Here is a 60,948-nt window from a genome sequence, read left to right on the forward strand (position 1 = left end):
AGAGCCATTCAAAAGAGGTGCTTCTAAGTCATTTTCAGATTTTCCAGTGAAGAAATCTAGAGAAGAAATTAATCGAACTACATCAGTGTCGGGGAGATCGGGCAGAGATAGACCAAGACAATCTGATTTCAGGGTATTCGATAGACCTGTAGCAAGTGTGAGCAGTGTTCAGAATGCTTCACGACCTAAGTGTCAATATTGTGGAAGATATCATTTCGGAGAATGCAGGACTAAGATGGGGGCTTGTTATAAATGTGGGGCTACTGATCATCTTATTCGAGATTGTCCCCGGCTGCAAAAAGATGAAGTGGAACAGAAAGAGATACAGAGAACCATTCCTCAAAGAAGTAGACGTTCGGGCCAGAGCAGTGCTACAGGGACTACCCGTTCGGGTACGAGGGAATCAGTTGGTCGATCAGAGAATAGAGCACCAGCACGTACCTACGCCATTCGAGCAAGGGAAGAAGCTACGGCTCCTGATGTAATTGCTGGTACTTTCTATCTTTATGATGTTATTGTTTATGCATTGATAGACCCTGGATCTACTCATTCATATATTTGCACTATGTTAGCATCTGAAAAGAATTTATTTGTTGAGTCCACTGAATTTGATATACAAGTTACAAATCCATTAGGTCATAGTGTGATGGTTAATTTGATATGTCGTAATTGTCCACTGAAAGTGAAAGGCTATGAATTCCCCGCTGATTTGATGTTGTTACCCTTTCGGGAATTTGACATTATTCTGGGGATGGACTGGTTAATGAGACATGATGCGGTGGTGAATTGTCGTGATAAGCAAATCAGTTTGAAATGTCAAACAGGAGATGTAATCTCAGTTGGGTCAGAAAACATGGGCGATACAGTCAGAATTATTTCAGCTCTCTCTGCTCAGAGATTATTACGCAAAGGCAATGAAGCATTCTTGGCTTATATCCTTGATACTCGGGGTTCTGATTTAAAGCTCGAACAAGTGCCAGTGGTGAATGAATTTCCTGATGTGTTCCCTGAAGAGTTACCCGGTCTACCACCTGATAGAGAAGTTGAATTTGTAATTGATGTAATCCCCGGAACAACTCCTATATCAATGACACCGTACAGAATGGCTCCAGCGGAATTAAAAGAGTTGAAGGCGCAGTTGCAGGAGTTATTAGATAAAGGGTTCATCAGACCGAGTATGTCGCCCTGGGGTGCACCTGTCTTGTTTGTGAAAAAGAAGGACGGTTCTTTAAGACTGTGTATAGATTACAGGCAGTTGAATAAGGTAACGGTAAAGAATAAATATCCTTTGCCTCGTATTGATGATCTGTTTGATCAGTTGAAAGGTGCTGCAGTATTTTCCAAGATAGACCTTCGATCTGGGTATTATCAGTTGAAAGTTAAAGAGTGTGATGTGCCGAAAACTGCCTTCCGAACTCGATATGGTCATTATGAATTTTTGGTGATGCCATTTGGTTTAACCAATGCTCCTGCTGCTTTTATGGATTTGATGAATAGAATTTTTCAGTCATATTTGGATAGATTTGTGGTTGTGTTCATTGACGATATATTGATTTATTCAAAGACAGAGTCCGAACATGCACAACATCTAAGGATTGTATTACAGACTTTGCGGGAGAAACAGTTATATGCGAAATTCAGCAAATGTGAATTTTGGCTTCAGGAAGTTGCGTTTTTGGGTCATATTGTATCAGCTGATGGAATAAGAGTGGATCCAAGTAAGATAGCGGCAGTGGTAAATTGGAAAGTTCCAAAGAATGTTACTGAAGTACGGAGCTTTCTAGGATTGGCAGGTTATTATCGCCGATTTGTCAAAGATTTCTCAATGATTACCTTACCGTTGACTCGATTACTACAAAAGAATGTTGAATTTATATGGTCAGACGAATGTCAGCAGAGTTTCGATCAGTTGAAAAAGATGTTGACAGAGGCTCCAGTGTTGACTCAACCAGAATCGGGCGTACCGTTTGTAGTATATAGTGATGCGTCTCTGAGTGGTTTGGGTTGTGTACTTATGCAGTCAGGAAAAGTGGTGGCATATGCTTCCCGACAACTGAAACCGCACGAGAAGAATTATCCTACACATGATTTGGAATTGGCAGCGATCGTGTTTGCTTTGAAGATATGGAGACACTACTTATATGGTGAGAAATGTTATGTGTATACTGATCATAAAAGCTTGAAGTATTTAATGACTCAGAAAGAGTTAAATTTGAGACAGAGACGATGGTTAGAGTTGCTGAAAGATTATGATCTTGTCATTGACTATCACCCAGGGAAAGCAAATGTCGTAGCAGATGCACTTAGTCGGAAATCATCATTATTTGCATTACAGGCATTGAGTGCTCATTTATCTATTAATGAGGATGGTTCTGTACTAGCGGAATTAAAAGCTAAACCTGTGTTCTTTCAACGGATTCGGGAATTACAAGATGAAGACCCAAAATTGATGCTAAAACGACAGATGGTTCAAAATGAGTTAAGCTTAGAATACTCCATTGATGAAAATGGTATGTTATATTATCGTAATAGAATATGTGTTCCAAATAATTTAGACTTGAAAAATGATATTTTATCAGAGGCTCACAGTAGTATGTGTTCTATTCACCCGGGGAGTACAAAAATGTATTGTGATTTGAAGAAAATGTATTGGTGGCCTGGAATGAAACGAGAAATCTGTGAATATGTAGCAAGATGTTTGATTTGTCAACAGGTGAAAGCTGAGCATCAAGTGCCGACAGGGTTGTTACAGCCCATTATGATTCCAGAGTGGAAATGGGAACATGTCACGATGGATTTTGTATCTGGATTACCAGTAACTCCGAAGAAGAAAGATTCGATATGGGTGATTGTTGATCGGTTAACTAAGTCGGCACATTTTATTCCAGTCAGAACAGATTATCAGCTTGAAAAGTTAGCGGAGTTATATGTGTCTGAGATAGTGAGGTTACATGGGGTACCGATATCTATTATTTCGGATCGAGATCCGAGATTTACCTCGAGATTTTGGAGTAAATTACAGGAGGCTCTGGGCACCAAATTAAATTTCAGCACAGCTTTTCATCCCCAGACAGATGGGCAGTCAGAGCGAGTGATTCAGATTTTAGAAGATATGTTAAGGTGTTGTATACTTGAGTTCGGCGGCAGCTGGGAAAGGTATTTACCTTTAGCCGAATTTGCTTATAATAATAGTTATCAAACTAGTATTAAAATGGCACCGTTTGAAGCTCTGTATGGAAAAAGTGTAGAACTCCATTATATTGGACTGAATTAAGTGAATCGAAACTGGTGGGAGTGGACTTGATTCGGGAAACTGAAGAAAAAGTTCGTATTATTCGAGATTGTTTAAAAGCTGCCTCCGATCGGCAAAAATCATATGCAGATTTGAAGAGAAGGGATATAGAGTTTAGTGTGGGTGATCGTGTATTTTTGAAAGTGTCACCGTGGAAGAAAGTTTTGCGGTTCGGCAGAAAGGGAAAACTCAGCCCACGATTTATCGGGCCGTATGAAATCATTGAAAGAATCGGTCCGGTAGCTTATAGATTGGCTTTGCCCCGGGAACTTGAAAATATTCATAATGTGTTTCATGTGTCTATGTTGAGACGGTATAGATCAGATCCATCACATGTAATTCCTCATACGGAAATAGAGCTCCAACCTGACATGACTTATTCAGAGGAACCGGTGAAAATTTTAGCTCGGGAGGTTAAAGAGTTGAGGAATAAACGTGTACCACTAGTTAAGGTGTTATGGAATCGACATGGATCTGAGGAGGCAACCTGGGAAACGGAGGAATTGATGAGATTTCAGTATCCGAATTTATTTCCAGGTACGAAATTTCGGGGACGAAATTTCCTAAAATGGGGGGGAGAGTTGTAATAGCCTGAATTTTTAGTGGTGTCGGAATGGTGATTCGAGATCACTAAATCTGACAAACGAGTAGAAAATATTATAAATTTAGTAAGTATAAGTTAAATGTGAAGTTAGGAAAATTTTTGAAATAGTGAATAGTGTACTAGGAATAAATATTAAAATAATTAAAATAAAAAAAACGAGGTATCGAGACCTCGAAGATTTTAAACCGAGCCATAAATATTTTTAGAAATATTTATAGAGTGTCATTGAGTTGGTATTAAAGTTTCGTTAGAAAATTTTAACGTTTGGATAGTTAATTAACTAAAAAGGACTAAATTGGGAATAGTGTAAAATTTGTTAAATTGTGATTAAATAGCTTAAGTGACTAAAGTGGAGGGATTTAAAAGGCTATTAGACCCAAATTATATGGGCTGGACGGTTGGGTAAGAAAAATCAGCAGAATGTAAGGAGAAACAGGGGCAAAATTGGAAACTTAACAAATTAAACATTTAAAACAAAGACAAAAGTGAAAAATCTAGAGATCTCTTCACAATTTATCAGCAAAAACGCCATAGGAGGTCTGGAATAAGCTGGTTTTTCATATTTTTGAATCATGTAAGTTTAATTCTTGATTATTTCTTCTAATTTTTGTGATTTTGATACTTTTACAATTAGGTCCAACTAATTATTTCATTAGTTTTTGATTCCATGGCTGATTTTGAAAGTTACCATTGATTAGTGTTGGATTTTTATGATGAATAAACATGAAATTGAAGCTTTAATTTTGTTATATGATGATTTTATTAAGTAATTTTGATAGAAATTGATTTTAGGGACCTAATTGTGAAAAAGTTGGGAATTAAGGTTTGGTGTTGCGGTTTTGAGTATGAAAGGCTATGTAGTAGTCTAAAATAGTTGGAAAAAGGTGTTAATTGAGAAAAATTAGATCAATTGAGGGGTTAATTGAGTAGGGATCAAATTGTAAAAACTGTAAAGTTTGGGGTAAAAGTGTAACTTCGAAAATTAAAGGGCATAAATTGTGAAATGAATTAGAATTGAATTAAATGCTGATGAATGAATAAATTTGCATTTTAGATCGAGAACCTGAAACAAGTCGAGGAAAAGAAAAAGTAGCCGATTAGTCCCTGAACTTTTACAAATTCTGCAAATCGATCCAGGTAAGTTCATATGGCTGAAATTTAATGATTAAATGTTAATTTCATGAATTATACAATGTATGATGAAATGTATTTATTGTTGAAATGAGAATAAAATAAAAATGTGAAAATCGAATAAATGATCAAATTAAGTGGAACACCGGATTTGAGTACTTCTGATCAAGAAACAAAGTGATAAGTGGCTACACTTATCTGATCAAGAAACAAAGTGATAAGTGGTTACACTTATCTGATCAAGAAACAAAGTGATAAGTGGTTACACTTATCTGATCAAGAGACAAAGTGATAAGTGGCTACACTTATCTGATCAAGTGATAAAGTGATAAGTGGTAGCTTCAGCTACACTTATCTGATCAAGTGGCAAAGTGATAAGTGGTAGCCTAGCTACACTTATCTGATCAAGGACAAGTGATAAGAGGTCATATGTCAAAGTGAAAGTGAAGTACTCAATTTTCCGTAACCGTTCCTTAATTTTGATCAAGGATGGTAAGTGACAAATGGGCCCAAAGGAATTATGGTAAAAGAATAAGTAGTAGTGAGTTTATACCAAGGAACTCACCAAAGATTGTGGTTGACAGGTAAATTTAGTAATGGTGTATATTGTATAAGTGTACAAGTGTTTGGTAAGATTTATGTTTTATGCCTATGAACTTACTAAGCTTTTCTATAAGCTTACATGTGTGTGTTTATTGTTTTTGTAGATTAACGTATTTATACATTCGGAAGATCGGATCTACATCAAGAATCACACTATCCAGATATACTCCGGTAGTTTATGTTAAGCAACTTTTTGGATTTATATGGCATGTATAGGGAATTGAAGTGAAAAGTAAATTTGAATGTTATGGTTGCGTTAGATATCGAAATATATACATGTTTTTAGTTTGAAATGGTTGATTGGTTGAACTTCATTAGTATTTAAATGAAGTAGATGAAATACTGGAATTGGTTGTGATTTGAAATTTGCAGGGAAGGCTAGACAATTATAAAGGGGTTATATTGAATTTTTTTTTAAAAATTGCAATGGAGCAGTTCTTGGACAGCAGCATTGATGTAACTTTTAAAAATCACCAAAAATAGTGGAAATATAATTAGAAGTTGAGTGAGATATGAAATTAAAGCTGAAAGAGTCTACTTTCATATAAAAGAAGTGGAGTAAGCAAAAGAATTATATACTTTTAGATATTTGAATTTTAGTGAAACAGGGCAAGAATGTTTTTGAAGTCCCCTGTTCTGACTTTAGAAATTCATTAAAAATTGTACAGAAGGAATTTTGAGTTATAATTTATATGTATAGACTCCTTAATGAGTCTATTTTCAGTAGAAATAAGTTTAATCACCATATGAAGCCTTTAATAAGAGATAATTAAATTTTAGTGATGAGTGGTTAGGATAGTCGATTAGTGAAACAGGGGAGACTTCAACTAATAAACTGTACTAATTGGCTAAATAAAAAATTCTGAAAAATTTATGATGAATAGATATATGAGTCTAGTTTTATGGAAAATTTACGGATCTAAATTTCGAGTTTTGTAGCTTGAATTATAATTATTTTAGTGACTGCTGTACAGGAGGACAGCTTTATTATGAATGATGAAATTAAATTTGAAAGTAAATTTTTATGCCCCGAACTTTTAAGTTAAGTCAAGTAACGCCTCATGCTCGACTCCGACCATGGTCTCGGGTAAGGGGTGTTACACATTGATTCATATTTGTATGCACTATAAATTAATATCCAACAATAAATCAAATATTTAATATATAATATGTACAAATCCGCAAAATAATAGGTCGAATGGTGTCAAATAATTAACTTTTTATTATAAATTAATGACTATATATATTTATATAAATAAAAGCTTATATTGTCTTATGTATAAATTGTTTTATATCAAAATATGTTTATGGTCTCTTTACATGGGTATTTGAGTTTTGATCCCCATATTTTAATTTGATATAATTTAATCTTTATTGTTATATTTTATTTGGTTAATACAAATAATTAACATCTTTGACCATTCTGGTTAAAATGTTTACATGGATTTTTTTTCTTAAAACAATAAATTCTAGCTTATCATGTTGCAATATATATATTATTAGAATGGTGTTTTAAAAGAAATTTGTGTTAACATTCTAACTGAAATAGTTATTAATATTAATTATTTGGACTAATAAATGACATTATACAAATAAGAGATTAATTTATGTCAAGTAGAGGTACAAAATTGAAAATTAACCATTACGAGTAAAATTATTTGATAAGTTAAATTAAAATGTAAGGAATAAATCTCAAATTTGAATATAATAAAAGCACCACAACAGAAAATAAACCATACCTTAAAATGCCAAACAAAAAAGGCAATTGTAACTGCCTCCTCTGGTGGGGATTGTTTTTATATATAGGTATAGATTTATTATAATTTGGATTTAGAATTAGAGAAAATGTTTGGTATATTGTTAATGGAATTTTTATAAGTAAATTTGGGTGGATGATAAGTGCATATATGATATGGTAAAAAATAAAAAATGTATATAAAAAAATGGGACATGTGACAGATTTATATCTTTACTTGTGCCATTAAAAAAAATGCACTACCAATGTATCAAATGCTCAACTTTGATATTAACGTAATTTCAAACTAAGGTGTATCTTGACTCGTTTTATTAAATTTAACGAGAAGTTTCATTATTATTATAAATATTAAATTAATAAAATTATTTTAAAAAATTAAAAAAATATACATTATATAATTGTTTTAGAAAATCATAGTTAGGTAATTATATAAAATTACTAGCTTCTTATCCCCTGTAATACATGAGTTAGTTGTATATATTACTTATAATATATTAAAATTAAAAAAAAAACTTAAACATCTTAAAAAATAATATAAAATAATATAGCTTAAATACTATATCAAATAGTGTATATTGTTCAGCACATTGATTGGTTGAATCAATAAATTCTTTTTAATGAATTTTCAAATATTTTTGTTCATTGTAAACTTTTTAACAAAATTTTTATTAATTATAAGTAATTTTTTTAAATCTTTAATTTTATTTATATAATATATACTGTAATAATTTAATTTTATTTGTGATTACTGAAACAATCCATGTTAAATTAATTTGATACTTAGAATTATTCCTACATATATTATACTAGCAACCCTTCAAAAAAAAAAAAGGTTAGAAAATGTAAAATCAGAAATTGCTCTTATATTTGCAACTATATAATACCGGTTCCATATCTCTTTCCCACTCACCCTATATTCCTCATTTTCTCTCTCTACAAAATCTCTGCTCCCCTCTCTTTATTTTATTTTTCTCGACATCCAAACACTCTCTCCACACTTAAAAATTTTGACACTCTTTTGCAGTCTGCTCCTTATAAAATCTCCCTATCTTTATATGTATCCAATGACAAGTTACTATATTGAACACTAAGCTTTCTTTTCCAATTTCCTGAAACATTTTCCAATGGAAAATGACGATAACAGAGGCGACAAGAAGAGTGCCCGGGAAGAGTTTGAGAATTTTGAGTCAGAGGCTAACTCGGTTCCCTTTTTAAAACTCTCTCGAGTCGACTCGTCCGAGTTCACTCGTGTGGAATCCGCCCTTGATTACGTGGACGTTCAGTTGCCGGAGTCAAAGCATATCCAGGAGGATTTGCTGAACTTCCTGGACGATTCCGACCCGGTCATTGGACCTGGACTGGGGATTCAGGGACTTGACTCGGTTCTCAAAAGTTTCGAAGAAGAGATCGTAGTTCCGGCTCAGGCGACGCTACCGGTAACATCGTTGGAAACCCGCAAGTCGAAGCCGGATCTAGGGTTTCTTTTAAAGGCTTCGGATGATGAACTGGGTTTGCCACCGAGTTTTTCGTCTGTTGAGCAGGGCGTTGATATAGAGGGAAGTGTAGAGTTAGGAGCCGATGGAATAGAGGAAATGATGGGATATGAGTTCCCAATTCCGAGTTACGGATCGTTTGACTTCGGAATCGGCGGTGACTCAGATGCCGACAACAAAAATCATAGTAATAGCGGTGATTTTGTGGCGTTAGGAGGCTTGGTCGAACCCATTGTAGAAATTTCGGAGCTAACCTCGTGACCTGAATCGCTTTACGCACTACGGTGCCGTTTGATCTAAATCTTTTCTTTTTTTGAAAAAAAATAGTGGATATGTAGGCCTGTAAATCTTGTTAATTACTAAAATGGTAAATTAAAGGAAAAAAAACTGGGTTGGAGGCGGAAAGACGGAAATAAAATTGGGAATGCAAAGTGGTTGGTGATAAATTTATGCTTTTAAGTGATAAATTCCTGGATAATTATTCTGATGATAAAAGACTTCCAAAGTGGTTTTTTAATTATTTTACTATATTTTAGAAATAAAAGGTAGCATCCTAAATTTAATTGTGTAAACTTTTATTTATTTATAAATATATAAAATGTGCATGTAGCGATGTAAAATTTTAGCTTGATCGCTAATTGTGGCGATTTAGTGAAAACTTGAAAACGGAATCTTGATTTTATAAAATGGGGGAGTCGCCACCGATTTTTTTCTTAACTGTGATCGGACACTTAATAAATCATCTTTTTGAGAAGACATTTATTTTTGAAAAAATAAAGGTCAAATTTAGGTCTACGTGAAAATCTAGAAAAAAATAGGGTTCGGGAGTCGGTTACGCGCGAGGAAGGTATTAGCAACCTTGCGACGCTCAAAATTGGTATCTTGTAAAACACGTGTTATCTTGATTTTTAAAATACAAGTTCAATGTAATATTTTGTCGTAATCCGATTGAAATATGAGAATTTTAATTTTTTGATTCTTGAGGAGGAAGTATCGTTTTAACACGAGTCGATTGATGTTCACCCAACATAGCGATGAAATAACTTAATATTAAACCGGTACATTGCCTTGATTATTGAAATTAATTAAGAAAACATGGATAAGATTTTCGAAATAATACAAAACAAATTGATGTGAAATAAAAATAAATAAAAGAGCCAGAAATAATTTGAAGCAAATAACGAATATGACAATAATATAAAAAAAACAATAACAATGCATGCGATATTAAATGTAATAATAGTCTCAAATACGAGAAAATAATGAATATACATACGCAATAATGCTATTAAGAACTTGTACACCAAAATATATATATAGAAATAGTAATAGTGTCAGAAATGTACTATATATAGTATTTGAAATTTAAACATAAAATAATAAAAATATATATATAACTTGTATTATTAAAAAATATATATATAATATATACATATATATATGTATAAAATGAATATTGAAAAATATATGTACATAGTATATATAGAAATATATATACATGATATAATATGTAAAAATATAACACAGTATTCGAAATATATGCATGATAAAACGTAATATTAAAAAGTATATACACATAGAAATGCGTATGTAATATAACGTTTAAATATTTACATAATATATATATTTGGAATAATGATATATATAAAAAAAATCCTATTACATAAATATATACCTATATATATCAAATATATATATAATAATAAAACAGGTACTAAGGTTAATGACAATAAATAAGGATAGAAATATATGTATGAAGTAGCGTAAAAATATATGGTTAATAAAAATAAAAATAGAAATAAAAAATATACATGATAATACTACATAAATATATATTTTTTTTAAAATAAATACATAATAACATTAGAATAAAATAACAAGTATAGTAATAACTAAAAGGATATATAAAAATAATACCATATAGAAAGTATATTTATATACCGGTATAATAAAATAAACCAATATTAATAATAAATATAATAGGGTAAAATAGATATAATAATATGTACATAATACAATAAAACGTATATACTTATGTGATAAAATGTGAGAAAATGTACACGACATATATAAAAATAAGGTGTTTAAAATACATGCATAATATAGTATTTAAGATGTACACATAAGATAGTACAAAAACATAACTAACGTGATATTAAAATATATACATATAACATAGTATTTAGGAACATATATAAGATGATATAAAAATATATACATGGAAGATTATAAGAAAATATAACTAATAATATTGAATATATATATACATAATATATATATAACATAATATTAAAAACACATATATATAATATGAAAAAAGAAATTATATATAATATAATACATAAGTATATTAAATACGCGTACACAAAAAATTATATACTAAGATATATAACAAATACAATAAATATAAATAGTATACAAAGATTATAATTAATAATAATAAACAACAGAAAATGAAAAAAGGTAAATTGAAAATAAAGCAGTAACTAACAAAAGGACTAAATCGAACATAAAACAAAGTTTTCGGGCGAAATTAGAAATAAAATAGGACAGAAGGCCGAATTGCAACGCGCGCATGACTTAGAGGGACCAAAAGCGCAATATTCCTAGTTATTAAAACGCTCGTTTAAATGGACCAATTTGTAAAACAGATTAAATTTCAGGGCCGATCTGTAATCCGAAGATAACTTGATTGCGAAAGATAAAATTACGGAAGGACCAATTGCAAAAATATACCATTGAGTTAAAAACACCTAGATTCTGAAGCAGGGTTCGGGTCGAATCGGGTCGGGCAGAGTAAAACGACGCCGTTTCACTGCTTAAATGCAGTGCCCAAAACGACGCCGTTCCAGACCCCTATAAAAGTTAAAAAATTTTGAAAATTTTTCATTTCTGCATGTTGAGGAGAAAAAACAAGAGAGAGGGGGCTCATTTTCTCTGGACTAAGTCCAGAATCCGGCCCGGAAGGCTATCGTCACTATCGCGTATATATATGTATACGTATGAGTAGAAAAAAAAGAAGAAAAAGAAGAAGAAAAATAACAAAATAATAGATGAAACCGATTCAAAAAGACAAAAGGGCACCTTCGATTTTTTTGATTTTGATTCTCGCTTTTTGGGTATCTGTTTTTTATGTTGTTCTTGTATATTTCCTCATTTAGATCACTGCTTGCACATATATTTGCAATTATTTTCGTATTTATTCCAGGATCCCCCTGTTACATTCGTTTTTTGTTGGCTTTATAGTCGAATGAAATACAACATTTTTTCTACTGTTTCGTGTTGTCTGCTGCTTCTTTTTTGCTTTGCGTGTTTCCTTTCATTTTGCAGGTGATACGGGCGATGGGACTGGGTTAGGTAGTGGCAGCAGACAAAGGGATGGGCATGCTGGCCTAGCCACGGCGGCTGACAGTCGGAGCAAGTGGGGAGGCTGAGAATGAGGCTAGGGTTTCGGTGGTAAATGGGTTAGTTTAGATGGGCTTGGGTAGGTTTAGTTTGGGTTAGTTTGTATTAGATATTGGGCTTTGTAATTTTAATGGGTTTAAAATGTTGTAAACAGGCTTATGGGTTTAGGGATTGGGTTTAATTAGGCTCCGAGTATGGGTTTGAAAATGGGTTAAGGGGTTTGGATGTAAACGGGCCCGAGTCATTTAAAACAGCCCAAAATTGGCCTATAACAGCAAAATGTTTGAATCATAAATCAAACATAATAACTTTAAAATGATTTAGACGAATTAATAAAACAAAGCTTATATATAATTTACATATGGAATCAAAAGTGTTTTTTTAAGCAAGTAGAATGCATTTTTGAGTAATAAAAAATATTAAATTATTATAATCGGAGCATTTGAGTGATCAAAACATAGAATTAAATAATTATATTACAAACAAATTAATAATTAATATAATTTAAACTAAATTTAATAAATTAATTAAACTAACATCACCCATGACAAGAAAAGTTGGAGATTTACACGTAAAATTATATATGATAGATTTCGAATTTAAATTTATATATAGTCGAGGTTTGTGGTTATTTTTCCAATAATATTAGAATTTACTTTTATCTTTTAGAAATATAATGTGTTTTATTATTATATTTAAAATGTAAAAATTAAACTATTTTATTAATACGGTTTTTTTCATTTGGATTGAGAGAGAGCCAGCAAGAAAATTTGGTACTTTTTTTAGACTTAATTGGAAATATTTAATAAAAATAAAAATAATTACTTTCTATATTTTAAAAAGAAATTGTTTAAGGTTTGAATATATTTCATAATGCACAAGTATACGCTAATTTTTTGTATGCATCAATATTTAACAATATTTTTCATATCTTTTGAGAGATAGGAAAGGTAAGAGAAGGAAAAATAATGCCGTGAGCTTAATAATTATTTTTAGGATGAATAGGGAACAATGTCATATGCTTTACTATTTCAATGCTTTATTATTTTAGTGGTTGAAATTGTTTCGAGTTATCTTTTAGTTTGAAATTTAAACGTCTTAAGCCTCAAAACATTACAAGCTTAGAAGACCTATGTGAGCTAAACATTTCCTTTATACTATCTTCTTGATTTGTTTATAATTAGCTTAATGGATGTTTTTGATTCACATTTTGTGCCTACTACGTATCTATATAGTTTATGTTGGTTAACACAATCGAGTATTTATTCATTTGAATTGCTTCTAGGTCTGTTAGTTCTTTAGAGAACTAGGTATATTTGTTTTAGGAGTGCTTGAATTAGCTAAACATCAATCTTAAATTGCACGTGAGATATGTCATGTACAAATTCAATATTTGATTGACATGCTTCTTATTGTTCAACACATTCCAAAGGTTGTCTTATGCATGTTTTGTGTGATTTCTTGAGGACAAGCAATGGCTTAAGTGTGGTGGAGTTTGATATGAAATAATTTGATATGTCAAATTAGACTCTCTCGAGTACTCAGTGAGCTAGTTTTCAAATAGTTTATGAGTTTTTTAAAATTTTAAAATATTCTTAAAATTTAATTTTTTGAGACCCAAATTGCCAAAATTATTCTATTAGGAGTCCAATGATTGATTTGAGTTTGTGCAAGAAGATAACTACGGTCAAACCTTAAAGAAAATATCAACTGCTTTGGGTGTCACGACACTGATGCATGTATCTCATGACATCAATCCTCCATTACCTCAGGGGAGCAAAACTTCAACGAAAAACCAACCTGGAGCAGTCTACTGAGGATGTTGTGGCACCAAGTGTGTTGTGTCACAACACTGAACCTCAATATCTCGACTTTAAGCCTTTAAGGTCACAACTTCACTATTGATGGTTGAAATTGAAGAGACAGGGCCACCGTTGTCGTGACGCCGAGAACCCCCAAACCAAGATTGTGCCTATTGCCATGAATGTCACGACAGTGAAATCTCACAAGTGAAAAATTTGTGGAGGCAATTTTGTATCCAAACAAACTTGAAGTTACTTTTTATTTAAGGACATAATTATCAACATTAGGTTAAATATTAGTAGATTGTAAATATTATTTTATAAGATTTCTGGAGTAGATTTTTGGTGGTTGAACATTTTCCTTACATCCAATATTTTTAGATTAGATTAGATTTCTTTTTTTTTCTTTTTTTTTCTTCTTATTTTTAGATTAAGTTTTCTTTTCTTTTTAGAATAGACTTCAATTTTTGTTGCTTTCTATTTCTTCTTTTCTTGTTGAAGACTATGCAAGAGAGAGATGATTAAACTTTTGAGCTTAATTGGATTTTCATCAATTAAATGAGCATTTTCTTAAACTCTTTACTTTTATGCCTACCATGTGTTTTAATGAAATGTTTGTTTGAAATTTAAGTTTGATTATGTGCTAATGTTTGTTCTTGATTAATTGGTTTTCGATTATATTGAAATGCTTAATACGCTAGAATTGATACCTCTAATGAAAAATCTAGATAAGTGAGATCGATAAGAAAGTTTATTGTTGATAGTTCGGTATACTTATATTGGATAATGAGACCAAGAGAAGAACTACTTGTCTAAGTGAGATCAAGAGAAGAACTTAGTAGGTAATTCCAAATTAGGATGAGACTAAGAGGAGATTCCTTGTTAGAAGTGGAAAGCAATATAATCAGACTAGGTTATTAGTTTAACTAGTAATCGACTAATCGATTGACAATTGTTATATCATTATCATTATCTAAAACAATAAGAAGAAAGTTTAACTTAGTTTATTTAATTGATAGTTTAAATTTAATTTATAAATAATTTATATTTAATTTCGCACTAATAATTTTCAACTCAATTAAATTAGTAATTGCTAAATTATAAGTAATTGACAAACACATTAATCAATTTGACAATCATTTGTGTTCGATCATTGAAATACTCAAAGTATTTAATTATAACACTTATAATATTACAACTTGAACTCACTTTTAAATTCTTAAAATTTGTGTTGATTTCATAATATCAACGCGCACATGCCGAGGCATGGTTACTGGGCCCCTACGCTATGTCCCTTGGTACCACAACCTGAACATCCTATGCTAAATACAGTGTTCGCCGAAACTATATTTCATAATTGTAAGTTAACAAAACAATGAATGATAATTATGTATTGAAACCGTAGCCCTTCTAAAATGCTAAGTAACTAACTTCTTAATTTACATATCTATCAATTTCAATTTGGATCAATTTCAATTTGGATCCGTGTCAACTCCTAATAATAGGTGGTGTGACTCGAGTTAACCTTAAAACTACAATTATTTTTCAAATCTATCAAAAATACTATAAAAAACTGAATCTTAAAACTCGTGCCTACATTGCACATAATGTCTTTTAACCTTTTCGCTAACGAAAAAGAGAACGGATGAGTAGAGATTAATGCTATAAACAACATCCACATCTATGCCATATATGAAGGAGGGTGCTACAACAGTTCAATTGCTCTATTTTCTGATTAGCCGCATTATGTGAGACCGGTGCATGAAAGCCAAAATGGCAAAATCTTGGGTATTACTGCAAGGTCCTCCGGCAACAACGAATACATCAACCAGCCAAGGCCCCCTGTTTATCTGTCATTAAATGGACCGCGGATGATGTATAATATGTAGACTGTATCATATTAGTTGAACTCTTCGTTGCTCATATCATTTATTGATTGATTCTCGACCAATGAATGTAGTCTTTAATGGACTTCTTTTAAAAATAAAAAGGTTATTTTATAATTGTTTAGAAAAAGATGGAATATATTGGTAATAATTTTTAAAAATTATATTTAAATGAAGATTAAACAAGCTTAAAATTACCACATTATATCTCTATCCCAAAATTAGGCGTAGTTAACCGAATTGGATTAAAAACGAGCAACAGAGAGGTCGTTTTGTAACCCTTTTATTATTGGTTGAGAAATGTTTTTAAATATACTGTGTAGTTTACTCAATAAAATAATATCTGCTCATTCTTATCCTCTCGCTACTCTCCACTCAAATGGCGCTATCCTTAACCATCAGCAGTGGCACCAGTAGCAGTAGCAATGCAAATGGGGGCCCAATCCTTCCCAACAACCAGCTACCCTTCGGCCTCCCTCATCGCCGCAACGTCCTCTTCCCAATCTCCCCCAGAACCTTCCACTTGACCTCCGCTGCCAAAAAGTTCTCTTCCCGAACCGGACGCTTCGATAGCAAGAACCGGAGGAGCAATCTCACGACAAAAGAACAAGACGAGGAACAGGAGCTCAAACGGACGGGGGAGATTGAAGAATCAAACATTGCTGTTGGAGTTGGATTAGAGGACGTTGGTGGGAGTTCGTCTGAGATTTCGGCTGATGGTAAGCCGTTCCCGGATCTTCCGGGCCTTCAGCCGGATTTATGGGAAGGTCCTAAGTGGGATGTTCTCGGTTTCCTTGTTCAGTATTTGTGGGCTTTTGGCATCGTTTTCGCGGTATCTCTCAAAGCTCTTTATCTCTGCCTTTTTTTTCCGTTGTTCAGTTTTGTTGTGCTGATGCCTGAAATGATCGATATTTGAATTCATATAAGCCTATGAAGGATTAGGATTATGGGTTTAAATCAAAGTTAAAAAATTTAACAATATGATAGCTTCTGCATGCTGGTAAAGGGAAAAAAATCTACCCTGTATCCAAGTGGTGGTTAGAACTTGAACTTGGGTTTGGAGATTTTAGTTGCAAAGTTCAAATGAGAATTTATGAGCCGGGGATGTGCCATAAGAAAATAATGAAATTCTGCTTGTGTTAGAGTCCAAAGCTCTATTGTGGAGTTATAGGGAAAAGGACTGAGAAAGAATGTTCATACTCGAGAGATTTTTTGTAGATTACATTTCCTCAGGAGGGGGATAAGGGAATGAATTAAAAAGTTCAGGTAAACACTAAATAGGCACCTGTGAAATTTGGAGAATTATGGGAGATTAATCTGAAACTTTATTCGAATTTGGTGGCTGCAACAAGGTAGCCTGGACTATTTCTTGAGATTTTCTTTTCTTGGGTTTGTGATGGGAATTAAGGAAGGTGAACAGCATGCAGCACCCAGACTTGCTAGGCTTGATTTTGTGCTGACCAAATGTGAAGATGTAGTTCCCGAGTTTGGTGAAACATGGAAACTATTCTGTCGTTATGGTTTAAAATTTTATGCTAATATACATCATAAAGGAAACAAATGACCCTGCCCCTCATTTTACCTTGCATGGAATTTGTAGAATGTTACATCCTTCAGTAGAATCAGTAGCGCTCAGAGTTTCCTCTATGTAATTTCTTCATCTTATACTATAAGAAATATCGATGTAACTTAGAGTACTTGACACAATTGAAATCCATTCTTAAAGACCAAAGTTTATGACAGCTTTCTAACCTTACGCACAAAACATTCGTTTTCATAATATTTTTCATTGGATTAAGCACTGCCTTCTTTTTTGTAATACGTTTAGTTGGTAGCGCTAGTAGTTTCTTCTATTTCATGGTCGATGTTGACTATCTGTTAGATTCATTCATGGATTACTCAAAAGGTGGTTTGAGAAGTAGGTGGGTGATTGATCTAGACCTGTTGCAGACCAATTTATATACTTCTATGAAGACACTTGGTTAAGATTTGTCTCTTTCGTATGGTTGAAATACTTGAAAATCCAATAAATTTTAGTCCTTGGTGAATTGGTTTTCTGGGGAAGGGAGAGTATCCGAGTTGTTTATTTCAATAATAGGCTGGACCTACCCTGTTGTACTTTTTCTTTTCACTATAACTAGGAAAGAACCTTGGCATTTCAAAATTCATTGCTATCCATGGAACAGGTGAGATATTTTGCTTGTTTCTGGTTAGAAAAGGCACTATTTGATGATACTTGAATCCGAGTTTTGCATTTTATTGTATCAGTTAATTGCATGCGGGATTGCTGTGGCTACTTACAATGAAGGGGCAACGGATTTTAAGGAGACTCCTGCATACAAAGAGTCGATCCAATCTCAAGAGCTTTTAGAACAACCTGATGCCTCTAATTCAGATGTCTTTGAATCAAATCCTACTGAAGTTGCACCCAGTTTGGAATAGTTGCTGAAAGTGGAATCAGATTCTGCCCTAAACCATCGACTGCTTTTCTAATGAACGCTCTCGGCCTTGGAAGTTAAGGGACATTTTTCAGAGGATGGATGCTAAAGTTGCAGACAATGGTGATGGCTAATTAATATCATGTAAAGCAAAATTCATAACAGCTCATAAAAGTTGACACTGTTAAACTGTTCTACCCTTATTTTTGGTTTATAATCAAGTCCTTAAATTATTCGGGATTATATGAAAAGAATAACAAACGGAATAAGCATCTCATGGTATGTTAATTGAGAAAGCTATATAAATACAATTATTCTTCAAATTGTCTTTTGCTATAATCGGATTTGGAACAAATACAAATCCAAAATTATGCCTTTTCCTTGGTTCGAAAGAGAATAAAGCTTAGCAAATAAGCAATAAACGGATGCTTTCTCCAGCAAGAGAAATGGAACTACGTGTCTACAACAACTACTCCAATAGGTCAAGAATACATTAACTAATAGGCAATAGGCTATGCCAAACATCCCATGTAAGAATCAGATTCCAATATCATAAGAGATAAAAAGAATCTCAATATATTAACTAGTTTTCTTCACAAATTAGGGTTTATTTCCAGTTATGTGCACGATTCGAGTATGGTGATCTACATTTTTTTTTTTGTATTTTCATGTTTGTTTTATTGTCTAGGTTTGAAGTTTGTGGATGCATACACTATTTTTTATATATATAAAAAATGAAAAACGAAATGCATGATACATTGTATTATAATATTTAGTATCTTTAATTACTTTTGTTATACTAACAAGTTTGATCATGATTCCTTTTTCATTCTAAACAAATTCCCATAATTTTTTTTGCCTTTTTAACAGGCAACTTTTTTTTCTTTGTAATTCAAACCCCTCATTCTTTGGAATCTCGAGAGAACTCCTGCTGCAGTCTGCAGGCTTCATGACAGAAAGGGCAAGTTCCCCCCATTTTCCACTGATTCTTTCAAATGTTTTTTGAACTTATTGTTTCAATCAACTCTTCATTTATATTAATGCATTGCAGATTTGTTGCATGGTGATGAGGATCAACATTGACTGCAATGGGTGTTATAGAAAAGTAAGAAGAGCCCTCCTTGATATGAAAGGTTAGATCAAAATATTCATCATCATAAGATTTACTTTGCTTAATAAGAACCCTAAAGATGGTCATTTGTTTTCTTTGTAATAAATGTTATGATATAGAGTTGGAAACGCATTTGATAGAGAAGAAGCAGTGCAGGGTAAGCGTCTGTGGGAGATTTGTCCCGCGAGATGTGGCCATCAAAATAAGGAAGAAGACGAATCGAAGAGTGGAGATATTGGAAATACAAGAATTTAGCGTCAACGATGAGCAAACTCACGAAGAGAAGCCATTGATGATCACTTCTAATACTTGGAACCTTGAATCCAACCAAACCCATATTGAAACCTGTGTAGCATGTATATGATGACTATAAATATTGCATATGGATTAATTCAGTTGATTTGCTTGCATATGTCGAGTGAGAATATACATGTAAACTTCTGATGCATTAGTTATGAAAAACTTGATTAAGGGTTGTGAAATTCAATGTTGGTGTGTATCAATCCTGGTGGTCTCAGGGATGAAAACAGCAAGGTCTGTGCCATTTTACTTTGGTGAATTGATGGCAGCATTACCTCTGTATAATGGATTAAAGCAGATAATTCAAATTTTCAATCAAAATAGAATGTCAAAATTAAATCAGATAATTTGAATATATGATTTTGTTTGATTAAGCTTAATTTCAGACAGGGTGAAACTAGAGAAAGTTGGCAGAGATCTCGAAAAATGATAAAATGGTAAAATTATATTTTTACTTTTAAAAATATAATTTTTTATTTAATAATTAAAAATTATTAAAATATTAAAATTTCATTTTAAATTTCATAAAAATATATATATTCTAATTTTGGCTTCACCCCTAATTTCAAATTTGTTATTCAAATCTAACTTAATCAAGTGAATTTTGAAGATTTTATTAACTAAATATGAGTAACTTGTAAATAGAAACATCTACCTACAAGCCCTTTTAATTCGTATGCCAAAATCATTCACCAAGGATTTGGTATATTGTCAAGGTAGAGCTCTAAATTTGATAGATGATAGGATTCCATCAACATTCTCTCTCTCACACACATGCGTCTTGCCCTTAATTTTTTTAATCAAATTTCTATTTTAACCCTTACGTTATACTCAAATTTAAAATTTAATCATTATATTTTAGTTTTTAGTAAAATTTAATTTTTTTATTTTTATAATGTTATTGGTTAGTCTAAATAATTAGTATTATTAATTATTTTGATAAGTAGCATGAATTTGTATTAAAAAAACCATTCTAACCAAAAAAAAATTGCCGTGATAACTTGTAATGAGTGTTTTTTTTAGCAAAAATGCACATTGATATTTTAACCAATAGAGGAAAATAGAGAAGTAAAGTTTATGCAATCAGGGTAGTCTCTGAGGTATATTATTACATGAATCTAAACAAACTTTACCTAATATATGATTTCAAATACTTCGAGTTCGTCACTGTCATTTTTTCATTCATTTTCTAGATAGTTTTGTTTTATTAAGTTTCGAAATAGATATATTACTTTGGGATTTTTTTGGAAATATCCAAAACGGTACAAGAAAGCAGGGGCGAAGTCATAAATATTTTTTTTAGGGGGTCGATGTTAAATTATAATTTCTATGAGGGTAAAAATATAATTTTTAAAGAATTAAATTAAATTTTTATTATTTTAAAAAAGAAACAAAATATAATTTTATCTTTATTAATTTAAAATTTTAAAAATTTTAAAGTATCAAAATATTAAAAAAATTATTTTTTTCTGAGCCCCAGGCCCTAGATTCGCCCTGCAAGAAAGTGCCGGACAACAGCTTTGAACCGAGTGGTTGCTGTCCGAAAGAGACTTTGGACAACGTTGGGTTTGGTGATCACAGCTTTTGGTTTTTGTATTTATAATGCCTTAGGTTTGCTTGCACGTTTAAATTTGGATTTAAATTGATCAAAATTTCTGTATTGTACTATATTTTTGAGATATTGAATTTTTATATTTTTAATTATAAAATATATAATATTTTTTTAATCCTCAACTTTTATCCCTACGTACAAACTATTTAAAAAATTTATGTTCTTATATTTTCAAAAAGTCCTAAAAATTAAAATTTACAAAATTATTAAAAATGTTCCATAAACATATGAAGAAATAAAAACTATTTACAATTCAAAAAATAAAAATAATATTCTTTTAAATTCATTAAATTATAAAAAATACAAAAAAAATCCAATTTTTTTAACAAATGTGTTATTTGCATCTGTAATGGTAATAAAATCTCTACAATATTTGAGTTATTCATTCAATATACATTAAAATTGAATTTGAACTAGTATTTTTAATCTATAATCTTATTCAAAATTTACATTAATATCCAATTTAATACTGATTGAATCAATAACTCAAACATTGAAGATATCTTATTATCATTCAAGAAATAAATTACATATATTTTTTGTAATTTTTTTTAACATTTAAATAAAATTTTAAGAGATGATACTTTTTTAAAACTATTTTAGGATTTTTTTATTGTAAATATAGAAACTTTTAATTTTTAAAATTTTATCTACTTTTAAACAATAAAGACCAAATTGACAAAAATTGTAAGTATTGAGGGTAACTTTTTTTATAATTATAAAATTAGATGAAAGGATAGGGATTAAACCTCTCAAAATTAAAGTATAGACACTAAATTGTGAATTTCATAAAAATACAGGGACTTTTATCATATTTAAACCTTAATTGCTATTTACTTTTTATTTTTTTTTGTAAATTGTTGTGAAATTTTACATAAAGTTAGTATTTGGTACACTAATTGTGGCAGATTTTAAATGGCATAGTAATTTTAGTTATTAAAATTTGCGTATTTTATCAATTTGATCATAATACTAAAAAGTTTAATAATTTCAAATATTAACGTTTACACATTCTATCAATATGATTTTAATTTTTAAAATTTTAAAAACATTATAATTACATAAAATAAAATAAAATAAAAATATTATGGGAAATAAATATAAGAATATAAAAATACATAAAAACTTTAAACTTTTCCAAATTTTTCAAAAGAAATATTAAGAATATATAAAAAAAGATGTTTTGTTGATGGAAGGCAATCAAGTAAGAAAATATATAATACAAAAAAAGTCTACTTTTTTTCTCAAAATTTTATTCTTTTTCAAAATTAAAATTATCGGCGACCACAAAGTACTAGTCTTATGTCACAGGCCAAGATACAAAACTCGTGATTATCTCATAAAATGTATCCCATGAAGGTCAAATGATTAAATAGAGATTATTTGACTCATTAGAACTAATTCGATTTAAAAAATTGTTGAAGAAACTTAGTTAGCTCAATGAAGAAGATATGGAAAGTTAGGCTACATTCATTGGTAAATAAACTAACCTTAAAATATTAAAGAGAATAATACATTATAAGATTAAATTTGATTTAATTATGTAATCTTGTAGGTTAGACTTCATCTCGTCCGTCGATATAATTTAGCTAAACTGTTAGATTTAAAGAGTTCAATTATAAATAAAGAGTCTTCCCTCAATTATAAATCATTCATTAATCTATTATATGCTATATTCTTTAAAAATAAATACTTAAATACGAATTATCGCACAAATTACGAAATTGAAATTCTAACAGGAATACTTGATCGTGGTTATCCTACTCTTAAAACCCGTCAAAGGATATGAAATTCGAAACCCACAACCCGTCAATCTATGAGACACCAGTATATGTGGTCCTCCAGATACTAGATTAACCTCCTTCAAATCCACATTGCCTCTTCACCATTCGGATTGTTCGAGTTGTTGAAAATGGGTGGAATTTATGTTGGAAAAAAGACAAAACATCCCCATCAACTAAAAATATGGATATTAAATTATTATTTGCTTTCAAAAAGGAAAAAAGATTTGTTTTATAAGGATCGTTGGAATGGCGGCCCACATGGGAATGGACGGTTGAAACGTGAAAGACCTTTCCACTGATTCCTACTTTGATAAGTAGGTTCGGCATTTACGATGCCGTCTCATACTTTTCCCCTCCCTTCCCTCTTACTTCCCTGCTTCTCGTCACCCTTCCATCATCTCTTTAAAAAAATTTTGAATCCGTCCTCCTCCAGGAAAGAAAAATTCTCCCCACACTCTATATTCATATTTTATGAACCATATGTAGAAAAAGAAAAACAAGTTTCTGTTTCTTAATGGCTGCCAAGCTGGGTTCGTTTAGGCACTCCCTGCTAGAGAAAAAGGGGAGAACAAAGGGGTGCCCAGTACTGGGATTGTACGAGGAAGAAGAAGAGCAGGGGAAAATATGCTTTTCTTACAGGTTGGTAAGCGACAAAGTGACCGGGTTCTCAAAAAAGGTTCAAGATGTTGCACGCAAGGCATGGCAAATGGGAATATCGGATCCCAGAAAGATTGTTTTCTCTGCCAAGGTGGGTCTTGCCTTGATGCTTATTTCTTTGCTTATCTTCTTGAAAGAACCCATCAAGGAGCTCAGTGAACACTCTGTTTGGGCTATTCTTACTGTTGTTGTCGTCTTTGAATTTAGTATAGGTACGTAATTTTACTCGTAATCATGCTTCTATTAATTTCTTTATTTCTTTATTTATTGTTGTCTTGGTTTTTGAAAACACACATCCCCTGGTTTCTTTAACGATTTTATTATTTCCTTCTCTTATGGTTGGAACAATTGGTTTTATGAACTGAAAATAACACCGTAATTGATTAAAACTAAACAAATAGAAATTCTGAATGAATTAATACCATAAATGTTTTTTTCCCCTGTAGGAGCAACTCTTAGCAAAGGATTTAACCGTGGGCTAGGGACATTATCAGCTGGAGGTCTTGCATTGGGTATGGCTGAATTGTCCCAATTGGCTGGAGAATGGGAAGAAGTTGTTATTGTTCTTAGCATCTTTGTAATAGGTTGGGTTTCGTGGTCATCAGTTGTGTTTCAACTCTCATGTAGTATGCTGTTAATTAGTAGTATCTTCACGAGTTACTCGTAGGTTTACTCTGACATGACACACATTACCAGGATTCTTTTCAACTTATGCAAAACTTTACCCAGCAATGAAGCCTTACGAGTACGGTTTCCGCGTGTTCACGTTGACGTATTGTTTCATAACGGTATCCGGGTATAGGACAGGGGAATTCGTCCATACAGCAGTGACGCGATTTTTGCTAATAGCACTTGGTGCCAGTGTTAGTTTAGTTGTTAATATAGGCATTTACCCCATCTGGGCCGGTGAGGATCTGCACAACTCGGTGGCTAAAAATTTCATGAGTGTGGCGAATTCTTTAGAAGGTTAATATGCATCTAATGTTTACTTATTTATCTCTACGAATTTCAAAAGTAATCTATCATTCTCATGCTTATTTACTTCCACATTTGGTCAGGATGTGTTAAAGGTTACCTTAACTGCGTTGAATATAAACGGGTCCCTTCAAAAATTCTAACTTATCAAGCTTCAGATGACCCGGTTTACAGTGGCTACAGATCAGCTGTGGAATCGTCGAGTCAGGAGGAAGCTCTGGTAATTTTTGTTGTACTTTTGTTGCATCTTGAACTTGGTACTTGAAATTTTAATTTTCTTGTATTTATTCCGTTTTTCCTTCTTTTTCTGTTCCTATGCAAAGTTGGGCTTTGCCATCTGGGAACCACCGCACGGTCCATACAGGTCACTTGGTTACCCATGGAAGAATTATGTCAAAGTAAGTGGAGCATTGAGGCATTGTGCATTCATGGTCATGGCATTACATGGCTGTATATTTTCAGAAATACAGGTACTTATTCATACCTATCTCGAATGTATGCAATTGATGGTCAATACCACATTCTTCCTGCATTGTTTTTTCTATAGCAGTGTGGCACTAGGATCCCTGAGTCATTGGCTTCCCTTTTTTCATTTAGCAGTTATTCATTTAGCAACAGGTTTATTGCTATGTTGCTTTGACTGTTCAGTTTTCTTTAAGCACATCCATATCCAACGCATATTAAGACATAGGTATAGGTATGTTTATTGAGAATCACAGTTTACTGATAGATGATTACCCGTTACAATTCTTCCCCTTATTGACCATCGTAATTGCTACTTTTTTTAATTTATTTCTCTTAAAAAAGAGATGGGTTCATGTATTTTGAATAACAATATTTGTATGTGTAGGCTCCACCGGAGACAAGTGTTCTGTCAAGAACTTCAGAGGGTAGGCACTGAAGGTGCTAGAGTGTTGCGTGAGCTAGGGAACAAAGTAAAAAGGATGGAGAAATTAGGTTTTACTGACATTCTATGTGAAGTAAGTGAGGCTGCAGAAGAGTTGCAAAGGAAAGTTGACCGGAAATCATACCTCCTTGTCAATGCCGAAAGTTGGGAAATTGGGAACCGACCACAGATTCTATTAGAGCCCCAAGATTTTCTTAGCTCGGATGGTGAAGAACACAAAGTCCTGGGTTATAAGTCCTTTAGTGAAACAGTACTTGATCTCAGATCGGTTTCCATGCCAAATAATTGGGATTACCTCAATACCAATGGGGATGTCAACCCCATTGTCTCTCCCGGCACACCCTCTGAAGATTTACTTCAGCAGCAGATATCATGGTCAGCACGACCTACGTTTAACCCCGATGCGAAGAAACTTCCGGAAGAGTCAAAAACATATGAGAATGCAAGTGCATTGTCATTGGCAACATTTACTTCACTTTTGATTGAATTCGTTGTAAGGTTGCAAAATGTTGTTGATGCATTCGAAGAGCTGAGTGAGAAAGCAAACTTTAAGGAACCTGACGAGCTACCAGCAGCAGCTGCAGCAAGAGAGTCCATTGGCTTTTGGTCCAAATTGTTTAGAAGCCTGAAGTTTTAGAATTTGCATAAAACATAGTAGTTAAGAATTAGAAAAGTAGGAAATGGAATTGCTTGGAGCCTAAATCCGGCGTTACACCTTAAGATCTGAACCTCAACATGTAGGATTTTAACAAGTCTCTTCCCAGTATAATGTTCTATAACTTAATGAGATCGGATCTAATAGAATGGAATGGAACGTGAGGTGAAAACTGCTGTCTTAGCCAGACACGACTTAAACCAACAGTGTACAAGGTTGTAGGGTAAACATTTTGACCTCTTAACTGCAACTGCTGTAGCCAAGACTTCTATGTTATCATCCATCAATCCATGTTAAAACTAGTCCATTCGAACCAGCAAGTTTTAGACGGGTTCGATCTTTGTTATTCGAGAAGTACAACATGAAACTGCGATTGTTTTCAGGTTATGAGGTGGAGAATGTTATGATTTTCTTTATTGTCCTTGATCCCATTTCTCCCCTGGTATCACTTCAATGCTGCTTTGAATGGCTTCCCAAGCATCCAAGGGTTAACCCTTTTCTTTTCTGTATATTTAAGAGTTGGCTTTTGGTGAGTTGCATCGGTCGTTAATAGCTCAAGCTTATTGCTGTTGAAACGTAACTGCTGACTTTTTCGGTGAATGCAAACATCATCATTGCTTCTTTTGAAGTAATGTTTTATTGAGCTTGCCTGAATTTCAAACAAATTCGAAGTTTTATCTTAGTCAGTAGTTTCGATCACTGGTCAGGTCACGGTTTGGCCTAACCAGCTCAGAAATTAAAATATTTAAGATTGTTTTTACAACTAAATTTAAATAATTATTTTTTGGTACAAAAATATTTTTTTATTAATAAATAGTAATTCGGTCAAGTCCAGCTGGATTAATTTACGAAGTGAACTGTTTAAATCTCGGTACAGGTAGGTCGACTCTATTGGGCCGAGTGGGTAGCCAAATACGGGTATATCGAATATATTGGGCCTTAAGAGAATTAAAAATTATGATGATGGTTATTAGATAAAAAAAATATTAATCATGTCAACACAGAAGGATCTAGATTTGAGTACGTTGAAATGATTTAGATTTGAGTACGTTGAAATGTATGTATTATCTTATTATTTATGAGTTGGGAGGAACTATAGATAGTTTTAGTCATTATATCAAAAAGAAAAAGAACTTTTAAAAAAATATTAGTAATTTTTTTTAAAGTAATTTGATTTTAAAACTAACAAAATATACAAATCATATATCAACACATATATAATATAACACAACTGGTGCCATGCTTTATCTATTTAATTTTTATAGTTTTTTCTTTCTTTTGAAGATAATTAAATAAATAATTTATTTATATAACTTAAATTTGATGAATAAATTAGCTTTCTTTTTCATATTTTTGGTTTTTCAATTAACTATTTAATTTAAGGGAAAATATTTGATACACATGGCAATAAAATAAAAAATATATACTATACCAAATACTAACCCTTATCTTAGACATAAAATTTTTAGAATATTCACTTAACAAATTGTTATAGATAATATATAGTTAAAAAATAAACAAATATTTAAATTTCTATTTATCCAATTAACATGGGATAAAATATATTTATTTATTCATTTAAATTAAAAAAGGAAAAAAAAACCGTAACATCTAATATTTAAAAATTTTGAATTTGAAAATCTCGTCTAAATACTTAATTATTAAAATATTTAGTGAATTTTAAAATTAAAAATATATAAATATTTAATTTCAAATTATATTCATAATATTTATCTTAAAATTTAAAATTTAAAATGAAAAAGGTTTCATTAAATAATTATCTTAAAATGAAAATGTAAATTTTAAAAGTAAATTTTTATTTATCTAATTAACTATTTACGTAATTAACATAAGATAAGAAAATGTATATTGATTTATTCATATAAAATTAAAAATTTTCAAAAATAACTTAACATCTAACATTTTAAAATTTTATGTTTTGAAATCCAATCTATCTAATCTTTAAAAATTTAGTAAATTTTCAAAGTAAAAATATAAAAAAAACTACTAAATTTAAATTTATTTTGAAATTTTTTTATCTTAATAATTCTCAAATTAAATTTAAAAAATACAGAAAAATATTGAGATATTGATAATCTATATTTATTATCTCAATTATTATATTCATTAGTTTTATCTTCCTTTGCCTCTTTTTTTCTCATTTCTTTATTGCTTCCTGTTACTTTTACTATATTCTTTCTTTGTTATATTTTTTTATTAATATTTCTTTTTTCTTTTAAACTTTTACTTCTATTTTGGAACAAATTTAAGGTATATTTTTCTTCATTTTCTCTTAAAAAATTCAATAAATCAATATTTAAGGTATACTTTAAGTTCACATATATGTATGTCAATTTTTGTATCAATAAGGGTCAAATTAAATTTTAAACTCCTTATATTCTTTTTAATTAATTTATTTCGCACACAGTTTTGAAATTTATTCCAGTGAATACTTGCATATATTTTTCACATTTTTAAATTTATGCATCAATTTTGTTATTATATTTGATTCTTAAAATAATAACTTTAAGCATGTAATGGTTTTTTTAACGTTAAGATAAGTGTAAAAACAAATAAAAATAAAATATCAATATTGTAGTTTTAGCTTTTCAAATGAAAATTTAATATAATAGTATTTATTTTCATTAACTATTATAATATAATATTAAAATGTCTACAATTTTTAATATTATAGTTGAAAATTTTGGAAATTATTGCTAGAAATTAGTAACTTTTTTAAACATAAGGGGATAAATTTTCTAAACACTGGTTAGATTTTCATTATATAGTTTTAAAAGATATGCATAAAAAATTAAAGAATTTAAATTTTTAAAAATTAGTTAATCTTTTTAGCAGCATAGGTGAATTTAAATTTTAAAATATGTAAACGATCTATTTTTAAAACAAAATTAATAAAATTAAACTTTAAAAAATTAAAAACATGTTTCTAAAAATAAAAAAATTATTTATCATAAAAAAAATTCGCGAATAAAAATTTAATAGATTTCACAAAAAAATTTTATATTTTTAAACTATAAAAATGTATATTTCATATATTATTTTTAACGAATAAAATAACGAATTAGAAATATATAGAAATTATAAAGTAATTTAAACTTACTTATAATATTAATCATAAAAGTTATACAAAATTATTTTAATTAATGAATTTATCGAATGATTTTAATATATATATAATATTTAAATTTATTATATTAACATCCATGATTTTTCTAATTAATAAATTTATTCAGTATCTATTTTTTGATAATATAATTTTTTATATAAAAAAATGTAAATTTTATATTTCTATGACTTTCAAACATAAACATATTGAAGTGTCAATAATGTATTTTATTCTAACAAATAAAATGTAAGCCCAAAAGTGTAGCTAGGGGGCTAACAGGCCCGGACTCATTTAAAATGAAAATTTTCTATTTAAATTTTTTAAAATTTTAAATTATTAAAAGTAAATTTGTATTTTGGTTTTTTTAAAAATAATAAAAAATTAATTTAATATTTTAAAAATTATAAAAATATAAATTATTAAAATGATAAAATTATATTTTTATTATTGTAAAAATTATAAATTAATTTTAATTCCCTAAAAAAATTTTGAATTCGCGCTCGTTTAAGCACTAAATTTCATTTAGCAGCTGAAACCAAAACATGCATGCTTCGACCCATTAACAGACATAAAGAGCTAAATAGTTACAAGAGAGATAGAATATTGAAGATCTCAGATTGTTCTCTTATAGTTTTCAATGATTCTCACTTATATTCTCAAAACCACAAATAGTGCTGCAAAATGCCTACAGAAAGGCCTAATTGATAAAGCGGTTTATTGATCTTTTTCTTTTTCCGACTTTTCGATTGAAACAAAGTAAGAAGTGGTATGGTAGCTTCTAAAAAGTTAAAGAGATTCACAAGGTGGCTGTTAATTGTACATGTGAAAAATCCAAACTACGTTTATGATGTGTTTTCTTTTTCAATAATAGTGTTTGAACTCATATTATTTTTATAAAAAGTGAAAGTTCGATTAATAGATCGTAATTTAAGATTTATATTTATGATATGTTTATTCTTTTTATTATGTTCAATTACCTATTTAAATATGGCTTTTTGATCAAAACTAGTACATGGACTCAGATTCATGGTTCAAATAAGTCACTTACCTTTTAAGTACTAAATTGGACAAAAATCTAAATTCAGGTGTTAGGTTCATGGTTTAAATAAGTCATTTACCTTTAAGTACTAATTTGGACAAAAAATCTAAATTCAAGTGTTGATTTAAAATCGATAAGCCAAGTTTAGATACTTAATTGGACCAAAATAAAATTTTAAGTACGGAATTGAACTTTATTAAAGCTAAGTTAAAGTTCCAAGGGATGAATTTGAACTTTGAAACAAATTCAGGTACTGAAATGCATATTTACACATTTTCTTAAAAAAATTTAACAATATTAATAAATGAATGAAAATCAAAATAATTTGGGATTTATTCAAATTAACTACCTAAAAACTGTGCAAAATTGAGATAAAAAAAATACCAATATCTATTTGATAAAATAATCAAATGCCGACTAGTATTTTATTTTTAACGAATGACAATTTAGTTTTTTTTAAAATAATAAATATAAATTTCAGTAAGTATAATTGTATTGAATATTTATTTTACATTTAACATTATTATTATTTTTTTGAGAAAAAAGGGGAAAAACAGCAAAAGGCAGCTTCCTTCAGCTATTTCTCGATTAAATTCCTTGGTGTCCCCGAATCTCTCTCAGTATTCACCCAAAACCCAGATAGAGAAAAGCAAAAATGCAGATCAGATCAGAAAGACCATAGCTATAAACCAACCGAGATCGACTCATCGTATCAGATCCAATCAACATAAAACAGAATACAAATGGCCAGAATATTTGAGTACTTCGTGGTGTGCGGGCTTGGTCCCGAGATTCGAACACTGGACGGGACGAAAGGATACCATGGAACTGAGTATTTGTATTTGCCTTCTCTGCTTGACCAGTATCCGCCTCTCAATCATACCCTCTATCCGCCGCCACCTCCTCAGCTCCCAACCGTAAGTCCCCAGCCCACAGTTCCTGAATTTTTAATTGGTTTTCCAATTCTCGCCGTAGAGGTGTTTAAAACTTTGTTCTTGCAGTGTGTGTTGCCTGCTGGTGTGGAGTTGTTTCCATCAGGCTTTGATTCTAATGATCCCTTATCTTATCCCCGGAGCTATCCCATTGTTTTGACTGGTATGACGCGGTATTCCCTATTGTTTTCTTATGTAAGAATTTTGTTGTAGTTAGTGTTGCAGTGAAGAAGATTTTGTTATTATGAAAGCTGCTCTTATATATATATATATACGTAACGAGAATTTCTTGAGCTTAATTTACTTATTGCGTAATTGGAACATGCCCCTATTAGTATAACGTGGATGATATGATTTTGTAAAATGTTGCTGGATTCAATTAATTGGCTGATTGGTAAGGGTTCTGCTTACCCTTCCAGTAAGCTTGAATTGCTATAGAACAGAAGAATTGCAACTTGGACAGATTCTTGAATTTTACTTATGCAAAATTAAATGCAGCTACTAACCAACAAATGTTTGACAGAAATCAATACTTCAAATGATATGTTGTCTCTTCTGACATCCCTTTTATAGTTATCTGCGTGTGTTTTTACATGGTTAATAAGGCAGCCTAAAAACAGAAAAATTATATGGCAACTCAAAAGCTGTAATTTTTCTCATCTTCTTAGGTAATTAGGTAAAGGAGTAGAAACCACTTACAGACCCTGAAATTTGAGATGTAGATGAGAAGTAAGGCAAATATGTCAAAGAAAGTGTTTATTTTTAGTAATATTAAAGAAAGTGTTAGTAGGAGAGAATATTGGTAAAGTTGCTGGTAGGATAAGCGTGTCAATGAAGCAGGTTACCTGGAGTAGAGATTTTTCTCAAACAATGACATGTTTCATGACACGAGATTAAGGATTTTCTCTTCTTATTTTCAGTTTATTTCCTTTATTGTAATAATCCCATTTCATGTTTATGCCTGATTGCAATTGTTTATGGGTTTGCTCTCCAAAAACATTGACATCATCAGTTTTTATTAATTATTTTCTGCAGAGGGAGATGGGTCAAAAATTTATGTCAGTTGCATCACATTTAGGGATCCAGTTTGTGAGGATATTGCAGAAGCTTATCGTATTCCGCCTAATTCATTTGCTGACAAATGTATCTGTGTTGTTTCACGATCACCTTGTTTTCGTGTCCTTCGGGAGGCACTGGAAGAGATATTTGCACTTTGCTTTTCTCCTAGTGGTAGTAGGTGAGTTTTCATTTGTCATAATTCATAAAGAGTAAGTAGCTTGTGGACCAAAAACATTTTGTTCTGGAAACCAAAAACAAACTGGAAACTTTAATTGTTCCCTCTATTTCTTTTCTTAGTTTGGTTGAATAGGAGCACGTATTATGCCTTATATGGTATGCCTGTATGTCAAAAACTTTAATCACAATTTACCGCATGTTCTGACTGACTTACGTTGCAAAAACTTAATGATGTAACTTATTTTTAAATCAAGCTAATTAAATAATATATAATCTTTATTAAAATTTGAGTGGCATTAATATACCTAATTTTAGAAAAGATAGATAACTCAACTTTTGAGTGTAAATATTTCATTAACGAATCTTCTTTTGAATTTATTTTTCCAACTCATTCTTCTTTCTTATGATCAATGTTGGAAGAAATGCTAAACAACACTGATCTGGCATCAATAGTTAGACTTGTATTGGCTTTGCATTGGATCAGGCCATTTGGCCCCAACTGCACCTTTTATGCTGAAACCAGTGCAAATGTAATTTTCAGAGCTATGTGTACAGTGTTTGTGTTGTCCAGTAGTTGTTAGGCTTTTGTCTGGTGCCAATTGGTGTCAAATGTCAGATCTGGCCAATAGCTGCCAGCTCTACACATTTAATCCTAGTTTCACATTCTAACATTGGAGTTAATGTGAGGGTGCTTGAGTGTTTTAACTTTGGTTTTCAGAGTTGGTTGTGAGAATCATGTGCCCAAACGACGTCCATTTGATTTTATGAAGATGCCTTCCCCCCCCCCCTCTCTCTGCGTGTACGTGTTGCTGTTGTAGTTTTTTTAATTACCTTTTCTGTCCGACTTGCAATTGCTAATTGTGATAAGCAGGCTATTCATAACTTCCAACTTTCAGTATTATTTTAATTTTTTTTTTGATATAGTTAGAGTTGATTCGAAATTTTATTAAAAAAATATAATGTTTAAGTTCAATTCAATTTTAAATATGGATTTATAGTAAATAGATCAACTTATGAATCTTTTTTGGCCAAAAAAGTCATGAATCTTTTTGTTATTTAGGCACCAACTGACCACACGCAACATAGGCTTGTTTACATTAGTGCCGTCTAAGTGCCAGTAAAGAGCAATTATAGGGATTTTTTTATTAATCCTTAATTAACCCAAAATTATAATAGAAGGGTTAAGAGCTCTTGTGTATTCAAGTATAATAGATCAGTTGCACAGACATGGATAGTGCCAGTGCTCTTCCCCCGCCAGTGCTCTTCCCCCGCCAGTGCCAGTGCTCTTCCCCCGCCCCCCTTCTTCAGGATGATATCAATAGTTTATGTGCACACATTTTTCCTTTATGGTTTACATATGTGAATAATGTTTTATGATTGATGGAGATATAAAAATCTGTTTTTCCTTTCGGTGCATTTAATGTGTCATCTCTGTGATAATTCCAGCAAGCCGTTGTGGGATGTTATTGCACATATAGTCTCCAATGTACCTTTGCCTACACCTGGGAAAGAGCGGGTTCTATTTGCTATTGACAATTGTTTGCTTTCTGTGGAGGTTCCTCCAAAAGATGGTCTACCTCATGCAGATGTATGAATATCTACTTCTGTTATATATTTACTGCATTATTCTTTTTCATTTTCCTTAAGTAACTATCTTTGAACTGAATAGCATAAATGATAATATAGCTGACATCTTTTCACCAAATGCTGCAGATATCTTTTCAGCCATTGGTACAGTGTTTGGACGTTGACAACTTGATTAAACTTTTTACTGCTGTGTTACTTGAAAGGAGGATTTTGATTCGATCAAACAAGTAATTTTCTAAATCTAGGGAAAAGGAAATTCTTTTCAGTTCCTACTATGATGTAGATATGAGCACTTTTAATGGAATGGTTATGGCAGCTGTTTTATGTTTCCATTGGAGTTATGCTCTTTCTACAGCTTTCCTCTATTTAAGAGTGGCATGTTGAAGATGCAAACTTTGATGCAGTTTTCATTGTGGTTAAGAATTATGATTACTGTCAGCTTCTTCTTGATAGTGTTTTAGCAATTGCATACTAGAGACATTTTTTTTGAAGGGACATACTTCTTTCTACTAATAGCTCATGCTAGGGACTAGAGCTCCTTGAGAGACCCTTTATGCAAAACCACTTTTGAAAGTCTTTTCAAACTGTTCATATTTATCTCCTACTTAAACTCAGTTAAGTGACTTCCTTATAAAAGGAAAAAAAAAAAAAAACTTTGTAAGGTGATCAGTAACTCAAATCACATTTTGTTCTTGAAACTATTCATGTTATGCCCCATTTGTTTGATGTGGTCTTATGTTAATCAGCTAATTTGATTACTTGAACCTAGGACCATGTGGTTGCTGTGATAAAATGTATTTAAGGCTGTCAAGAGATCTAATTGATGCAATAGTGTTAGTATCTACTTTGATGCTGATTTACTCACCATTTTCTTCATATTCTTCTGCTGATTATTGTCCTATTAATAAGTTTCCCTTGTTTTGTTAATTTCTGGCAGGTATTCACTTCTGACCCTAGCATCAGAGGCCATATGCCATTTGATTTATCCATTTCGGTGGCAGGTAGGTTTATCTATTTGAATAACTTCTCTTTAGTCAATTGAAAATCAGGTTGGAACTATCTGTTGTTTGAAGGATAATCCCCCTTATTCTTTTCTTTTTCATATAGTTAGATGGGCTATAAGCATCACTGAATATTCCTTGTATGAGAAATTTGTAAACTTTAATCTAATCTTTAAACTTTTTTTTCGTGCTGAAGCATGTCTACATTCCATTACTGTTTTTCAGTGGAGTAGACTACATTGACGCTCCAACACCATATATGATGGGTCTTCATTCAGGTGTTGATACATCAAATCTTGGAATGGACGGTGTAAGTTTTTCATGAACTTCGGTGTTTAACATGTCCATGTATTCTTTTTATCATTTTCAGTTTGTTCCTGTAGTATTTTTATATCATTTGATTATGTGAATTTCAGTAATTATTGTTATTTCTCATTATTTTATTTCTTCATTTATCTTATGTGAATGATCTTGCCATAGCCACAGTGGGATGGGGCATGGCTGCTTGGGTTGAGATCCTAGGTTTGAACTGTAGAGCCCTTGCACCAAAGAGAAAAATAACTTCGGAAATTAGTAAAATAATATTTATTTCATTCTTGTATTATAGATATTAATAAAATTTTATCATTGAAAATATCAATATCATGTTATTTAAAAAAAATAAAACACTTTAGGTAATGCTTGAGTAGTTAAATTTATCAAACAATATTCAAACGTTAGGGTTTACTAAGTAACTAAATCTCATGTCATTATACATATTATGCCAGCTTTTTTATTTTTCTATTCATTATGGGAAAGGTTTGTGACCTCTGATCTTTTGAGAAGAATAAATCTTCATGTTTTTTTTCTTGGCTGGCAGAGGTAAAATACTCAAGATGGTTTTTTAATTTTCTTGCTTTTATAAAGGAGTTATAATTATTTTAACTTATATTCCCATAGAATCTCTCTTTAGTTAGTATTTTTATCATGATAAAATTTATTTATTTTTATGTAAATACATGTAGCAATTTTTTCTTCAATATGTTTCAAGGTATCAGTCTTTATATTGTTAATGTGGTTGCACTTTTCAGAAAAAAGTTATCGAACATTTGCACTATTGATGAAGTTGCATCTTTCAAGATATTTCATTTAAAATTTTTAAATTTATATCATTTAACATGATTAATCACTCTTTATTTAATGGTTTTTTTACAATATGAGAATCTTCTTAAATTAGTGTCAAGCAATGAATGATGGGTTATTTTTGAAGTATCTATTATCTTTCTTTGATTGGCTTCTACCCTACTATAGTTTTCGCTAATGAATGAGATAGTTCTTACTTTTTATTTTTGTCTTATAAAATTGGTCTTAGGTTTTAGATTAAAAATTGAATACCATGGAGATAAGTAAAATTATTCAAAGCAATGGTGTTATCATCCTGGAAATATTGCAATGTGTTAAAGCTAAAGATTATTGTCAATTTCTTCTTTTAATTTATAAACTATACTTTGTTTCTCTTTATTGCTTTTGATTTTTTTGATCCTTTGTGTTTTATATTAAGGGTTAGGTTTGCTTTGCATCATTATCCTTTTTTGCTGGTGAGGCTTGCCTTGTGTATTTTTTTGTTGGTTGATTGATTAATATTATCAGTGCAGCAGTTCTGTTTGGAGCTATTTAGTTATAACATAAGTAGTACTAGCATAAGGTATTTAAACAAATATATTGAATTAAATGTCTATTGGCTATAAATGTTAAATGTTTATTTGCTCAAGATCTTCCAACAATACCTGCCCATTTTTTATATTAAAAAAGATGGAATCAGCAAATCAAGCAATCTGGATTCAGTCTTTAGGGTTTTTGATCCGCCTCCTTTCTCTGGGATTGTTTCTAGGCATTACTGCATTTAATAGTATCATATTTTGCCCCCTATCCACCAAAGAATTACAGTAAATCGGAATATCTCAAGCGTGTGATTGTCCATATGATTATTCAGCTTAAGCATTTGCTACCAAATATTTAGTGACTGGTTGCTTTGTAATTTTATCTTGTTCATGTTGAACCTTTTACTTTGATATTTTAAGCTGCAATTTCCCTCGCTTCTGTTTTAGGTAGTTATCGTGGATCTCGAGTTCAATCAAATCACCACGACTGAAGAAATACCACCTATTCCTGAGCCAGAATTAAGTTTATTGCGTGGTGAAATACTGAAATTATTGCATCCAAATGTGGTGGGGATAGATCTGATGAGGGCTAATTTCTGTGGTTCATCTGATCAGAATCTTAAAATCATCAACAAGCCTTGGGGAGAAGATCATGACCTTCAGCTAAGGTGATTCTTGTATGCCATATGAAATGTTTATGATGTACATTTACATTCCTATAGAGAGTACTCTATACTAAGTATTGACATAAGGAATCTCTAATATTTTTATCTTTACAACAATGAAATCCATTTCTGTACATATTTTCTGACAATAGTGCTATAGTCCTGTTTTATGATATGGTTTAGATTGTTGCTGTTATGATGTGGAGTGCAATTGTTAATTTTTCATTCTCATTTTACTTTTAGAGGAGGAAAGAGGCACTAGGTGAAGTTTTTTGCCAATAAAAAGAGAAGTGTAATATTAGGTATCTAGGAAACTTGATCATATTTTCTGAACTTCGATTGATGTTATTCCAGACTGAGGTTACTGATATTTGAAATTATCTTGTTGCTCTCTCTCTAGAAGTGATATGTGAAATGACTATATTTTCTTAATTAGTTGTCATCTTTAATGATAAGCATGGTTATTGCATGACTCTTTTTTTTTTTTTAATTTTGAACTTCTTTACAACGATTTCAGATAATTGAAAAATAGTAAGAAAGATTTGTTTTGGCTATTTACCTTCAAATCAATATTATTGAAGGAATAGTTATATAGCCTTCATCTTAAGACATTGCTTAGTAATATTATGTCTCACCTTGTATTTCTCTTCAAGAGTTTGCTTTACTGGAAAAAAATCATCTTATGGATGATTATTTAATCACTTAGCTTGAGCAATTCTTGCTTTAAAACATTTCCTTTTTGGTATAATTGTAAGTGGTATATTTTCTGATGCCTCAATTCCTGGCATTGCATGTCCCTTTGTGGAGTGCTGCATTTTACAGTTTTATATGAGTATGAATATTTGGGAGTCGTATTTATCTTAGGGTTTTATGGCTTGGATCTGGAAATACTTTGACTGGTTAATATTTTAACCAGTTGGTATTAAAAGCTACTGAGATTTGGATAGTTTGAGTTTAGAGATTTTTCCCTCTTGATTTTACTCACTTCCCTATTACCTGTAGTTCTCATTAGGCTTCATCTTATCCTCACCATTTGTTCCTTTGTTCTCTCTCTCTCTTCTCTGTTCTGTTTTTGATAGCTAAGCTGTGAATATGCATTTGATTAATCTTTATAATTTTTATTGTGGATGCTTATCTTATATATTGTGCAACACTCAGCCTGTCATTTAAACTTCTTACTTACACATCTGATTAACATGGAAAATTTAGTGCGTTTTGCTCAATTTTTTGTTGTTCAGGTTGATATTTTTAAAGTTCTTTGCTTCAATCTTAGCTGGCTACCGCAATTTCATGGTATGAAAATTTGTCTTTGATCTTGTATGGGTTTGGCTTTTTAACTTTGGACCAATCTAACCTGAGTATCTCGTTGAAATGATTTTCATTAGGAAAACAATGCCACTCATGTCTTTAACACTCAGGCATTTTTGAAGAAGCGGTCTCGGTCAACCAACCAGCCATCAGAGCCTATGGTGATGCTTTTTCTGCTTGCTTACGTTATCTTTAATTAATGAATTTGTTAGTGATGGTTCAATGGTGAAGGATATTGTCATAGAAGTGTTCTCTTTGCCATTGTTTAGGATTGTCGATACAAAGTCAATGCTCATGATGTGCTGCAGTTTTGAGGAGTATGATAACTTAGGGTATTCTACTTAGGGTATTCTAGGTTATAGATGGGGTATAAAATAGTTATGGTTTTGTTACAATTAGGATTTCATTAAATTCAGGTTAGACCTCAATTGAGGATCGAATTGAGCGGTGCTTAATTAAATTTTTGGCAGCACATAAGTAGATGGAGTTTATGGCTGCTTTTGTCATGCTGTCTCAAGTAACTTGAGAACGCTGTAGCTAGAGAGGAAGGAGAAAATGAGCACTCAATACTATTATGCATCCATGCTTCAACAAACTAAAACATGAAAGCTGCATTTTCCTCCCTTTTCTCTCATATGTATTTATTAAGACATGATGCTCAAGAATTTCATCGAAATGCTTGTACTGTAATATGAAGATTATATATGCATTTAATAAGTCAGCTAAGCTTCTACTGACCTATGAAGATTAATATTCCCAGTTGAAGTAGCTTAAGACAGGTTAATAACCAACTTGGGTTTGAAGAAACTGACCTAATTCCTGAAATTCCTAAAACAAATTGAAAATAAAATTTTATTCCAGGGCAGGATTTGCAGAAATTCCAGTTGTCCCCTTGCATGAAATAGCTAGAATTTATAAAATTAAAATCCTATATTTATGGTACTGAAATTAAAATGGGTGAATAGCCAGTTTCTTTTTCCATGCATGCATCAACTCTTTTGTGAATTAAAAATATTTATTTTCTTAAAAATTGCTCATCTCTAGTTATTTTTTATGTTTTTTCCTTTGGCAGATTGCGCAATTTCTAGATTCTCATGGTTTCTTGGATTATCTGGAGAGTGGTTTAGGTTCTGACGAAAACAATGATAATCTTCTTGACAAATTACAAGATGCCCTAGGAAGAGGACAAAATCCTCTTTCTATTCTTCCTTCCATCTTGGCGGAACCTGAGATTGTAACAATATCAGATCCAGATGTTGGAGTATCAGGTAACTTGACGTGAATCTTTGTCAAAGTTCTAAATTCTTTTAGATCAATCTTATTCAGTGTGCCAAATACATGTGAAGTTGTAAATAAGTAACCATTTCTCATGTTCTTATTTACTCAGGATCAGGTGCCAAATATACCTATGACAGGTTCCCTTCCAATGTTAGAACAGAAGAGCAAGAAGAGAAGCGAAAGCAGATTCTTGCTGCTGTAAATGGGGCTATTGAATACTCAGGAAGGCAAACCCCAAGGTAGATTTTTTTTTTGGTGCTTGGTCATACGTGTTAATCTGCTTACTAACAAGATGATTCTCACTTTTCCAGTTCACCGTCTATAAGTTCATTGGAGAGGGCTGTAAGTTATTTTCACCATTGTCTGATGTTTCAATAGCTTTTTTCGTCAATATTAGTTGACTATAAATGAATTCAACTACCATTGTTTTACAGGCAGAAAGAGAGCGCATGGTTTTGGACATAAAAGTTAAGTTGCAGGTAAAAGCTTTTACGTTTCAATTTTGCTTGAATACCTAGGAAGCCTTTTCCGTTACAATGTGAATCTGAAAAGAGAAAAATTGTCTTTTCTCTCATATACAAAATATGGTTTTGGTTGGTTTTACAATGTCAACCTTATGGCTATATTTCAATACCATTCGTCAAAATTTTTTTTTTGTCTTTGTTGTTATGACAGTCAGTAGGAGAGTTTGCTAAGCAGGGTGCTTAAATGAAGTGCGTAGAGAAAAAAAGTATCAGTTTTCTTTTTCTTTCATGAATCTGTCTTTTCTAAAAAGACGAGGAAGAAGATAGTTTCTTGCATTGTAATCTCAAGCTGAGACAATTAAGTTGTTACGGTGTTATTTTTTCTTTTTTTCATTTTCTAATATTTTTTAATTAAATTTTGTGCGTTTCTTTTTTAACAGGGATTATGGCTACGTCTTCTGAAATTGGAAGCAGGGGAAGATCCACTTTCATCATTTGAATATGGCACAATCTTGGGTATGTTTCAGGAACAGCTAAACCAACTAATAGTTTCTGCTGCCTTCTTATGGCAGTAGTTGAGAAATCTGCTTCCATTCTTCAAAGATATTTGCAAAGTAACAATATTTTGTGCTCTAATTTTGCAGCTTTGATTGAGTCTGATGCAGAGGGAATTGGTGGTAGTGGTTTTGTTGAGTGTATAAGAGAGCACATAAATTCAGTATGTATAGCTATAAGAAGCATATCATGATTAACTGTTTCAGTGCACTAGTAACTTTATACTGGATTTCATGCTCAGGGATGGCATGGTCAACTGACTGAAGAACAGTTTATAGCTGTGAAAGAATTGGTATGTTAAGAATCATTAACATTATCAAATTTAAATGTTTTTGTTAATGAAATAGATTGTTTTCTAACTTCCTATATGCTGTTTTCTTTTACATTTTGCTCTGACTTTTTAATGTTTAATGTTCCTCTTGTAATTATTTTTTTTCTCCTTTTCCCATAAATGTTAATGCGCAATTTCAGCTCAAAACAGCTATCAGTCGTGCAACCTCTCGAAATGATGTTTTGACTATTAGAGATGCCCTGGAAGTGTCTGCTGAGATGTATAAGAAAGATGCTAATAATGTTCCAGACTATGTCCAGCGTCACCTTATTTCTCTGTCTATATGGGAGGAGTTACGGTATGTATTACTGTGTATTACTCCCTTGGCTTAAGTTTTACGGTCATTTCCAGTTGGGCTTTTCTATAAATTGAAATTAAATCAGTTACTCTTATGCAAGATTTACTTTTAGAAGTGGTATTTGTTTCTTCCAAAATTAAGATTTTTGTTGCTTTCTTCAATTGCCTTAGAGAACATTGTTTAGCCCTTCGGGTTTTGTACCTAAATTTTGAAATTTTAGAAAGCTAAGGCAAGGTTCTTTCAGGTTTTGGGAAGGATATTTTGACTATCTTGTGGAGCAGTCTTCTGACAAGTAAGTTAATAATATGTTTAAAAGTTAGTTTCTGAATTTTTTTCTTTTAGATAGTCTGTGCATTAAATGTAACTAATTTCTTTAAGTTTGACATTATTATTTATTGGTATAGTAATGATATGTTTTGAACTTTGGCTGCTCATGGAACTGGGTCTCCCTTAGAAGTTGTTTTGAAAGAAAACATAGTGGAATCATTTTACATTTTAATTGTTGTTGTGGGTTTCACCGAGTCCCTTTTGGATCTATTCACTTTTCATCTGGATTTCAACTTGTTTTATGTTTTCGTGATTCAATGGATTTTTCAGCTAGTGTGAGTATATGTAAGAATTACTACTTGATCTGAGATTGTCAAACTTTTTTTGCTGGTTGAAGCATGCTGATTCTCTACTCATCATTGAGTTATGGCTGGATGAGTCTGCCTACCCCAATATTTGTTAAATCTATTTAGGTTGCATTTTAGTATACCCATGTCTCTAGCCTGCAGTTTCTCCTGTTTAGTTCCCAGTGCGAACCCCAATGATTGATAGGGTTTCAAGGGGTAAACTGATGCTGTTTGAAAATGGAAAGAGATTCCCTGGCTGGTGTGGAGTAAAATTGATATGGTCTGCAAATAAGGTCCAATCTTGCCATTAGATATGATGGAGGGAGAACATCAAGATTAAAGAAACAGATTGAAGTCTTTTTGCTACTCTACTCACCTTCCTGGCTGTCCCTGTATAGATGTCACCATGTAAGATCTATCATAGTGGTGGATCTTCACAGAAAATATGGACTCTCATGTTGTTAGGAGAAATCTACACATTAGAAGTTAGTTCAGGGATAAGCAGCTGTAATTTTGGTTTAATTGCACTGCATATATCTTAAAATCATGATAAGACAGCCACTAATTTGACATTAAGCGACTATTTCAGGAGGCTTGCCTTAGACATACAATTAGTTCTTGATCCCTTTGCAATTTACTGTTAAGAGCTATTTGCTGTTAGTTTGTCATGAAAAGTTGCATGTTATCACTTGACTCTTAATACTTTTCCTATCCTGAATTGTTTATCGCCCTTTTACTTTCACAAAAATCAAGAAAAAAGTGAATTAAGTGTACTTTATTTTAATGGTTTAAGATCATGTTTCAATAGGTTTCACTGTTCTCTTCTGCTTCATTATTTGAGGAGACCAGCCATATTTTGCTGTTTATTTGGTCTCTATTGCTGTCTCTTGAGCCTATTTTCTAGTTTCATTTTTCCTACATCTGAATCTCATGTCCAATTGAGGATATCCTTCTCTTGCTATAAAACAGCATCGCATAGCCCTTCAGTTAGGGTTTAGTCTTATTTGGTAATGCTAGGTAAAGCACTCTTATCTATAAAATCATACAATCAAACTACTCTAATTTTTATTGAAAGTAATTATCAGGAATGATCATTTCTTTCTATTTCATTCCCTTAAAAAAATGAGGAGACTAACTCCTTCAGGCAATTGTCCTTTGGTTCGTCTTCAGTTCCATTGAACTCCCTATTTCCCATGCAAATTTTCTAACCCATTTATATTAGAATCTGTTACTAGTTTCTCCTAATGGAGTCTTAAATTGGAAACTAATGTTTATCTAATTTCGGTTTTTCTTTTCTCAGATCTGCCAATTATGCAGCTTTGGTGACAGCACAGCTAATTGTACTGGCCTCACACATGGTAGCATGTCTTGTAATTCAGAATCCTCTTCTGACACTTACCTTTTGTTTCCAAAACTATAAGCATTAATAATATTTTATGTTATCTTGAAGGCTGGACTAGGACTTCCTGATAACGATGCCTGGTATATTATTGAAACAATAGCAGAGAGAAACAATATTGGATATAAGTTGCTAGTAAGTACACCTTCTATCCTGTAGTGTTACTGTGTTATTATGATTGGGACAAAGAAGTACATGGTTGAAAATAGTGTCTTGAACTTCTTTTTTCCTGTAACTTCTGTGAATACTTTGGGATTACCTCTGCAGCCTGATTTGATTATTTTTGATGTATTATCTTATCTGATAATCTGTTCTGTTTTAAGTTTCGCTAGTTTCTCATGTCATAAATTGCCATTCAAGTGACAGGTGCTTTGGAATTTTTGTGTTGTGTTTAGGATTTCCCTGTATTCCTTTACATTCTATATGACATAAAACAGATGAGGAATTGTTGACCAGTGTCCCCTATAACAGATATAGGTTCATGTTTCAGGTTAATTGCTGCAATGGTACTTGTATTTGTAAATTGATGTTTAATTTGGTTACTTGCACTGAGCATTTGCTACGCAAGGCTTGAACTTTTACTTTCTGTTTAATTTGCTAATTTAACTCACCTTTGGTCATGGATGATGGTGCAGTTTTCTATCTATAATATTGCAACACTTGTCAACTTAAGTGGAAAAATATGTTTGATAACCTGGATGTAGTTTCAGCATTTTAACTTATTTTCTTTAAAATTTATTGGCTTTAGTTTTCTTGTTCTTTCCTTATTCATTCTTTCTCTAGTTTTTCGAGAAAATTCACCACCCTCCATTTACCATACTATGTTCTTTTTTCCCTCATCAGCAATGTTCACCACAAATATTGACATTGTTTTCCTCTTATTCCCTTGTCTTTTTCTTTCTTCCTTTATATTGTGCTGTTTGGCCCTTTTCTCTAAGCCCGTGACTGGTTTCGTCTCTGGATCCACACCTAGCATCAGTTATTTTGAGTTTCTTTCTATTCTTGTTGCGAAGGCTCCACTAATCTGCTGACAATTCCTAGATCAGACATTGCATTCTCATCGAATAAAGGGATACTTAATATGGACTTCTCTAAATATCTGTCCTTGCAGCCTTGCCCCTTGCTCCTTATCCTGCCAAGTTCATCATCAGTTTCAATCCTCATGCCTTGAGCACGGTGTTCAGTTTTTTGCGTTAATTCTTGAATTTAATTTTGATTTCTATCTAGCAACTTCTCTTTCCTTCATGCAATATTGTCTTTCCTCTAGTTTGGCTTTCAAGGTTTCAACTTATTGTGCAGAAGTACCCTTTTTGCACTAGCTAGAAGTCAGTACTTTTCTCAAATGCACCCTTTCATTTCTATAGTCCATATTTGTGCTAGACTTAGTATATAAAGGTGAGAAATCGCCTCATAGTACCTTTGCTTTCACACAAAGAACATACTAGTAATTGAAATTGATTTCCATGTAATTTGACGTAGCAATTTAATTTGGTGAAGAGCATCACAGCATTATTAAATAACTAATGATGTCAGTTAAATCAGTATAATTCTATATTGCACCCACAAAATAGCTTGAGTGCCTAATGAATTGTGTCCTCTTAATGCACACAAAATAAGCATCTTTGATCATCCGATTCAAAACTCATCTTCTTGAAGGTACTTTTGGCATCTCTAACTTGGGTTTTGGTAATGGAAATGAACTTGTTTTTGAAAGATAAGATTATTGAATGCTGTCCTATTGATATTGCAAGCCAATGCATATGCTTTAAAAGTTAGACTTGGAACAACTTCATCTGCACTTTACTTTTCTGTTAGGAACTTTCAGAGTTGTAGTGGGATGCTCTTCCCTATTAAGCTTGCAAACTCAGTATGAAGAATAAGTAATCTACTCTGACTTCTGTTAGGGATTTAGTTTTATTTCACTGACCTTGTTCTCTCCTTTTTTAACATCTCTCATGCTCTGCTTTAAAGCACTTTATTTATGTTGGAGCTGGAGCTTATTTTTTCCATGGAACATTTATTTATGCAAGCATAAATAGAATTTCTGAATTGATGTTGCCTCAATGTTTCAGATAAAACTCAGAGGACTTTTGTCACATATCCATCAACTTCGTATCAATTACTGGGGTGTCTCATCTGGGAAGCCACAATCGCTATTGCCTCCTGGATTGTCATCACCACGTCTAAAGGATGCTGCAGATGAGAATCAAGAACCTCTAGAGGCTTCTGGTGTTGGAAGGAGCTGGGTGCAGAGCATGTTCAGCAGGGATACATCATCAAGAACAAACTCATTTAGCCGAGTTCGTAAATGGGCTTCTGATGGTGCTGCAGGTATGTCTTCTGTTAGCATTAGATACCCACAGTGTTCTATCATGTTTAGGTCATGGACCCTATGGTTTCATGACTCATCATTATTTAACTGATCAGAGAACGGGAATGCACGCAAACAAGATATGTCTTCTGCTGGGCAGAAGAAAACACAAACAAATGTTCGCATATTGAGGGGTCATAGTGGTCCTGTTACTGCTTTGCATTGTGTAACTAGAAGAGAGGTGTGGGATCTTGTTGGTGATCGTGAAGATGCAGGTTTCTTTATTAGTGGAAGCACCGACTGTACGGTGAGTTTCTATATATTTTATTTTATATATTGATCTTGTTTTGCTTTTAAATGACTGAATTTCTAGAAAAACATTATGGGGATTCCCTCCAATTTTCTGGCTTGGTTCTACTGTGCTCTTCTGGCCCTATCTAATATCTATTTTTTGAAAGAAGAAAAAAGGATCAAACTTTGCTGGTTTAGTCTTCAAATGATAGGAGAAGTTCATATAGTGTTTGTTCTAGTGTTCGGTTGTGTTTCTCAAAGAGTATTTGGATTGTCAATCTCTCTCTAATTGTTCTGTTCTTCCCTATCCTGCATCATGTTCAGATTAAGAGGGACCTATAGTTCTTTTTATACAATCTTATGGTCTTTTGATTGTCTCTAAGGCTTTGTTGGTTGGTTTTTCTGCTGAAAAAAACAAGAGTACTTCACTAGAGACCTACAAAACTTAGTCACTGTCTTTATACTCATATCCACATCCATGATCACTTGTAAAGTGTGGTTATGATATATGATATATCTAATACAGACATGCCTATATTTGCTAAATTACTAGCGTTGCTTGTGTAAGGAATAAGCGCTTCGTGTTTCATATTTGTATTCTATGAAATCTTACTTCATTTGCTGATGCAAATATTTATGATTGCTCATAATTATTCTGTTCAATAGTTATGATTTGGGTACATAAATCTTCCAGGTTAAGATTTGGGATCCTAGTCTTCGCGGTTCTGAACTTCGGGCAACGTTACAAGGACATACAAGGTCTCTGTTATGTGATATTTAATCACTTTTATTAGTCATTCTTCTCATTAAAACATTTCCTGTTTTCAAATTTTTGTTGTTCAAAGTCAGTTTTACATGTTCCACAACTCTTGCAATGCAGAACCATCCGTGCCATTAGTTCTGATAGAGGAAAAGTTGTATCTGGTTCTGATGATCTATCTGTTATCGTATGGGACAAGCAGACAACCCAGTTGTTGGAGGAACTAAAGGGTCATGATGCACAGGTTTGCTTGTTCATAACATCTTGATTGCAGACTGGGTTTAAATCTGAAGTGGCCATTTTTTAAGGAACATGTAAACAGTGAATACAGATTTTGCTGCACCAGTTGGCATTATTGAAGATATATTTGCATATACATAGAACAATTCCAGTTATCATCAGCATTATTGTAGTCATAATCTAGTAAACCCTGACTCTTTTTACCTTATTAATGATGGCTGTTGTTGAATCACCAATGATTGTAGCATTGATCATCATTGAATGTTTCTTTTTACAATGTTGGATTCAAAAGTACTCAGAATGTAAAGCTTCAGGATGCAGTGGGGGAGTTGGGAGGAGGGGCAGGGTGGTTGGGGGAGAAAGAGATTGAGATAGCATTGAATAGAGAGTAAAGAAAGGAACATAAATTGTTTTTTTCTTTTCTTTTTTGCCCAAAGGATTCAAGCAAAGACTTTTCCCTCTGGTCTTTTATCCTTTTTGCCTTTTAAACTAAATATGTAATTTTGTGTATTCTCAGTGAAGCCAGGAATATGAAAAAACTTATTTCAAGCATTGACATGCATATCTAATTTTGTATATATGTATTTTAGGAAAAAAAAAAATTGAACTTGAAGATATTTCTCTACAGCCCTATGTTTTTGTTTTTCTTGTATTTTTGTTTACGTATTACTGAATTGAATATTCCACTTTTAGGATTATTAATCATGGAATTATAATCTTCTAAATATAATATAAGCTTCGCCTTAGTGATGTCTTTTTTTCTTCATTGCAATTAATTGTGTCTAAATTCCTTTTCTTTAATGGTGTTCTAAAGGAGAAAATAAATCTGTGCAAATTCTCTTTTTTTCTTGAGTCTGAATGAATTAGATGATTGAAACGCGACATGTTACTGTAGGTCAGCTGTGTGCGGATGCTATCTGGTGAACGTGTCCTAACAGCTGCTCATGATGGAACTGTTAAGATGTGGGATGTTCGAACTGATACTTGTGTAGCAACTGTTGGTCGCTGTTCTAGTGCTGTTTTATGCATGGAGTATGATGATACCAGTGGGATCTTGGCTGCTGCTGGCAGAGACGCGTATGTATAAAATCACTTGCAGTTAGCCTGTAGATGATAAATTTAGATTTATGTCTTGTCACCTTGAAGTTGAACTGATGGATCCTTTGCATTTCAGTGTAGCAAATATCTGGGACATTCGTGCTGGCAGGCAGATGCACAAGCTTCTAGGGCATACAAAATGGATACGGTTAGCAGAGAAATGAAGAAATTTTTATTTTTCAGTTAATTGTTGTTCGTGATCCTTGGAAGGAACAGTGTGTTCATGTGTCAGTTATGCAGGTCTATTAGAATGGTTGGAGACACTCTAATTACGGGTAGTGACGATTGGACTGCTAGAGTTTGGACTGTTTCCCGGGGAACATGTGATGCTGTTCTTGCTTGTCATGCTGGCCCACTGCTTTGTGTTGAGTATTCAGCATCAGACAAAGGAATAATAACTGGTTGGCCCTGAGTCTGTTTAGTTTATTTTAAATGTTAATGAATTTTAGCCACAGTTTTATGTCTAGGGCTTTAAAAGAAGTAATACTTTGAAAATTTCCTCTCAGGTTCAACGGATGGGCTGCTCCGATTTTGGGAAAATGATGAGGGTAAGTGCAATGCTGGAGTCAATCATTATTCATCTTTATTTGAGGTTTGCTTTTATCCAACCTGGTTAAAGCAGTTACTGAAGGTGTAATCTTAAATTCGTTTGATTCTTCATTATGTTTGTTGATGGTCATCTTTCAATTGATTCTTGTCTGTTACTTCCAATAATTCTTATAGTTTGTATCTTGTTTTGCATGCAGAGGGTATAAAATGCGTGAAGAATGTAACGATTCATACTGCTCCTATCTTATCTATAAATGCCGGGGAGCAGTGGTTAGGAGTTGGAGCAGCTGACAATTCAATGTCTCTCTTCCAACGGCCTCAAGAGAGGCTTGGTGTCCCTAACATAGGATCCAAAATGTCTGGGTGGCAACTTTATCGGACCCCACAAAAGACCAATGCTGTGGTATATGCTTTTATTTCCCCTATATACTTGTGTGGTTCTTTGTTTTCACTTCTTCTCATGCATTTTTTGGGTTCAATTTGCAGTTCTTGATTGGTTATAATTAAATTATATTTGCATTTGCAATACAAAAAGAACTTTAATAGTGCGACGAAAGTAGCCCTTGATATTTTATGTAATTGTGGGATTAGGAATGCAACTAGTTATGTTTGTATTACTTCATCTCTGTAGCATGTGGTTGAAATCCTGCTTTCTGATATTAGGGAAGAGGAGAGAAGTGGAAAAGGATAAATTAAATCCTTTTGTAACTAGAAAAGGGGGGATATCAAATGGATCTTTCATTAGTGTTGTTAAACTTTCTAATATACAATGAACCTAACAGCAAATATGTTATAAATATGGAGTAAAGGTTAAGCATTTTGTTTTATTTTTATTTAGAGAGTGAAATAGGGTATTTAAAGAGATGATTTGTGATCTAGTTTTGGAAGTTAGAACACAATCCAGTTGAGGTTTGCATGTGTTGCCCTTGACATTGGTTTTGGTTTGGGTTTTGGTAGGTACGATGTGTGGTGTCGGACCTGGAAAGGAAAAGGATATGCAGTGGGGGTCGCAATGGAGTTCTTCGGCTTTGGGAAGCCACAATCAACATCTGAGTTTGAATTCTATCCCTCCCCCACCTCCTTCTGTTTTGTATTTTTCTTTTTTTTGGTCACATTATTGTTTCTTTGTAAGTGAAAGATGTTGTGATGTGTAATTGATTGAAGAATTAATTAAATTTTTTTAGCCATAGTGGCTACTTTTTGTGGTTATCTTTAATTTTAACATAACATCCTGCCTGCATTGTCACAGATTTGATTACTCACTCTTACCATATGAGCTTAAAGAAATTAATTAATTTTTGAAATTTTAAAATTGAAAAATTAAGAATTATTTTAAAAATTAAAAATTATAATTTTTTTAAAATTTAAGTAATTATTGATGTGACATAAATATGGATGGTATATCAATAAAACTAACAAACATTGATTTTCTTTTATTTGTTTTGTAGTGATTTGATAAATAATACAAGTTTAATGATTAAGAGACAAAAAAGTTAAATGGAGAGTTAAAATGATTTTTTTTTTAAATTGAAGGGGAAATAAGTTAATCTTATATATTGGTTATGTCAATTTTCCTTTTTATTATTTTTATCAAGATATTGGCATAACTCTCAAGTTTCTTTTTTGTAATATATATAAACTAACACTACGGATAAAATTTCTGAGGAAAGAAATTTCGATTATGAAACTAATTGAAGTTCCGCATGCCACGTTTTAGAGTTCTATTCCCCAATAGGACATAAGGAGCAACATACTGTATTTATTATAATTACTATTAACTAACGGATTTGAATTAAAATTGTCATCTTTTCTTTAACGTTTTCCAATAAGGAAATTAAATTAAAATGTGCGTATAATAAATTATTAAAAATATATTTATTTCAAATATAATAATTTAAAATTATGAAAAAATATTTTTAGTAATGGTTAAACATTTTGCCCAATTTAGAAAAAGAACAAACGTAAATAATGATCAAAAAGTTAAAAGTAAGAGGAGGCCTTAGGGCTTGAATATCTAGGTTCATGACTTATTATGCACAATTATATGCGTAGGTTTCTTAGTCCCATCATGTATGGGAGTTTTAGTCCAACTAATTCCAATTTGTTGGTATTTAACTTGAACTGGATCAGTTTTTAATCCATTTGTACTATAATAGTTTGATTTTACTTGGTGATTATTCGGACAACCTTTTTGTAATAGTTTAATACTTGTTGTTACTCAAATTTTTATCTATTATTGTACAGTACTTTTACTTATTACATTTAAAAAAAACACAAATAAAAGTATTATTGGGTGGAAAGAATTGGAAGCTAAATTAAAAATATAAATTTGAATATTTGATTGAGCAAAAAGGAAAAAAGAAAAGTAAGACGGAAGAAAATATAAAAGATAATCATTTCTCATTTCAACATGTAAAATCAATCGTTCCAAATTGGAACAATAGATGAGCTAAAATGAGAGAGATGTGTACATTAGTTCAAAATTATAATTTTCTCAAATGTTTTATATTTTTTTTATTTTTCAACTCTACTAAACAATGGATGAAAAGGTTTTTTTTTTCAATTTTTTCTTTCCTAATAAGCATACCTATGAAAAAAAATTTATATTTTTTACCCTTTATTTTTCCATCGTTTAAATTTTCTTTCCAAGTAAATTGAGAAGAGAAAAAAAAATTAATAACAAAATATTGAAGCATTTGGAAATCATATCAACCCATCATTGTTTGGTTTATTGGTGCCATCATCACATATTGCTGTTGCTGGTGCATGTTTTGTCTCCTTGCTAGGTTTCCATGCCACCCTATATATATTAACACAAAATATGTAGAAAATTGATCAAAATTTGGAGAAATAAAACAAAGAATATAATAAAGAATATAATGAAAAGAGAAATAATTTTTATGGAAGAAAGAAAACACCCTTTTGATTAATTTTTATTTCACTCACTCAATAATATTCTTCATCACATACAACTCTTTATATAGGAGTTGTAAGTGACTATTCATCTATATCACTAAATGCTAGGAGTTGTGACTATTCATTTACATAACTTAAATACTATAAGAGTTATGACTATCCATGCATGTGTGTAACTTTTCATCTTCAAGTCTCTTTGCATTATTAACTCTTCATATTCAAGCCTCTTCACATTCGTAACTTTTCATAATTTATTTTGTGCAAGATTAATTTAATTATGTGCCAACAATGTCTCCCTTAAATTAAACTTGCTTCGAACTCCCAGCCTTTCAACATTTTTCTTGAAGACTTGTCCACTAAGCGGCTTTGCGAAGATATCAGCCATCTGATCTTCTGTCTTGCAATATTCAACTTGAATATCACCATTATTCACTAGTTCCTTCAAGAAGTGATACCGAATGCGAATGTGTTTTGTCCTTTTATGAAGAACTGGATCTTTTGTGACCGAAATAGTAGAACTATTGTCACAAAACAAAATCGTTGACTTGCTCTGCTTCTGCTTAAGACTCTCCAAAATTCCACGTAACCAAATCAATTGACATCCTGCATAAGACGCAGCGATATATTCAGCTTTTGTAGTCGAAAGCGCCACAACTGATTGTTTCTTTGAACTCCATGAAACTGCACCACTACCAAGGTGAAAAACATAACCAGAAATGCTTCTGCTATCATCAATGCTTCCTGCTAAATCACTGTCCGTATAACCAATGAGATCAACTAATGTATTAGCTTTATAGAAAATTCCATAATCAATGGTTCCCTTCACATATCTCAATATTCTCTTGGCAGCCTCCTAGTGATTGGAGTAAGGTTTCTCCATGAATCTACTCACCAAACTAACAGCATACACGATGTCAGGCCTTGTCGAAGTCAGATACATCAACTTCCCAACCAAACTTCTGAATATGGTGGAATTGACAAGCTTTCCTTCACCCTCTTTAGATAACTTCAGACCTGTAATGCATGGAGTAGAGACTGGATTCGTATTTTCCATCATGAACTTTTTTAGAACTTCCTTTGCGTAGCTCTCTTGTGAAATAAAAATTCCTTTCTTGGATTGATGAACTTCAATACCAAGAAAATGATGAAGTTCTCCCAAATCTGTCATATTAAATTCTGCCATCATTGAGTGCTGAAATTCTTTCAACATCTTCACATCATTTCCTGTGAAAATAAGATCATCAACGTAGAGACTAACAACCATGAATCTTCCTTGATAATTGCCTTTGATGTAGAGAGTATGCTCATATGGAGATTTCTGGAATCCACACTTTTGAAAATAAGAATCGATTCGGCTGTACCAAGCTCGGGGTGATTGCTTCAACCCGTACAAAGCTTTCTTCAACTTGTAAACTTTTTCTTCTTCTCCTTTTTTGACAAACCCTGGTGGTTGATCAACATAGACTTCTTCTTTGAGAACACCATTCAAAAACGCAGATTTTACATCCATTTGGAACATTTTCCAATTGTTTTGGGCAGCAAGAGAAATAAGTAACCGAACTGTCTCAAGTCTTGAAACTAGAGCAAATGCCTCTGTAAAATCTTCTCCTTCCTTTTGCTTGTATCCTTTTGCAACCAGTCTTGCCTTGTACTTGTTGATAGAGCCATTCAGATTCATCTTTGTCTTGTACACCCATTTGACTCCAATTGAATTCTTGTGCGGCGGTAAATCTGTGAGTTCCCATGTATCATTGTTTTCAATTGAGCAAATCTCTTCTTTCATGGCTTTCCTCCATATTTCTTCTTGATATGCATCATCAAAAGAAATTGGATCTTCTCCTGCAAAGAAGGCAAAGAATACAACATCATTTTGCACAACTTCATCCGTTACATCATATAACTCTTGGATGCTTCTCGTTTTTTGGATCGGGCTGGATGAAGAAGAATTTGATGAATAACTTGGGGAAGCAGGAGGATTTCCTACTTGAGCATCATCTTCAGCATTCTCAATTACTGCCTCTTCTTCTTCTTCAAGTTCAAAAGGAAAAATTGGCAAATTTTCCTTTTCAACTTCCATATCTTCAAACATGGAATTTTCATCAAACTGAACATCTCGGCTTATCACAATCTTCTTTTTCACCGGATTGTACAACTTGTATGCCTTACTTCTTTCACTATAGCCAATGAAAATGCATTTCTCTGACTTGTCATCCAACTTGCTTCTTATTGCATCTGGAATATGAGAGTAGGCAACACTCCCAAATACTCTAAGATGACTAACACTAGGCTTTATACCATACCACACCTCATGTGGTGTGCAATTCTCCAAGCTTCTTGTTGGTGATCTATTTATAAGATAAACTGCACAAGAAACAGCTTCAGCCCAAAATCTTCTTGATAACCTCTTCTTCTTAAGAAGACATCTAGCCATTTCCATAATTGTTCTGTTCTTTCTTTCACACACACCATTTTGCTGAGGTGTATGGCGGACTGTCATTTCATGCCGGATGCCACTATCTCGGCAATATTTCTCAAATTCTTTTGAAAAATATTCACCTCCACGATCTGTACGCAAGGTGTTAATTTTCAACCCAGTAAAGTTCTCCACTTCTGCCTTGAAATCTTTGAATCTCTGAAAAGCCTCTGATTTTTCTTTGACACAATACACCCATAACTTTCTTGAGTAATCATCAATGAAAGAGATAAAGTAACGATTACCTCCTAAAGATGAAACTGTCATTGGACCACAAAGATCTGAGTGAATAAGTTGCAATGGTCTTCTTGCTTTCCACGAGGATTGAGAAGGAAAAGTAATTTTGTGTTGCTTTCCAAGTTGACATGCTTCACAAACATCATCAAGCCGATCGATTTTTGGTAAACCTCTAACCATCATCTTCCTTGAAAGCATCTCCAAATTTCCATAGTTTAAATGTCCATATCTATCATGCCATAACTTTGAAATTCCTTTATGAGCACCAATAAAACAATACATATTCTGATTTTGAAGGGTAAGAGAGAAAAGATTATTTGATGCCACTCCAACTCTAACAACAACCTGATTTTTCTTTGATAAATAGCAAGCCATGTCTCGGAAATGAATATCATACCCCTTCTTTAAGAGATGCCCAACGCTAAGCAGATTATTTTTAAGACCAGGAACAAAATAAACTTCAGACATTTTCTCTACCCTTCCTTGCTTTGTTTTGAACTCCAACTCACCAACACCGCTAACTTTGTAAGCTTTGCCATCTCCTACTTTTACTTCTCCACAATCAGATTCAAAGAACTTCGAAAATAAATTTTTGTTACCTGTCATATGCTTGCTAGCACCACTGTCTATGTACCAGACATCATCAATCTCTCCACCATGAGATACGAGCAACAAAGTTTCTTGCTTTTGCTCTTGATTATTTTGTACTATATTAGCTTCATTTTTCTCTTCTTTTTTGTACCAGCATTCACTTGCCAAATGACCAGGTTTGCGACAATTATAACATTCAAAATAGCAACGACCTCTTCCTCTTTGATTTCCACGTCCACGTCCTCTTTGTGATCCTCTAAAATTTTGACTTTGGTTGGCTTCTTTCCATCCATTCTCCATGCTTACATCTTCACCTCTTTCACGAGCATTTGAGCCTCTTCCTCTAAAATTTCTTCCTCTTCCACGACCACGATCTCTCCCTCTTTGATTTTTAAAATCTCCCTTATTCTCATTTAGAGACAACTTTGACTGGAGTGGTTGATCTAGATCTACTTCCTTTTTCTTCTTGTTTAATCTTTCTTCATGGGCTTGCAACGAACCTGTGAGTTCATCAATAGTCATGGTACTCAAGTCCTTTGATTCTTCAATGGCAACCACAATGTAGTCAAATCTGGAATCTAAAGAACGGAGGATTTTCTCAACACCACGAATATCATCCATAGTTTCACCATTTCTTTTTAATTGATTGACTATGGACAAAACCCGTGAACAGTAATCAGAAACTGATTCTGACTCTGTTTTTTGCAATCTTTCAAACTCTCCTCGAAGAGTTTGCAACCGAACTCTTTTCACCTTTTCATCTCCTTTGAATGAATTTTGTAAAAATTCCCATGCTTGTTTTGCCGTGGTGGCACAAGCTATTTTTTCCCAAGCCGCTTCATATGATTGAACTCCTTGATATATCCAAAATAAGGCTTGCTGATTTTTCTTCCTTGATTTTCTTGGACTCTCTTTTTGAACTTGTGTTAATCCTTCCTCCTCTTCAGCCTCAACTTCATTATAACATTTTTCAACAATCTCCCAAACTTCTAGAGATCCAAGAAGAGCCTTCATTTGGATACTCCATTTGCCATAATTTTCTTTGGTTAATTGGGGAACGGAAGAAAGAGGAATAGAATTGTTCATTTCGATCGAACAATGCTCTGATACCAATTTGTAGAAAATTGATCAAAATTTGGAGAAATAAAACAAAGAATATAATAAAGAATATAATGAAAAGAGAAATAATTTTTATGGAAGAAAGAAAACACCCTTTTGATTAATTTTTATTTCACTCACTCAATAATATTCTTCATCACATACAACTCTTTATATAGGAGTTGTAAGTGACTATTCATCTATATCACTAAATGCTAGGAGTTGTGACTATTCATTTACATAACTTAAATACTATAAGAGTTATGACTATCCATGCATGTGTGTAACTTTTCACCTTCAAGTCTCTTTGCATTATTAACTCTTCATATTCAAGCCTCTTCACATTCGTAACTTTTCATAATTTATTTTATGCAAGATTAATTTAATTATGTGCCAACAAAATACGCAACTCTTTATAAGAATAGTAGCTGAATATATGTAATAAGCATTTGTTAGGGTGTGATTCTGTAATTATGGTGTTCTTACATCAGCAATTATAATAAACAACATGCAGTTATAATATATACCTGTAGATGGATCCCAGCCTCGTTGATGAAGTTCCCTATATTCTTGACAAAGAGCGCAACAGTCGCAAAAACAATGTACAACCCAGTCTGGGGCTGGAGACTCGGATAGCTGAAACTTGTTCCTAAGTTTGGTGCGGTATCCGCACGACAATATGCAGGGAATCCCTATCAACAATGCTATCACACCGTAAAGCAATCCATTGCTTGCACATGCTGTCACACACACATATATATATAATGTTATGCATCATCACTCATCAGCTAGCTTGTCATATAAATTAGTCGGTCCAAATTCAAATAATGTTCTACGTTGTAGATGGCTGGCTTGGAATTTCAACACTATAAATTTGAATTCATCAAATCTTCATTTTGCCGAGATAATATGATTAAAACTTTGCTTAAAAAAAATTGATTTTATTGTTTAATTTATAACTTTTTAAACCTAAAAAGAGCAGTGTTTACTAAAAAAAACCCTTGCAGAATGTAGTTCACTCCTTAGACACCTTCCATTATTTTATTTTATTTTATATTTTTCATGTTTATTTTATGATCAATGTTCAATATTTGTGATTATTTTTATCACAATTCCTAGGCACACTTTTTTAATCCAATTTCAGTAATTCTTTTTTAAATTTAATGAACTGAGAGAATGGAGATTTGGGATAAGTAATTTTGGATTGTTTTAGGGGGAAAATCAAAAGAATAAATAACAAAGGGATCAACTGAACACTAGGGTGGTTGTTAAAAAAGGTGAAAAGTGTAGGTAAGAAAAGATGGATGACTTACAGGTACGACCCTCGTCCACAATCTCTGCGACCTGCCCGAAGGTCACGCATGGGAAGCAAACTGTAATCAGAGCTGCAACCCACAAAGTTAGCCTTCCTTAATTACCTTCTAAGTAACACTGTTTTTAATTAGCGAAAAGTGATAGTGCTATCCAGAAATTTTTACCATTGACTGGGTCATCCATGCAATCGAAGAGGCCAGTTTTCCAGCCCTCAACATGCTGCTGGTAAGTAGAATGAACGTATGGTGCCATAACAACATATCCTGGAGGAACCTGGTAAGCAGCTTGCTGAAAGGGTTGCGAATGTGATGCATAAGTTGAAGCAAAAGGCCTTTGCCCTATATCTTGAGGATAACTTGGCGCCGGAGGAGGAGGTTGCTCATATATTGCTCCTTGTTGGTGGTGGTGGTAGATCGCATTCGGCTCATTTGAGTGAGGGGCCTGGGGGGTCGGCAACCACGCTGCCTCTATCGTGGGTGGAGCGGACGGTGTTGGAAGCCCATATGGGTGACTCGCTTGAACTCGATTTGGAACATATTCTGCTTCAGCTCCATGAAATTCCAAATTATGAGTATCCATTTCTATTTGAGCCATTGATCTTTTCTTTTTTTCTTTCAAATTTTATAAATGCTAGGATTCCTATTCTATGGCATTGATAAGTGTATTTTATAAATTCAATGAAAAATAAAATAGTAGGGTTTTTTTTAAGTAAATGGTTGTTTTTAATTCCGTAAAATGGAAAAATTTTCACTTAGGCCCGTTATGATTTATAAAATTTTAATTTAATAATAGTAAAATTACATTTTGACTCTCAAAAATAATAGAAATTGGATTTAATCTTTTAAAATTTATAAAGATATAGTCTATTAAAATGGTAAAATTATTTTTTTACTATTATAAAAATATACAATTTAATTTCCACCTCCCCAAAAATATTTTTTTGACTCCGCCACCGATTAAATGGTTTTATATATAAGCAGTCACTAACTCAATGAAAATTGAAATATATATATTTTTAAAATTAAATCATATATGAATAGTTATTTAGAAAAAAGCTAATTATTATCAAGTTAAACTAGCAAAGTGATTAATTAACAGTCTTGTTATAAGTAGGTAATCGTATTGTGGATTAAATAAAACACCAAAATATATAGGCGTCCGAAAAAAAGGCATTAATAGTAAGAAAATGATAAGAAATTTGATGAAGACAATTAACAGAGAAATTTATTAACTAGTTTTCACATAGTAATTATCAGTGAATGAGACAGACAAAACCACAATGTGAAAATAAATATTACATTCAGAAAACAACAATTGAATGAAGATGAGTTGTCCTTGTATGATTACTACAACGTGCGATGCCTAAAAACATACATATAGTGTCCCAATGAGAATGCCGGCAAAGAAGAACAACTCCAAAATTCATTAGTCTTATAAACCATTTTTGAACTTACACCTATTATGCTGCCATGCCATGACATTTAGAAGCCATCACCACTCCAAACACAGCTGAAAATCACCCAAATTTGTAAACTTAAAGAGTCAGCTATTTGTCCACCCAAAACAATGATTTCATACCAAACCTTGCTTACAACCTATGGATCTGTTAAACTGAACTACTCCTACATGCCATCATCGCTTTTGTGTCCCTTGTTTCATCCTCTACTTCTTCACATGTTGCATTAGAAAATTTGTAACTTAAATTATTTGCAAGTAGCTAAAGATCACAGGTTATGAGTCTTTAAGAAAAATTGAGCATCGCTAGAGAATTCAAATATAATGATGATTTGACAATCTATATTGTCAATTGAATTTCATGAATTAACGAATATTATACGTTAAAGTGACACTTCTATTAAATAAAAAATACTAAGTGGGTAAATGAAGAATGAATTAGTATTTAAAATATAAAAAAGAAATGTAGAGAATTAAAGATAAATCAAAACAATCGATTTATAGCGATTCAATCTCAATCTCAGTCTCCTATCTCCACTATATTAGTTCCACTTGTCAAGGATTTCCAAGGAATCTATACAAAAATTTAGCAATAAAGATCTCATTAAAAATATCATGTAAGAGAAATAAGGAAGAAAATAAACCTTTGGTGAATTTCCTCTTGATTTCTTGCTTTTTTGAGTGTTCTTGATGTGTATTTATACTAAATAATGAGTTTATAACCGTTGGAGACAAAATATAACCATTATGAGAAGAAAAAACACAACTTTAGACAACCTTACACATATGGGGAGTAAACTTACACCATCAGCTGGAAAATGTGACTGTTAGACATGAGGATGGAGCAAAATTCAATCCCTCTCCGTTCTATACAAAAGTACTTAAAATGAGTTTAAAATATCTAGAAATTATTTTAATTTAGCTCAAAAACATTAAAAATAAATCAAATCGTTTTTGAGGACTAAAAAATATTTTATAATATTTTCTCAAAAATGATTTGAGAATATATTGATTCGTTCTAATATAATAAAAATGTAAGACAATCGAAATTTGCAATTTGAAAAACTCAAATCTATACCTTTTCAAAGTACGGCTCCTCTAATCTCTTTAATAAAAGCATTCCTTGAAATTTAAAATTCTAAAATGTTATAACACCAAAGATTTTTTAAAAAAAACATTTTAAATTTCAATAGATATGGATAAATTTTAATAAATACATAACTTAAAAACTACATTCATTTAAACAATACAACAATATATATGGTTATCATTTAATCGCTTTCATTCTTTCTTGCTTTTTTTCTTTTTGCTTATATTAATATTAGTATTTAATTTTTAAATAAGAGAATAATACACTTCAACATACTTAAATTTATATCTTTTTGTGTAGACAACAATATCCATACCATTCAAACTAAAATTCAAACAGTTTAACCATCTTAAACTTAAAAATGTGTGTTATTATGTCATAGGCCTTGACCTTCGTTTTGTTCAAAAGGTCCAATTCGATATCTCTAAGTAAGCCCGCATTCTGAATTTCACAATAACCCACCCACCATTTTCACCCTTCAACTATATCTCTTTGTGGTTTATAAATTAATACGAGTTGATGAAAGTATAGCTGTTTTAATTTTATTAAATAAGATTTTTAGGGTTTAGAGTTATGTCACTAGAAATAACCATTCAAAACAAAAAGCTAAGTAGTTCAACTAAAAATTTCAAAATTCTGA

The 60,948-nt window shown here is 32.2% G+C and overlaps 6 protein-coding genes across 10 annotated transcripts in view; 5 read left to right on the top strand and 1 right to left on the bottom strand.

Annotated features, from left to right (window-relative positions):
• Nucleotides 1–361, top strand: part of LOC107932427 (uncharacterized) — a 2,294-nt gene extending 1,933 nt beyond the window's left edge. The window contains exon 2 of the mRNA XM_041076961.1: nucleotides 1–361. This exon is cut by the window's left edge and continues 832 nt beyond it. The gene's annotated coding sequence lies outside the window, so the exon portion shown is untranslated.
• Nucleotides 362–16,044: 15,683 nt separating this feature from the next.
• LOC107930264 (uncharacterized) lies at nucleotides 16,045–18,653 on the top strand. The gene is made up of 2 exons (XM_016861870.2): nucleotides 16,045–16,804; nucleotides 18,241–18,653. Exons 1-2 carry the CDS (start codon nucleotides 16,352–16,354, stop codon nucleotides 18,412–18,414), a joined length of 627 nt encoding a protein of 208 aa, XP_016717359.1. The 5' UTR covers nucleotides 16,045–16,351; the 3' UTR covers nucleotides 18,415–18,653.
• A 137-nt stretch (nucleotides 18,654–18,790) lies between these two features.
• On the top strand, nucleotides 18,791–19,998 carry LOC107930265 (heavy metal-associated isoprenylated plant protein 25). Its single transcript, XM_016861871.2, has 4 exons — nucleotides 18,791–19,044; nucleotides 19,281–19,371; nucleotides 19,462–19,543; nucleotides 19,641–19,998. The coding sequence occupies exons 2-4, from the start codon at nucleotides 19,360–19,362 to the stop codon at nucleotides 19,883–19,885; spliced, it is 339 nt and encodes a 112-aa protein (XP_016717360.1). The 5' UTR covers nucleotides 18,791–19,044; nucleotides 19,281–19,359; the 3' UTR covers nucleotides 19,886–19,998.
• Nucleotides 19,999–23,549: 3,551 nt separating this feature from the next.
• LOC107930266 (aluminum-activated malate transporter 9) lies at nucleotides 23,550–26,837 on the top strand. The gene is given in 7 exon segments (XM_016861873.2): nucleotides 23,550–24,086; nucleotides 24,321–24,458; nucleotides 24,571–24,840; nucleotides 24,933–25,069; nucleotides 25,173–25,319; nucleotides 25,700–25,707; nucleotides 25,709–26,837. Coding segments are annotated over 7 exon segments (1,740 nt in total). The 5' UTR covers nucleotides 23,550–23,731; the 3' UTR covers nucleotides 26,394–26,837.
• A 4,250-nt stretch (nucleotides 26,838–31,087) lies between these two features.
• Nucleotides 31,088–50,343, top strand: LOC107930245 (DENN domain and WD repeat-containing protein SCD1-like). Of its 5 annotated transcripts, none has more exons than XM_041076083.1 (32): nucleotides 31,088–31,494; nucleotides 31,579–31,672; nucleotides 32,545–32,746; nucleotides 33,464–33,544; nucleotides 34,192–34,333; nucleotides 34,459–34,559; nucleotides 35,270–35,333; nucleotides 35,530–35,643; nucleotides 37,421–37,641; nucleotides 38,877–38,931; nucleotides 39,024–39,107; nucleotides 40,019–40,214; nucleotides 40,334–40,463; nucleotides 40,536–40,566; nucleotides 40,659–40,703; nucleotides 41,129–41,204; nucleotides 41,333–41,406; nucleotides 41,485–41,535; nucleotides 41,715–41,872; nucleotides 42,117–42,164; nucleotides 43,787–43,844; nucleotides 43,937–44,020; nucleotides 45,958–46,216; nucleotides 46,313–46,503; nucleotides 47,182–47,246; nucleotides 47,368–47,491; nucleotides 48,383–48,564; nucleotides 48,662–48,733; nucleotides 48,826–48,986; nucleotides 49,092–49,133; nucleotides 49,332–49,537; nucleotides 50,092–50,343. In XM_041076083.1, exons 1-32 carry the CDS (start codon nucleotides 31,321–31,323, stop codon nucleotides 50,185–50,187), a joined length of 3,681 nt encoding a protein of 1,226 aa, XP_040932017.1. In that variant the 5' UTR covers nucleotides 31,088–31,320; the 3' UTR covers nucleotides 50,188–50,343. The 5 variants fall into 5 exon arrangements, with proteins under 5 accessions (XP_040932017.1, XP_040932019.1, XP_016717326.2 ...); NM_001398865.1 differs by having other exon boundaries at nucleotides 31,121–31,494; nucleotides 46,337–46,503; XM_041076085.1 differs by lacking the exon at nucleotides 33,464–33,544 and having other exon boundaries at nucleotides 31,119–31,494.
• A 1,413-nt stretch (nucleotides 50,344–51,756) lies between these two features.
• On the bottom strand, nucleotides 51,757–58,391 carry LOC107930199 (protein PLANT CADMIUM RESISTANCE 6). Its single transcript, XM_016861789.2, has 4 exons — nucleotides 57,928–58,391; nucleotides 57,763–57,834; nucleotides 56,977–57,189; nucleotides 51,757–51,934 (listed from the first exon to the last, which is right to left on the bottom strand). Exons 1-4 carry the CDS (start codon nucleotides 58,355–58,357, stop codon nucleotides 51,843–51,845), a joined length of 807 nt encoding a protein of 268 aa, XP_016717278.2. The 5' UTR covers nucleotides 58,358–58,391; the 3' UTR covers nucleotides 51,757–51,842.
• Between the last annotated feature and the right edge of the window lie 2,557 nt (nucleotides 58,392–60,948).

Source organism: Gossypium hirsutum, chromosome A09 (genome assembly GCF_007990345.1).
Source record: "Gossypium hirsutum isolate 1008001.06 chromosome A09, Gossypium_hirsutum_v2.1, whole genome shotgun sequence".
NCBI lineage: Eukaryota > Viridiplantae > Streptophyta > Magnoliopsida > Malvales > Malvaceae > Gossypium > Gossypium hirsutum.

What these genes read in the sequence shown, in the direction of transcription:
- LOC107930264 (XM_016861870.2), top strand. Translation starts at nt 16,352, where the DNA reads ATGGCGCTATCCTTAACCATCAGCAGTGGCACCAGTAGCAGTAGCAAT. An exon ending in CTTTTGGCATCGTTTTCGCG is followed by an intron (nt 16,805 to 18,240) that starts GTATCTCTCAAA and finishes TTATTGTATCAG; the next exon opens with TTAATTGCATGCGGGATTGC.
- LOC107930265 (XM_016861871.2), top strand. An exon ending in AGCCCTCCTTGATATGAAAG is followed by an intron (nt 19,544 to 19,640) that starts GTTAGATCAAAA and finishes GTTATGATATAG; the next exon opens with AGTTGGAAACGCATTTGATA.
- LOC107930245 (XM_041076083.1), top strand. Translation starts at nt 31,321, where the DNA reads ATGGCCAGAATATTTGAGTACTTCGTGGTGTGCGGGCTTGGTCCCGAG. An exon ending in ACATAAAAGTTAAGTTGCAG is followed by an intron (nt 40,704 to 41,128) that starts GTAAAAGCTTTT and finishes CTTTTTTAACAG; the next exon opens with GGATTATGGCTACGTCTTCT. An exon ending in GTGGAGCAGTCTTCTGACAA is followed by an intron (nt 42,165 to 43,786) that starts GTAAGTTAATAA and finishes TTCTTTTCTCAG; the next exon opens with ATCTGCCAATTATGCAGCTT.
- LOC107930199 (XM_016861789.2), bottom strand. Translation starts at nt 58,357, where the DNA reads ATGGCTCAAATAGAAATGGATACTCATAATTTGGAATTTCATGGAGCT. An exon ending in TGTGGACGAGGGTCGTACCT is followed by an intron (nt 57,190 to 57,762) that starts GTAAGTCATCCA and finishes TGTGTGTGACAG; the next exon opens with CATGTGCAAGCAATGGATTG. An exon ending in AGGCTGGGATCCATCTACAG is followed by an intron (nt 51,935 to 56,976) that starts GTATATATTATA and finishes TAATATATATAG; the next exon opens with GGTGGCATGGAAACCTAGCA.